General features: G+C 45.9%; 4 protein-coding genes across 7 annotated transcripts; 2 read left to right on the top strand and 2 right to left on the bottom strand.

The window, feature by feature from the left end:
* The first annotated feature begins 3,407 nt into the window (after positions 1–3,407).
* On the top strand, positions 3,408–16,571 carry LOC127238713 (zinc finger protein 382). Of its 4 annotated transcripts, none has more exons than XM_051207387.1 (5): positions 3,417–3,607; positions 6,226–6,299; positions 10,514–10,640; positions 11,452–11,544; positions 14,320–16,571. In XM_051207387.1, the coding sequence occupies exons 1-5, from the start codon at positions 3,565–3,567 to the stop codon at positions 15,714–15,716; spliced, it is 1,734 nt and encodes a 577-aa protein (XP_051063344.1). In that variant the 5' UTR covers positions 3,417–3,564; the 3' UTR covers positions 15,717–16,571. The 4 variants fall into 4 exon arrangements, with proteins under 4 accessions (XP_051063346.1, XP_051063345.1, XP_051063344.1 ...); XM_051207386.1 differs by having other exon boundaries at positions 3,418–3,607; positions 14,317–16,571; XM_051207389.1 differs by lacking the exon at positions 10,514–10,640 and having other exon boundaries at positions 3,408–3,607.
* An 18,103-nt stretch (positions 16,572–34,674) lies between these two features.
* Positions 34,675–46,322, bottom strand: Znf146 (zinc finger protein 146). The gene is made up of 3 exons (XM_051207418.1): positions 46,218–46,322; positions 37,151–37,199; positions 34,675–37,059 (listed from the first exon to the last, which is right to left on the bottom strand). The coding sequence occupies exon 3, from the start codon at positions 36,441–36,443 to the stop codon at positions 35,565–35,567; it is 879 nt and encodes a 292-aa protein (XP_051063375.1). The 5' UTR covers positions 36,444–37,059; positions 37,151–37,199; positions 46,218–46,322; the 3' UTR covers positions 34,675–35,564.
* Positions 46,323–56,154: 9,832 nt separating this feature from the next.
* Positions 56,155–57,688, top strand: LOC127238724 (cytochrome c oxidase subunit 7A1, mitochondrial). Its single transcript, XM_051207422.1, has 4 exons — positions 56,155–56,260; positions 56,976–57,062; positions 57,164–57,248; positions 57,605–57,688. The coding sequence occupies exons 1-4, from the start codon at positions 56,246–56,248 to the stop codon at positions 57,658–57,660; spliced, it is 243 nt and encodes an 80-aa protein (XP_051063379.1). The 5' UTR covers positions 56,155–56,245; the 3' UTR covers positions 57,661–57,688.
* Positions 57,689–58,670: 982 nt separating this feature from the next.
* Positions 58,671–67,193, bottom strand: Capns1 (calpain small subunit 1). Its single transcript, XM_051207419.1, has 11 exons — positions 67,082–67,193; positions 65,912–66,135; positions 64,909–64,942; positions 64,614–64,703; positions 64,442–64,499; positions 64,277–64,341; positions 62,168–62,236; positions 61,989–62,067; positions 61,761–61,877; positions 59,332–59,390; positions 58,671–59,206 (listed from the first exon to the last, which is right to left on the bottom strand). The coding sequence occupies exons 2-11, from the start codon at positions 66,118–66,120 to the stop codon at positions 59,180–59,182; spliced, it is 807 nt and encodes a 268-aa protein (XP_051063376.1). The 5' UTR covers positions 66,121–66,135; positions 67,082–67,193; the 3' UTR covers positions 58,671–59,179.
* Between the last annotated feature and the right edge of the window lie 3,234 nt (positions 67,194–70,427).

The raw sequence follows: 70,427 nt of genomic DNA, 5'->3' as shown, positions 1-70,427 counted from the left end.
CCCATCTATGATCTGCTGGGGACGTGAAGGGGTTGGTCCTGCAGACCCAAAGCTGCAGGGTCTCCACGACACAGGGCAAGAACAGGAAATCCAAGAGGAGTCCCAGTGAGGGCCCGGCAGCGACAACGTAGCAGACACCAGGGGCCTCAGATGAAACCAATGAACTCTTTGCAATGAGCACTTGCAAGATATGTGGACAAAAGGATTTACTGCGCGACTGTGTCACACTACAGCTTCCGTGACAAGAATTTCCCTTTCCTTTCCTTTTCTTCTCTTCTCATTAATTTTATTTTACGGGGTGGGGGGGGGGAGGGTTGCAAGGGCAGAGGACAGACATGAAGGGAAGGGATAAGAAATGAATGAATAGTATAGAGACGTATAATGTAAAAGACAAAGAATAAATAAAAAGAGAGTTTAATAAACAACTTGTAAGCAAAAGAAATGTAACTGAGAAAGTGACAGGGTTATATGTATATCCTTTGTAAGAGCCACCAAGGTGTGTCTGTGCTGTGGAATGATCCCCTTGTACATTGTAAAGAGTTGTCATACTTGGTTGGCAGATCTCTAGCCAGCCAGGACTATACACAGTGAGACACCAGCCTCAAATTTTTGCTTCTCAAAAATGTGCCAGGTGTGGTGATACATGCATGCCTTTAATCCTTCTGCCTTAGAGACAGGGGCAGGTATATCTCTGTGAAATCAAGGCCAGCCTAGTCTATAAGTGAGTTCCAGGACATCAAGAGCTACACAGTGAGACCTCTCTCTCTGTCTCTCTGTGTGTGTGTGTGTGTGTGCGCGCACACACACACACACACACACACATGCACGCATGTACACCTGTATATGCCTGCTGGCAGACATCCTTTGGTGCCCCATCTCTGGAGCGGTCTGTCCATCTTGAGATCTGGGGCTTGCTAACTCAGCTAGGCTGGCTGGTTTAGAGAATCCCAAAGATATTCCTGCCTGCCTCTCCAGCACTGGGATTACAAGCATGAACCATCCCATGTCAGATTTTTTTATGTGGGTATTAGGATTGGACTCAGGTCCTCATGTGTGGTGATATATTTGTGATTTATTAAAGTTTGCATAAGGATTCAGAAAGCAAAGTCAACCTCAAGCTATAGAGACCGGGCAGTGGTGATGCACACCTTTGATCCCAGGACTCAGGATTAAAAGGTAGATGAATCTCTGAGTCCAAAACAACCCTGGGCGGCAGGAGGGTGAATCTGAGCTCACGCCTTTAATTCCAGGATTTGACATCCTGGGAGAATTAGTCTCTAGCCATGTTGAGGAGAGCATAGTCTGACTGAATCTGAGAAGCAGTGAAGTCGGGAGCAGTCTGAGGATCGCCCCTTTGGTCTGAGCTGTGGTAAAGGTGAGAGCTAGTGGCTGGCTGCTTTGCTTTTCTGATCTTCAGCTTGAAGCTTAAACCCCAATATCAGTCTCTGTGTCTTTTATTTACCATGTTATACTCATGCCTGTGCAGCAAGCACTTTAGTGCCTAATAATAGTTATAATGCTAAAAGTATAAGCAATTAGGTCAACTCGTGTTATGGAACATTTTCTCAATGAGACTATTAACTATACCCCCCCCAAAAAAACATAGTAAAATATATATATACATGTAAAGCATTTTTTAAAGATTTAGGAAAGAAATCTACTATGAACACTTTCAGAAAATAAGTTTGGATAATAACAGTCCAGCACCAAAAAAGAAAAAAGAAAGAAAGAAAAGAAAATGAAGTTAGGCTATAAAGTCTTATCAGTTAAAATCTTATTTCATCAATATACTGACACATTTTATAGCAATCCTGTAGTGATATTTTGTTTATGATCTAGCAAACAAAGTTTGCCTGAAGATCAGAATGCACACCAGTCAGCCACAGAGGCAGAGCAGTGGTGGTACACACCTTTAATCCCAGCACTCAGGAGACAGAGGCAGATGCTCTCTGTTAGTTCAATGCCACCCTGAGCTACACAAAATTGATCCAATTTTAAAAAGAAACAGAGCTCACACAAAGGTGACCTCGGCAGGTGAGGTCCCACGCTTTTAATCCCAGCACTAGAGAGGAATATAAGGTGTGGGGGGACAGGCGCTCAGTGCCGTCTGAGGTTTGGTGGAGACAGATGCAGTCTGGAGATGCAATCTGAGGACAGGCTCGCCCTTCTGTCTGAGCCTTGGTAGAAGTGAGAACTCTCTAGTGCCTGGCCACTTTGCTTCTCGAATCTTCAGCTTTAACCCCAATATCTGTCTCTGGTTTTTTACCATTAATACCAAATAGAATCCGTGCTACATACTCCTAAAAAAAAAAAAAAAAAAAAAAAAAAAAAAGCCTATACAGTTGGGATTAAATACCCACTTTCAGGTTGAATATTGTTTGGTCCAAAATACTCAGTGTAGCTTTATCAATGCCTTTTCCCACAGAATGACCTATTAATACATCATATCGAATTAGATTATTAGAAAATCATCCATAAATACAGGACTTCTAAAACGGTCATTGGAACCCTATTCCTGGAACCTCAATACACCATCTTCTCTTGAATTCTACTTTGGGGCAATTCTAAGAGCTCCATAATGAACACAAGGCTGGGGTATTTAGGTCTGAACCTTCATTTGCGGCTCCAAATGTCAACTTCCCCTTTAAACGCTATGTCACTATATTCTGTGCAGTATGGCTACCTGGTGAAATGACAGACGCAGTGACAGAAAATGCAGGGCGCACATTCCAAGAAACCATGGGACTTCTCATGGCATCCCTGCACTCCTTACCCGCGCCCAGATGTACTGTATGCTTTCTGCGTATTACCCATGGGAAAGGCAATGTGGACAGACTGAAACGAGAACGCAAGAGAGACCACGTCTCGTGGCCTTCCCAACAGTCTCCCGAGGATCTCCTGAGCATCATTCTCAGCCTAGAACTGTCGGAATGAAACCACGCCACCCAAAGTGAAAGAATGAGGTGGGGGCCTACATTGGGCCCATTTTGATCAATGCATAAGTGCTGTCACAAGATCAAGTGGTCACAGTATGACATCGTCGCAAACAGCGCAGTCCCGTTCAGTCACCCAAACCTAATCAGAGCTCCCCTCTGTGCACACCCCACGCCGAGGCAGCTCCCACGAGCCATCACACAGACCCTCGCGAGCAGACGACAGCCCAAAGTCCCACACGCCCCTTTCGCGGTCCAGGAACTTGGAAGAACCGCGTCCCCTAGGACTCGGGTCAGCTCAACTCAGCACACAGGGAAAAGAAAAAGGAAAAGATGATCCCAACGCCAGAGGAAGGTGACCCCGAAGCCGAGCTTCCAGGACTGGCCTGGGTGGAACTAATTCAGGCCCCAGCGGGACATTGGTACAAGCGCTGGGCGAGTGACTGGCGCCCAGCATCTAACGGGCTGCCCCAGAGGCTCCTGGGAGTGCGAGCCCCCGGGGTGTGTGCGCAGGCGCAGACGGCTAAACCGCGGCAGGGGGGTGAGGCTGCCGGGTGCTGGGGCGTCTGGAGAGGCTGAGGACCGTAGTGGATGATCCGGATCCCGAGAGCGACAGAGAGAACGAATCCAGATGGGGAGGCCTGGGAGGAAACCGGCAGGCAGAGCCGGGCCTGGTAATTTGGGGGGCAAGGAAGCAGGACCGGACACTCAGCCATAGCAGGGCCTCGGGCGTGGTCCGTGGGCGTGACCCTGAGGATGACTGCTGGTGACCCGGAGGCTGCAGGGGTAGTTTGCGTGCTTAAGCGCTCGGAAGCTGGGAGCAGGACGCTGAGCAGCCTGAGCGTTGCTCTGAGGATGTGGGGTGCATGTTGGGGTTTGTCTCCCTCCCTTCACCCTGCTTATGGATTTTTTTTGGGGGGGAGTGCAGCGGAGGGGAGGCGAGTGCGATCTCCTTGGATGTGTGAAAGATGGATGGTGGAGTCTTGCTTAGGGTTACTGCGGCATGCGTCTATTTTTAGATTAGGTGTGACTCGTATTTGAGACAGGAGAATTGAAAGTGATCTGCGAACGTGATTGGGAGTGACTTTGCCTGGAACTGTATCGCCGTCAGTGGTCGTGAACGACAGCTGAAGCTGTTAGTTTGGTGGTTTGCTGAAGGATGTTTGAAAGGTTATCACTAGGCGCGTGTGTTTTCTTGTTGTTTCTCGTGGTTTTATGTCTGTAGTACCCTTACTATTTAAATGAATGAGGTATGCTGTATGATCTCAAATGTGTACAGTTTTTTTTAAAGACAGATTCATTATGTAACCCAACTGCAAGGATTCAGTAAGGTGTGTGCACCACCAAGCCTAAGAGTTGTGTACTGTTTGATTATCAGATTAGCAGCCAGCCAGTCTAAGTAGATTTCTAAGTAGTAACTTAGAAAGTATGATGGCACTAATGTTGGAAAGGAATAGGTAAGATGTTTAAAATCCCCAGTGGCGAGGCCAATTACCTGGAAGCATGAGGTTAAATAAGAACCGTGTTGAAATGATTGGGCTTGCATGGGAGCCTGCAGGAACAGGAAGGGTAGCACTTTTCACTCGTAACTACCACTTTCCACACATTTGTGTGAGCGGATTTTTTTTCTGTTCCTGAAAATCATACAAAAATATTTATCAAGCTTTTATTTCTAAGGCCAGCCTCATCTTAGTCCTCAAGCCAGAATATTCACGGTAGCGGTCAGTGCTTCAGACTTTGCTTAGCCAAATGAGAGCCAGCAAATTGGCAAGAGTGGTTACTCTCTTTTCCGTGTCCATATCTCTATGAATAAAATGTGTCACGCAATTCTTACTTCTTAACTCTAGTAAGAAATAATGTTTATATACGATGTTTAGATAACTATACTTTTAAAAGATTTCTTTTCCATGTGCATGAGTATACTGTGCCACGTGTCTAACCTGGTGCCCACAGAGGTCATAAGAGGGCACACTTCCTCACCACCAGCGGAGCTAGAGTAACCAATGTCTATGAGCTGCCATGTAGGTGCTGGGTACTGAACCTAAGTCCCCTACAAGAACAGCAAATGCTCTTAGTCACTAAGCCATTCGCCAGCCCCTAACTATACTTCTTAATAGTGTGATACAAGTAAATCAATAAGGGCATGAAATGAAAAGTAGAAAATCCAGGTATTTTCAAGCTATGGGGCTATGCTTCAATACGGGATGTGACATGTGATAAAGATGGCATTTACAATCCCAGCACTTGGGAGCCAGAGGCAGGCCTGGTCCAGAGAGTGAGTTCCAGATCAGCCAAGGGTACACAGACAAACTCTGTCATGGGGAGAAAAAAAAAAAAAAAAAAGATAGACTTTACGGTTAGTCGTGGAAACATTGATTATACAATGTGAGACATAAATAAACACAGTTTACAGGAGGAGGTTCTCATGATTTGAAGTCAAATAAGAGAAATGTTTCCATCTTGAGTAGAAAAGAGGGTCTGAGAGTATAATTCAGTGGTAGAACACAGGGGAAAAAAATAATCAGAAGATGGAGTCAGTCAATTAGAAAATACCCATGGCAAAGGTATAACAACCCAAATATGATTACAAGAAAGGGGAAATGTTAAACATATTAAAGGAAGCTTATCATAATAAGAAATATATAGGGGGCATATGCCTTTGATCACAGCACTGGAAGGGCAGAGGCAGGCCGATCTCTGTGAGTTCAAGACCATCCTGGCCTACAGAGTGAGGTCCAGGACAGGCTCCAAAACTACACAGAGAAACCCTGTCTCAAAAAACCAAAAGAAGAAAAAGAAAGAAATACATACCTTTAGACAATAGTACAGAACTGATCAAGATAAAGGCTTGTGACCCGCATGCATGGGGGCTTGGGAGGGCAATGGCATGCACTGCTGGTGATGGTACAGGCAATGAGAAGAACACGAAGTAATGGTTTGGACAGTGCTGAGCAAAGTACCTGGAGTCTTGCTTACGCTAGCAAGTGCTGTACCACTGAGTCACGGCCCCAGACCTGTTCAGTAAACAGAGCGCTAAACAAAATGTTGCATTTGCAAGCTACAGCAGGTTTCCACGGAATCCATCCTAGCTCAGCAAGAGATGGGGCTTCTGATTTGGGAGGAAAGCAGGACTTGGTTGCTTCTCCACAGCCCTTTGTCCTGGGTTTCGGAAGTGCACACACAGAAGTCGTGTGTGGAAATGTGTGCAGATCTAACTGAGTTATTCCCAGAGATCTGATCGGAGCCTGTTTTCTTCCTGGCTCCTTACGAACCGCCATCTTTGCCTTTACAGGACTCTTTCCTTTTCCGAAAGAAGAGCCAAGACAACAGGGTTCGCCTCTCACAAATCTCAAAGGCATGTCTAAGGTGAGATATCTCCTTTCTTTTCTTTCAGGAGACAGGAACATTTGCTTAGCAATGTTGCTTCAGCTGCCTAGATATTAGAATTTGCTGCCGTGAAACATTTTTCAAGTTAGGGTCAGAGTCTCTAGTTAAGGTCCAGATTGGAGACACAAGTGACATTGAGCTATATATTTAAGGGAAGTGCCTTCCCAAACTTTCTCCTGTAGATGGCTCGCTGATTCCAACGCTAGTATTCCAACCAGACAAACTTAAGCCTTCCCCCAGTTATGGGCACTGTTCTTTATATTTCTCATTGACCTGCTTTGTCCATCTCTTTACAGAAGTACTGCTAAAATAAAAATTATTGTCTTGATTTAGAGAGACATAAATTATTGTACTTGAATAAATCCCATTTTATCTTGGCACTGACTTTCGATCTAAGTTGTGACAGACGGGGTAGGAGGGAAAACTGTTAGGTCACATGATTAGTTTGTGGGAAGATGTCCCATATGGGAGTGTTTCAGGGTGGACATTTGAGCATGAACTGGTACGGAAAACCGAGGCTACGCATCTCACCATGGTGACGCACATGTCATCCCAGCACATGGGAGACGGTTAAGAGGGTCCTGATTCCACGCTGGGGTTCCAAAGTGAGACCTTGTAAAAGACAACGGTGTTCAGAATTTTGTTTTATTTTTTTAAGACTGTATATTAGAATAATATTTTAAGGTGTGTTACTTCTGTTCATGCAACATTTGTGTAATGATGCAAAGATGTGTTTGATTAAATAAAATTGGCCTGCAGTCAGGAGGTTGAGTCAGCAACTAGCTGACAGGAAGTGGTAGGGAGGAGCTGGGTGCAGAAGGGTTTTTAAGGAGGGGCAGGGAGCAGCCCGAGGACTTCAGGAGAGACCAGGTGAGCTGTACTTGTCATTCAGCCTCTGCGAGGAGCAGAATTCAGCCTCAGCCTTTGAATCTTGAGTTCTTTAGAGGGGCAGAGATTTAGATAAGTTCCCTTCATAGCTTTGAAAGAGTTGGTGCCTGGGGAAACAGAATTCCCTCCGGCTTTGGTTCTTGTGTGGTACAAACGATAAAAACCCAGAGACAGGTATTAGGAGGGTTCAAGCTGAAGATCAGAAAAGCAAAGCAAGGCTCAGACCAACTAGGGGCAGCCCTGTCCTTAGCATGACTGCAGCCTGCAATGCCCCCCACCAAACCTCAGACTGCACCGAGACTGCACTGAGCTCCTGCCTTAAATCCCTCTCTGGTGCTGGGATCAAAGGTGCGAGCTCTGTTTCTCTTTTAGACTGATTCACTCTCATGTAGCCCAGGCTGGCCTTGAACCCACAGAGATCCATTTGCCTCTGCCTCCCAAGTGCTGGGATCAAAGGCATGTGCCACCACCACCCAGCTAGATTTCTTTATGTGTGTGTGTGTTTTGCCTGCATGTATGTATGTGCCTGGTGTCCATGGAGGTCAGAAGGAAGTGTCCATCCTTTGGAACTGGAGTTACAAACAGGTATTAGCTGCCATGTGGGTGCTGGGAACTGAACCCAGGTCCTCTGTAAGAGCAATAAGTGCTCTTTACTACTGAGCCATCTCTCTAGCCCCTTCTCTAATTGTCTATTAATTCTTGTCTTCCAGAAATTCCAACCAACTGTGACCTACCAGGGGAAACGTGCTCAGTATTCAATACTGTTATAGGTTTCTTTTTTCTGTCTTCTAAAACTTTACTTGCAGAGGAGGACAGGCATGTGCTAGTCTCCTCTTGGAGTAGCCTGTCCTTGTCCTGTCTTCATAGTTTTCTTTCATAAGATCCCTCATCTCCCAACCTTTCAAGTATCGGTTTTCCCCAAGAATTAATTGGTTCACTTTATTACATCCTTGTTTTCTGTATGCACAATCACATTGCTCAGTAAGACTACGTGTAATTTGATTCTGTGACTATCACGTACATCTGTCCATGCTAGACATCTGTCTAGACAGAGCATCAGAACCATAGATTCAACACGCAGGGGCTGGGATTTAGCTCAGTCAGCAGTGTTGCTTAGGGTGTGTAGAGCTCCTGGCTCCATTCACAGCACCACATTAACAGAGCGTGCTGGCACAGATCTATATTCCTAACATTCTGAAGATGGACAAGGGAGGGTCAGTAGTTCAAGGTCACCTTCAGCTCCATAACAGGTTTGAGGCCCACTCTCAAAAACAAACTGTAATAATCACTACCTCCCCATTCCACGCACACACACCCACACACATGCACACACGTCAGTTCCTTTATGACCTTCTGTGATCCAGCCTGTTATTTCCTTGGTGTCCTGTTTTAGTTTTCCTCTCTTTCTTTTTTTGTTGTATCCGAGGCTGGCCTTGAACTTGCAGCAGTCCTGCATCTGCCTCCTGAGTGCTGGGACTAGAGGCATGCACTACTACAGTCATCTCTTATTACACTCGCCCAGCTCTCACATACTTACTATGCCCATAGCCCAAGAGCTGTGCCTCTCCTCTTCATTCTACAGGCGGTTATAACCAGTTCTCTCGGAACCAGTGGCCCTGCATTAGTCCACTAATCTCCAACAGTGGCTACCTTCTCCAGTCTTGAGGAATACTACCTCCAGTAGCCAGAATGGCGGCACACACCCACAGTCCGGCTTCAGGGAAGCTGAGGTGGGGGAGACCGTGAGCCAGACTTGGGGTTGGTTTGTTTGTTTTTAAAGAACATTACCATGGAACATGTATTGTTTCTTCATGTTTAGTTTGCATTCCTGTGTGTGCATGCGTGTGTGTGTGTGTGTGTGTGTGTGTGTGTTAATGTGGGTGCCTGTGGAAGCCAGAAGAGGCCAGCAAATGCCCTGGAGCTGGGGTTAGAGGTGGTTGTGAGCTTCCAGATGTGGGTGATGGGACCCAAATTCTGTCTAGACCTCTGGAAAAGAGGCAAGTGCTTTTAGCTGCTGAGCCATCTCTCCAGCCCACTTCGTGGCCAGGCCTGTGTGCATTGCAGTAGAATATACAAGATCATATATTGGAAAGAAAAGAATCACTAAGTGTGCATTCAAGAGTAGTAGCGATTAACTGTGTAAATTGATACTAATGTTTATTGATGGTTTATCAATGCCAATGAATATGTTGGAAATGTGATCAAGTTCATTTTTTATTATTAAAATTTTTTGTTAGTTTTTGAGACAGGATCTTTCTGTGTAGCTCTGGCCATCCTGGAACTCGATATATAGACCATGCTGGCTTTGAACAAGCAGAAGTCCACCTGCTTCTGCCTCCCAGGTGCTGAGATTAGAGGTATCCCATAATTTTTAAAAAACTAGTGCCTTTTATTTCTACAATAGAGATTTATTCTAAGTACAAAATTGTGTGTGCTCAATGAAGTTTCAGATTACAAAATGAAAGTTTGCTCTACTTTGATGCATTTCCTTCGTATATTTTCCCTCAGTTTTTGATACCTATTGAGTGAATGCTTCACATATGCCCCTCCCTACAACTTCTCATGAGTGGAACCAAAGTTTTATCACTTTTGGTCTACCAGTTAACCGTTAGCATTTAGGACTAAATGTGTGGGATAAGATTATTTATATTTTTAACCTAAGATAAAAGGCCAATAGTACTGGATGTATTTTTAGAAAGAAAGAAAGGAGAGAGTTTGTGTGTGTGTGTGTGTGTGTTTACATGTGTTTGTGAGCACGTATGAATGTGTGACTGTGTATGTAGCACAAACAGCACAGGTAAGGGACTGGAGAGGAGGTCCAGTGATTAAGAGTACTGGTTGCAGAAACCAGGTTGGTGGCACACACCTTTAATCCCAGCACGCAGAGGCAGGGCCAGCCTGGTCTACATAGTGAGTTCCAAGACAGCCAGAGTTACACAGACAGACCTAGTCTTAATCCTCCTTCCTTCAAAAAAAGATCACTGAGTGCTCTTGCAGAGGTCGTGGTTTGGTTCCCAGAACCCACATAGGGGGGTTCAACCAGCCTGTCACTCCAGTTCCAGGGGACCTGACACCTGCTCCTAGCCTCCTCAGACACTGCAGCCATGTGGTAAACATACTGTACCCAGGCAAATACTTACATAAAATAATCATAAGCAAACAACCCCCCAAACAGACAAATCCTTTTAAAAGATGAAGTTTTAAAACTAGTTCACCTACTGATCATCCCCAGCCTAGTCCCCAACATGTAGTTGTAAATCGTTTCCAGTAACTTCGGGATGAACTGCCACAGTGTGCCCTTGCAGGGATCAGTGTCATTCAAGGATGTGACTGTGGACTTCACCCAGGAGGAGTGGCAGCACCTAGGTCCGGCTCAGAAGGCCCTCTACAGGGATGTGATGTTAGAAAACTATTGCCACTTCATCTCTGTAGGTAAGTGTCACTCACATCCTTTCAAGAACTCCGAAATCAGGTCCTGATGCTTGAGCAGCAGAGATGTCTCCTCCGCCCAGTGTGACTCTTTTGTTAGCAGAATTTACAATTTGTTTCTGAGACAGAGTCTCTTTCTACTTAATCTTGGCTGTTCTGGGGATTGCTACATAGACCAGGCTAGCCTTGGACGCACTAAGATTCTCCTGTGTCTGCCTCCTGAGTGCTGGGATTAATGGTGCGCACCACCGTGCCTGGCCCAATAAACGATGTTTTAGACTTATTTAATATATATGAGTATTTTACCTGCAGATATGTGAGCCATGTGTATGCCTGATACCTGCAGAGGCTGGAAGAGGTTGTCGGATCCCCTGGAACTGGAGTTAAGGATAGTTGTGAGCTGCCATGTGGGTGCTGGGAATTGAACCTGAGTCCTCTGGAAGATCAGCCAATGTTTCTAACTGCTGAGCCAATCTCTTCAGCCCCAGAATATAGGATTTTTGTTGTTATTGTTTTTTTTGTTTGTTTGTTTTGTTTTTTTTTTTTTTGAGACAGGGTTCCTCTGTGTAACTTTGGAGCCTGTCCTGGAACTCACTCTGTAGACCAGGCTGGCCTCAAACTCACAGAAATCCGCCTGCCTCCCAAGTGCTGGGATTAAAGGTGCGCACCATAGAATATGTGATTATTAACTTTGGGAAGACATTAATTTATACCCCAGGTACCACTGCGAAGTTGTGTCTTTCTCAGTAGTTTAGATCAAGTCTCTCTTTCCTTTTTTCCCTTCCTTCCTTCTTTCCTTTTTCTCCATCACCAGGATTTCACATAACAAAGCCTGATATGATCCGCAAATTAGAACAAGGAGAAGAGCTATGGACGGAGAAAATTTTTCCAAGTCAAAGCTATCTAGGTAAGTTATAGGTATAAAAATTCTGTGGGATAGACGAAGGCATAGCTCAGCACTAGAGCACCTTAGACAGTCCAGGGCCTGGGTTTCATTTCCAGGGCTTCGTAAGAAAACAAAGGTCTGCCTGGCGGGGTGGCAGTGTTGTAACATGATGACAGTGCTGATGGCTGCAAAGAAAAGAAAAATGTGTACAGTTCATGCTTAAAATGCTACAGATGGCGAATCGTACTTCACTGCACTTCTAAAATAGATACCCGGATATTCAAAGCTGTCCAATACCCGAGATCCATTCAGCACCTGGAGGACTTTTTGTCCTGGAACTCGCTCTGTAGAGCAGGCTGACCTTGACTCACAGAGATCCTCCTGCCTCTGTCTCCCAAGGGCTGGGGTTAAAGGCGGCCAAGGGAGCCAGGGAGTTACCTCTTCCTAGAGCTGAACCCGGAATGAAGACTAGAATCCCATTTCTTTTTCTTAGAGGCATGGGCCGCCATGCCCAGTTCTGAGAATCCCTTTCCACCAGTCTTGCACTGGTGTCCGCGAGTGTTTGTTCATAAAGAAACTGTCTTCACTCTTGGTTCTCTGTTTGAATATATATGGATGGGTGCTCGATCTGCGTGTACAACTCTCTACCAGAAGAGGGCATCAGATCTCACTATAGATGGGTGTGAGCCACTGTGTTGGTGCTGGGAATTGAACCCAGGTCCTCTGGAAGAGCAGCCAGTGCTCCTAACTGCTGAGCCATCTCTCCAGCCCAGTGGAACTAACTGTCTTAACTGTCAGTTCTTGTCTTTGTAAAAGTCCTGTGACTGATAATAGTCTGACCTAGTCTCACATTGGGATTTCTTTTTTTATACATAAATAACTTCAGGTAGATATTTCAGCCTTTTTCTCTCACTGTAGTGGCATATTTTTTTATAATGGCATATTTTAATTTGATAGGAAAGCAGCATGATTAAGTTAGATATTTCACATATATAGCAGCCATGTTAAAATGCCAGTTGTTTGGGCCTGGAGACACGGCTCAAAGGTTCAGAGAATGCATTGCTCTTGAGAGGACCCAAGTTTGAGTCCCAGCACCCATTATCGGGCAGCTCATAGCTAGCTGTGGTCACCGCTCTGTTTGGCAGTGTGAACCTGGGAGAGAACCGAAAATGAGGCAGACCGAAGCCTCATGCCGTAGCCAACTTTATTCAGAGCACCAGACAGTTTATACTCTGAGGGTTAAGCCAGGTCATGGGAGCAAAGCTCACTGGAGTTCAAATTGTGTACAGTCACAAGGGCAAGGTCACGTGAGTTGAGGCCAGGTACACTGAGGAGGACCACTTGGAAACATCATTCTGAATAATGACAGGTAAAATGATGGGAAATCTGAAGTGAACCAACTCCTATTTACCACACCTGGGAAGGGCAGGAAAGCACATTCTGATTAGCAACCCATGTTACGGAGGAACAGAGGTCACAAGACTCTTGTTTACCTGGGGTTTGCTCACAAGTACTCAGACATCTCACACAGATTAATTCATGGACCATATTCTGATGCCTGTACCTCCAGTTCTAGGGGATCTGATGCCTCCAACTTCCTTGATCATTTGCATTCATGTGTATACACACACACACACACACAGAGAGAGAGAGAGAGAGAGAGAGAGAGAGAGAGAGCGCACATGTGAGAATATTTAAAATAACAGGAGCCAGGCATGGTGGTGCACACCTTTGATCCCAGCCCTTAGGAGGCAGAGGCAGGTGGATCTCTGTGAGTTCAAGGCCAGCCTGGTCTACAAAGAGAGTTCCAGGACAGCCAGGACTGTTATACAGAGAAACCCTGTCCAAAAAAAAAAAAAAAGAAAAGAAAAGAAAAGAAAGAAAAAGAAAAAAGAAATAATAAATAACAGGCATTTGAAATGGACAATAATTTTATTCCAACTTCAAGAAATACTTTTCTGATTCTCCGCCCCCCCAATTTCAGACTTTGTGGCTAGCAGCATGTCCCTGCAGGTCTTTGAGGTTCTTAGGGAGGTACTATAAGTCCACATTCTAATATGAACAAATTTTCAGTTTTTAGAAGTACAGCAGAATTTACTTGCATAATTTTTACACTCTAAATAATATGTGAGCTTCATCTGCCATCAATCATTGTGTACTGCAGTTTACCCCCATCTCTACCAAAGGCTAGGTACAGAAGGAGATCCTGTGTCCAAACAACCCCATTCAATGCCTTTGCTGGGTCTACTACACTCTGCATGAATCTACCCATTTTAAAACCTTCCGTCAGAGCGTTCGTTTTCTGTTTCTTTATCCTTGCATGTATTATACTTTTTCTGGGCAGCTTATAAAACTTCGACTTTATTTTCCAAGGGTGTTTTCCCCCTAATTTAATGGCATACCAGGTCTGGGTTTGTTTCCTCGGTTCCCCACATTAAATGTAAGCGGCAGTTGGAATGCTTGCCCACCATGGTTGAAGCCTTAGCTTGAATACCCAGCACTACACTGTGGAGAGTGGTGACGCATGTCTTTAATCTCAGCACTTGCCAAGTGTGTGAGGAGAAGGACCAGAAATCAAAGCCACCCACCTTGGCTACATAGCAAGTTCAAGACCAACACCTACATGAGACCTTATCTGAAAAACAAACTAGAAGAGGTTCATCCTATTCTTTTTGCAAACCATAATAACAAGATATCAAACGTTTTGTGTGTGTGTGTGTATTTTATATTCATTGCTTTTATGTATAGATATAGAGACTTAAATTATTACTAATTACTTATATTCTTTTCTAGAAGATGAAGATGTTTTGGTGAAGTTCAAAGACTGCCAAGACAAGCGTTCTAAATCCATTGTAGTCATCAACCACAAGAAACTAATTAAGGAGAGAAGCAGTGTTTATGGGAAAACACTTACACTAGGCAAGAAACATATTATTTCCAAAACACTGTGTGAATACAAATCTGATGGGAAAGTCTTGAAAAATATTTCAGAATTCATTAATAGAGATATAAACCCTGTAAGAGAGAAATTCGGTGATAATGGATGGGAGAGATCAATCCTGGATTCCAGGCATGAGAAAACTCATGCCGAAGCCATCCTCCGTAAGCAAATACAAAGGGGTCTAAGTCCCAAACAGCTGGCTCAGCACCAGGTGACCCAGATTCCTGGACAGCCATTTGAATGTACCGCATGTGACAGCGCCTTCCTTATGAGAGGAATGGTGTTTGCAAACAGCAGAGCTCACGCGGGAGACGTGGGCTTCAACTACGAGGATGGCGTGGCTTTTTTAGAAAAGTCGGGCCTTGGCATTCATCCACATAGTCTAATGGAAAAGAGATCCTCCGCATACACCAAATACGGGAAGTCCCTTTGCAGAAAGCCAGTCTTCCTCATGCACCCCAGAGCTCCGATGGAGGAGAAGCCCTTCCAGTGCCCTTACTGTGGGAACTGCTTCCGCAGGAAGTCCTACCTCATTGAGCATCAGCGGATCCACACGGGCGAGAAGCCCTACGTGTGCAGCCAGTGTGGAAAAGCCTTCCGTCAGAAGACAGCCCTGACGCTTCATGAAAAAACCCATACGGAGGGGAAGCCCTACCTTTGTATGGACTGTGGGAAGTCCTTCCGCCAGAAGGCGACCCTCACCCGACACCACAAGACGCACACGGGCGAGAAAGCGTACGAATGCGCGGAGTGCGGAAGTGCCTTTAGGAAAAAGTCATACCTCGTGGACCACCAGAGGACTCACACCGGGGAGAAGCCCTATCAGTGCACCGAGTGTGGGAAGGCGTTCATCCAGAAGACGACCCTCACTGTCCACCAGAGGACTCACACCGGGGAGAAGCCCTACATCTGCACCGACTGCGGGAAGTCCTTCTGTCAGAAAACAACTCTCACCCTCCACCAGAGAATTCACACCGGGGAGAAGCCCTACGTCTGCACCGACTGCGGGAAGTCCTTCCGCCAGAAGGCCATCCTCACCGTCCACTACAGGATACACACGGGAGAAAAGTCCAACGGCTGTGCCCAGTGCGGGAAAGCCTTCAGTAGGAAGTCAAACCTCATTCGCCATCAGAAAACTCACACGGGAGAAAAGCCCTATGAGTGTAGGGAATGCGGCAAATTCTTCAGTTGTAAGTCAAACCTCATTGCCCACCAGAAAACGCACAAGGCAGAAAGTGTGGCAGTTCAGTGAGTCGCGTGGTTTGTTTGTTTGTTTGCTTTTTTAGGTTTTGTTTTGTGTTTGGGGGGGTTGTTTGTTTTGTGTTGGGTTTTGTTGGGTTTTTCTGTTTGTCTTGGGTTTTTTTGTTGTTTGTTTGTTTGTTTGTTTTGAGACAGGGTTTCTCTGTACTGTTTTGGAGCCTGTCCTGGAACTCGCTCTGTAGACCAGGCTGGCCTTGAACTCACAGAGATCCACCTGCCTCTGCCTCCCCAGTGCTGGGATTAAAAGTGTGCACCACCGTGCCCTGCAGATTTTATTTTATTTTGGTACTGTTTTCAGGTCCTATTCCTTACATTTACTACTTGTTAATCTACCACACACACAAATACTATTGGATAAATTAAATGACAAAAAATGGAAAATAAAGGCTTCAATTGTGTATTCCTGGATTCAGTGGACTAAACTGGTCTCTGATGAACTACTATAAACATTCAAATTTGCTTATTTTCTATCTCATGAGATTTATTTCTTGTGAATCAGTAACAGATCAATAGCCAAATGCAACTTGTCTATATGAAATGAAAATCGTTACCTCCTCAGCATTGACCACGGTTCTGACTTAGAACATTGTAAATTAGGTTCCACACATTATAAACCTTCATATACGATTGGATTGTTTACCTTCCGTTCTTTCCTTCACAGCTTGTTTCACACATTGTCTCTGAGTTCAGTCATGAGTGCACGTGGCAGAAGTCCATTTATTTTATTCTGTATAGAATTCCATTACATACGTATATCACTTTTACCCATTCTGCTACCAATGGACTTTTGTGGTGTTTACTGCTTGGGGTCATAATAAAAATGTACATGTATGCACTTTCCTGTGTATATTCTGGAGTGGAATTGCTGTGTCTTAGGATTCAGTCAGCTTTGGTAAGTACTGCCAATAACTCTGAGCTTTGATTACGTGAGGTAATTTTACTCAGAAGAAAAACTACAAATATCCCCCAATTTGGCAGTGGTTCAAATGACAGAATTCTGGTCTGGAGAGATGGTTCCGAGGTTAAACTGCACTTGCTGCTCTTGGAGAGCACCCACTTAGTGGCTCACCACAGCCTGTAACTGGAGTTCCAGAGGCCCCAATGCTCTCCTCTGACTTCTGCCGGCACCGGGCATTCCTGAAGTTGCATATACAGATGAGCGGGCAAAGCAGTTACTGACCCCACAGAACTCACGTTAGAAGGTAACTCTAGCAATGTTATGGTGGAAAATGGGAAAGCAAATAGAAGCATATGCAAAGGCTTTTAGTCACAGCACAAATCTTAACATAAGAAACTTGGAGTTACCCAGGCTGTGGTGGCCCATGCCTTTAACACCAGCACTCGGGAGGCAGAGGCAGGCAGATCTCTGTGAGTTGGAGGCCAGCCTGATCTACAGAGCTACACAGAGAAACAGAGATACCCTGACTCGAAAGAAAAAGAAAAGAAAAAAACCAACAAACTTGGGGTTGCCTTTAACCACAGTGAATACTCTTGGGTCTGTTGTTGGAATCTAGACAAGTTTATAAGATGGGGTTCTACTAGTAGGATTAAGAAAAGGAGGTGTGGTGGGATATTTTGATCGCACACTGACACTCCTCAAACTGAAGTTACACCTTGAATCAGGGGGCGGAGCCAGTGACCAACTGACTGGAGTTGGCCATAGAGAAGCCAGCAACTTGGATAGAGAAGTCACCCAGGAAATTAAGGACAGGGACTGGAGTTTGAGCTCTCTTGGTTCTGGGATGAGGGAAGAGATGTGTCTCTTGTGTCTACAGCCAGAAAACAAGGCCAACCAGTTGCTTCTCAGCATTTCTGAGCTAGCAGGTTTTAACCCAGCCTTTGACTTCTTGATAAATAGAATGATAGAGATTTAATTTAAACCTGCACGTCATGCTCACTGAAGAGCCTGGGCCACAGGGACCAGAAGCCCTGACACCTGAGTGGCTGGCAGGGCGCGGAATGAGGAGCTGCGGGACAGCAAATGATAATTAAAATATCAGTAGATTCCTTAAAATATCAGTAGATTCCTGTGCAGCCACTAAGTCAACAGAAAAATATCAGGAGGAGAGAGTTGGGCTGTCATGGCACACACCTTTAATCCCAGCACTCAGGAGGCAGAGACAGTCAGATCTCTGTGAGTTTGAGGCCAGCCTGGTCTGCAGAGAAAAGTTCCAGGACAACTGGGACTACACAGAGAATCCCTGTCTCAAAAAACAAACAAACAAAAAAAAAAAAAAAAAAAAAAAAAAGAAAAGAATAGAAGAGGAGAAGTTAAGGAGGGTAGTAGTGTCCACTTCTATATTGGATTGTCAATGTTCCACTAGCCAGAGGCATCAAGCTGTTTCTTTTGTTTTTAGAGACTTGTCGGAACTTATCTTCTGCTATACCCAATTAGTTAACGTAGAAGCAACTTTTCTCCCTGAGGAAGAGACAAAGGCCAGCTCTCTCTGCTGGTGGTAAATCTAATCCTTGCTGGTTTTGTAGCACTATGGCAGCCAGTTAGTCTATTTGGCCCTGGAGGGTAAGGATGGTCAGAGGCACCCATTGGCGATCCTGGATGAACTGAGAGGAAAACTGAGGGTAAATAGGTAGGGAAGTAGTTAGTCCTGCCTCTCCAGTGATGATGCTTGTGGTTAAACCCAGGACTTCAAGAAAGGACAGGATCTGAACTATTTGTCATGTCATGCCACTATACACCGTGGGACGAGAATGCCAGTCTTCGCCAGGTCCCACTTCCTATGTTTATGTTTGTGAGCCTAGCCTCTGACGACTGAGCTGTCCCTCCAGCCCAACTACCGCCTCTAATTTTGGAGAAAGGAACACCATGACACAAGACCCAGACCACCCAGCAGGTAGGCAGTGGTAAGCTGGAGTGCCGCCGAGGATAGAGGCATTGTGGATGTTCAGACATAGGGTCTGGGTAGTAATGTTCAGAGTCAAAGTATTACAGTCGGAGGGAATCCAGTGTGCCCATAAAATATGTCCCAAGGAGTCAAAGCAGTCTGCAAAGAGAATAAACGGTGGTAGTGTTAGGAGCAGTTAATTAGAGGCAAGGTGACAGCGTCTAGTAATCCAATGGGTGAGGCTAGGAATGATGGTTGTAATTTTGACCCAGGAGAGACACAAAACCAGCATTCTGATGGGAGATGTCATTCTGTAAATATGTCTCTCCTATTGGTAAGCGAACAAAGCACTGTTGGCCAATAGGAAAGCAAGATAGGCGGGACTAGGAGACTAGGAGGAGAGAGGAAGAAGTAGGGAGGAGATTCAAGATGTAGGGCAGGGAGAGCAGAATGCCGGCCCCTCTCTCTGGTAAGATGTGACCACGTGGAAACACTTAGATTAATAGAAATGGGTTAATATTTAAGACAGAGCTAGCCAATAAGAAACACTAGTAACAGGCCAACAGCTTTATCACTAATACAGAGATTCTCTTTTAGAGTACTTTGAGGCAATAACTTGTTCAGCCTAGGCTGCTTTCAAAATCTCTTGCCTCGGGGTCTCAAGATATGGTGTGGACATAAATGTGCCCCAACAGGGTGCCTGTGTCTGAACATGTGGTTTCCAGCATTTACTGAAGGCAGGGTGGGGGTGGGGTTTGTGGAACCTTGAAGAGGACTTGTTTGAAGCTAACCCAGTGAGCAGAGGACAAGAGCTTGCCAACAGTTCCTTGGAGCTTACTGTACAGCCTCCAAATGTATGAGTGAGCTGTTGGAGACTGTGCTGTGGGAGGAACAGGCTAGGGGACCTCAGTAGGAGTGCAACTAAACAGGAAGGAGACACATCCTTTACCAGTTCTCCATCATTTACAAAAGCTTACCGCTGTCCCAGAAGGAATACATCTTTTAAAGATTTATTATGTATTATTATAGCGGTAAATAAGGATCAGGATAAACAAATAGGCCGAATAGATGTTTATTTAGGGAGAAATAACTTACAACCTAGACAGATGAACACCAGGAAATTCAACCCGATCCTCTCCTGTCCGAGTCACGCCAGAAAAAAAGAGAGAGCGCCTTCCTGGCCCCCTCCGACCTCCTTCCTCAGGTCACCTCCGCCCATCGCTCCACCCCCAATGGGCGTGGTCAGTGCTACATATTATGTATACAGCGTTCTGCCTGCATGCAGGCCAGAAGAGGGCACCAGATCTCATTACAGATGGTTGTGAGCCACCATGTGGTTGCTGGGAGTTGAACGAAGAGCAGCCAGTGCTCATAACCACTGAGCCATCTCTCCAGCCCCCAGGAGAAGTATTTATGGAGTCCAGTTTCCATACTGCAAGACAGGAAAGGAAGGAGCTGGAGCTGATAGGCAGCAAATTGATAATGGAAAGCATATTTTATTTCTTTTGATTTTCACACACGGGGTTTCTCTGAGTAGCCCTGGCTGTCCTCAAACTCAGAGATGCAGCTGCCTCTGCCTCCTGGGTGCTGGAATTAAAGGTGTGTGCCATCACGCCTGACTTATTGACGTGTTTTTTTATGTTTTTGTTTGTTTGTTTTTTAATCTACAGGGAATTTCAGGGAAGCCAGGACTACCTGGAGAGACCAGTCTCAAAAACCAAAAATTGGCATCTAGATGGGCACTCACTCTACTGACAGCTGGCTGTATTGTGGGGCACTGGAGGCCGGGAGTCTTTTGAGGAAGACAATGAGACCCTGCTTGGTTGAAGTCGACTGTTCATAGTCTGTTGTCCTCAGGGAGTGTTTCAACGGTCTCCAAAACATACTGGCACTGCAGAAATGAAGCTCTGCCCCATTAGCCGATCAGTATCACACTAAATCAAGGCAGCACCGTCCTATGAAGGATGACTTCAAATCCATCACAGTCCACATCGCAGGTAATCACGGTCACTCAGAAGGTCCTGCACGTACTGAATCGAGGCCTCATCACACAAACACACGCACATGCACAAGCCTGAACTCCACGTCCTCTATGCCCTGGGAGACCTCAGCTCGCTGACGCCACAATCACAACCCAATTCTGCAGTTTGGACGTGGCGCGGTGGTCTGTGGGAAATGTAGTTCAAGGTCCGCAAACCCTGGATGTCGGGTAAGTGGCTGTAGCCCGCAGCCCCGGGAAAGTGCTGCAGACACCCCTGGGAGAGGACCTCACCGGAATGCGCAGGCGCGCACGAGGCTAGCCAGTGGTCGAAGGAGAGCCTGGTGGGTCCTGGTGGGTGTGGAATGGGCGGGTGATGGGCGATCCCTGCTGGGGATGCTGAAGGGGAAGGTGGGAGTCTGGGTTAGGACAGAAGAACGAGGCGAGAGGGTTAAAGGCAGAGATCAGGAGGAATGCAAGTAGCCAGGAGCCTGGAGGCGCACCGGGGAGGGAGGCGAGGCCGGCGCGCGCCCGAGGGCAGGAGTTGTGGCTTTTATGGATTCTTCTCCCTGGAGACTCCACGTGTGTGTGTCTCTTTGCTCCTGTCATTATAAGCAGGGTTTAGTGTTTTACCGATGGTTAACCAGAATTGAAGAGGGAAAATGCCTGTGTCTGGGTTTTAAAGTGAGTCGATTTGTTTGAGACTGTAGGATTTTGCAGAGTAAACGGGGTTGTGGGAGGATTTTTATTACGTGTCGAGAGTCTAAGATTGTGCTTGCCTTGGGGACCTCTAGGATGTTGACTACAATGAGCCATACAGTTTGATTAAGTCTGATTTTGAAGTATTAAGTTGCCATTATGGGACTTGAGAAAACCTCAGTCTCAGCTACTTAACATTGCTTAAACTTTTCTGAATAGTTGCTGTGAGCGTTAGGATGGATCAGATGGACATGGGTTCTGGCACCGAATACTAAGTGTTAGAGTTCGGATGGAAAGGTATTCTGGCACTGGGAAGCCAAGGAATACCACAGTCACAGTAAGCTCAGCAGCTTACAGCCCTGCTTCAGGGAAAGGCTTCCCCGGTGAAGCTGTTGGGCTTCTGCCCCCCAGATTCGCTAGGGGAAGGTTTCCCCAGTGAGAGTGTTACAGCCCTTCTCCACCTCTGCTTTGGCTCCCGTGAAGTTATTTCTCTACTCCGCTCCATTCCAGCAAAGGAAGGTCTCACCCTAACTGCATCCAAGACATTTATTGGGAGGGAAGAGTCCAGGAGAGTGGCTGCCTCTGCCAGGGTGGCAGGAAGAGAGCTGGACAGCCTGACAGCCACAGGCTGAACAGACAGGGATTTATTTGGGGCTTCTCAGGGGGCAGAGTTTTTCCAGGGAGATTTCCAGATTGGGGATTGGTTGGTTTTCTGCTCAAGGTCAGGGGCAGATTTGGCTCTGGAGCCAACTTGTATTTCTCTGGCTGGTCCTTTTTAGGCCAGGCTCTAATTTTAGGGCTAGGGTGTGTTTCTTTCACGGGCTCTGTTTCCAGGGCCAAAGTGTGTTTCTTTAGCACTGGTTTCAGGGCCAAAATGTGTTTCTTTGGCTCTGCTCAGGGTGTTTCTTTGGCTGGCCCTTTTCCTCTACAGTTGCCGTTTTATTTGCCTATGGAATTTGATGGGCAATTAACAAGTAGATTTGTTTTATTTTGAGACAGGGTTTCTTATTGTAGCCCTGGCTGTCTTGGAACTCACTCCATAGATCAGGCTGGTCTCCACCTCAGACAGCTGCCTGTTTCTGCCTCCCGAGCCCTGGGATTAAAAGCCTGCGCCACCACTGCCTGGCTGGTCTATTTATGTATTTTATTTACTGCTTTTGAGACAGGGACTGACTATATACCCCTGTTTGGCCTTGATCTTACAGAGACCAACCTACCACTGCCTCCAGAATGCTAGGATTAAAGGCGTGTGCTGAGATTTTATGTTTTAATTGTTTTTGTATGAAGAGGAAATAAAAATTTGAGGGAATATCACTATATATTGAGAAATACCATACTGAATGATGACTAATAGGTTGGAACTAGCAGAACACCTCAGCATTCAGGAGGCAGAGGCAGGAGTTCGAAGCCAGCTGGTCCAGAGGCGGGGTGGAGGGGGGGGGGAGATGGAGCGCAACAGGTTATATAGCTCAGTGGTAAAACACTTTCCTAACATGGTGGAAATTCACTCCTCACACCTCCAGCTCAACCCTAGGTCTTCGTATGAACAACAGGGAAATACCCTTCCTCCTCATCTCTTAACCAACGCTTCAAAATTCCTGTTTGGGTGAATTTTTTCTCCTGCTGCTATCTGAATTCAGGGTTCTGCAAGGCATTTTTTTTTTAACTTGTTATGCTTCTGTGTGGATTTCACACCGGGTACCCCGATCCGAGTCATCACCCCATCCCCTGGCTTCTGCCCTCTCTGCCAGATTCTTAAGATACAAAAAAAAAAAAAAAAAAAAAAAAAAAAAAGATGTTGGGAATTTAAATTCAGGTCAATTTCATAGTAGTCATTTAGCCAATCAAACATGGTTAAGTTTTGTGTGTGTGTGTGTGTGTATGTGTGTGTGCCCTTGGAAGCCAGAAGAGAACATCAGATCACTGGATCTGCAATTAAAACGATTGTGAACTGCACATTGTGGGTGTTGGGAACTGAACTTAGGTCTTTGGTAAGCGCACCAACCACCATACCATCTTTCCAGCCAGTGGATCTCTTGCTCTTTATTTATTTATTTATTTATTTATTTACTTATTGGTCTTTGAGGCAGGGTTTCTCTGTGTAGCTCTGGCTGTCCCGGAACTCGCTCTGTAGATCAGACTGGCTTTGAAGTCAGAGATCCTCCTGCCTCTGCCTCTCGAGTGCTGGGACTAAAGTTGTGCCCCTTCACCACCAGTATATTTCTTCTCTTATTTCCTGAACGATGCTGCTTCTGGGCCCCCGGTTCTCATGTGTACAGCTCTTCTCCAGCCGCTGCCCTGTGTTTCTCTTTACATACAGGACTTGTTTGTTTGGATGGACCTTGTTTGTCCCATGAGTCCCCTTGGGTAGGATCCAACACAACCCAAGCAGCCACCACCCTTGCGGTGTTAAGATGAGAATTACTGACTTCTGGCCACATGCATTCTTGTCAAACATTCTCTCACAACTTTAGTTCCTATTGGCACCTTTAAGAAGCCATTTGCTTATAAGCATACATTTTTCTTCCCCCGGGAAAATTATATTCTAAAAACAACTTACCCACTTAAATATATACTGTTCTCAGCTTTCCAGCCTGTTGTGGTATGAATTAAAATAATGGACACAAAACTTTACAGACAAGAAAATATGGTTTATGGGTTTTAGTGAAGAACCTTTGCCATTGGCGTCATTTACTGTCTTTGGGATTTCACTGTGACTGAATCAGAAGTTACCATCCTGTTACTAAGACATTTGGTGGCTGCAGAGTTGACTCAGCTGTAAAGAGCACGTGTTTGCTCTTGCAGAGGACCTGGGTCCTGTCCAGCACCCACGTGGCAGGTCACAGCTGTCTGATATATTCTGTCCTCCGAGGGTAACATAATGCATGTGGTGCATGTACATACATGCACACATAAAATGTGTAAATTGGAGAAGGAGATAGTTGGATCACGAGTTCCAGGTCATCCTCTTCTACGTAGTAAGTTTCAGGCCACCTTGGACTGCGTAAGACAGTGTCTCAAGAAGCAAAGAACTAATACACATCTATAAGATAAAAATAGCCCAATAGGAAAAGGTAATGAATTATAGAGCACATTTGCAGAAAGAAACTTAACTGTTTTTGAACTTGGTCTGTTCTTTACCAACATGTAGAGAACTCTAACTGGAATTGATGCCTGTTAGGTAATCCTAAGAAGGTTTGTGACCGTGTGCTGCTCAGGCATGGGGGTGATGATGGGTATTCCCATGGTTTGGCTTTCTTAGGAAGCAGCCTGAAGCCACCCATAACTGTAGGCTGTTTAGGGAGGGGTGCTTCTTGCCCAGCTCCATCATGTTCCAAAAGCCTGTATCTTTGGATGTGGGAATGAAATAGCTCATTAGCTCCAATATAGTACATTCATGTAGGATGTGCAAAGGAGGCAAGAACCAACACATAGAGATGGCTGTAACTTATTAATGTAAGCCATGCGAGCTAGCTGTAGGGTGAGTACACGCCCACCCTTAGCCCTTCTTGGCTTTGCTATTTTAGGAACACCCTACCACTTTCCTGAAGAGGAGCCTAGATCTCAAAACCATGGAGGTGAGGTGATGGTTCCTGCTGCTTGGGAAACTGCTTGTCTTGCTCTACCTGTCACCACCCAACCCCACCCCACCCCACCCACCTTATTTTTGACGTTCATGTCAGTCAAGTGCACTGTTGCTGAGTACCAGGCCGATTGTTTTTTGAGGATGTTTGGGTATTGTCCTTTTCTGTCTAAATTCTCCCATCAGTCTTTGCCTGCAGGAAATGTCTCTGCTTTAGTCTCCCAGAAACTGTGCTGGTACAAAAATGCATTTGTTTTTTATCTGTGAAATATATTAACACATGAGCCTGTCGTGTGTGCATTTTAAAAAGATACAGTGCTGGGAGTTGTTGGAGTGCTTGCCTAGCATGCATGGAAGCTCTATTTGATTCCCAGCCCCATGGGTGGTGGTGCATACTCACACCCATAGGAGGTAAAGACATGGGTCCTCCTAACTGCTCAGCCATCTTTCTAGCTCCCAAAACATCACCAGATAGCCAAGACAGACATCAAACACTCAAGCCCCTTGCCTGTGCCTCACAAGTGCTAGGATTACACATGTGCACCCTGCGCTTGGCTATATGAAGGACTTTTGAAATCATAGAACAGTAGGGTTTACTTGAAGACCCTCTAAATATGAGTAAAGTTAAGGCTGAAAATTGATTAAAACTACAAACTTAGGCTGTTGTCACTTTGCTCGGGCGACCCAATATTCTAGAGTGTGTAATTTACTGTGTTGGCCTTCTTGCCAGCTAAAAACCTTTTTACATGTCCAAATCTTGATTATGCGTTAAGAGGAAAAGATAAGCTTCTGAAAACAAGAGTCAATCATCCCAGAGTTCTGCAGTCAGTTTACCAGGGTGAGTAGAGCAGTTGTGTATGTAAGTTGGTCTTAAAGTTCTTTCTTTTTCTCTGTGTAACAGTCCTGGCCATCCCGGAACTGACTTCGTAGACCAGGCTGGCCTCAAACTCGGAGTGATTTTGATGCTAGTTACAGCTTTATGCCTCTGCCTCCCAAGTGCTAGGTTTGAAAGTGTGTGCCACTACCGCCCTGATGTTTTAAAGTTTTCGTGAGAGGTATTTCTAGTTTTCCCATTACATGAAAAAATAGTTCTAGCTCTTCAGTGGCCTCAGAGCTAGATTATAGGATTGCTTTTCCGGATCCCAAGAAACTAATACATTAAAAGATGAGCCAGTGGTGCTTCACGTAGAGGGGGCTGGGTAAAATAACTGGCATTATTTCACCACAGTGGTTGAGAGACTCGAGTGTAAAAATTTGGGTGACCTGTTACCTGCAAGTTATCTTTCCTGTGATTTCTCTGAACATTTCTGCCTTGATCTTCATCTTGTATGACTTTGATCCCCTTGATAGATTCATTTCATCATTTAAGAATCTTTCCACGGTATGGAGAGTTGGCTCAAGAGCACTGACTGCTCTTCCAAAGGTCCTGAGTCCAATTCCCAGCAATCACATGGTGGCTCACAACCATCTGTAATGAGATCTGGTGCCCTCTTCTGGTGTGCAAGCAGAACACTAAACACTGTATACATAATAAATAGATCTTTTTTTTTTTTTTTTTTAATCTTTCCAGCCATGAATTTTCATACCATTCATTGCTTGGTTTGCATTAGTTTCTGTATCTAACTGTTTATGGTTCAATAGTATTAACTGTTTTTGTTTATTTCATTCTTTTTCCCACTGAAGCACAGTTTTGTGTTCATGCTTAATACTTGTTGGTTAGTTTTTTGTTCTTTTGTTTTGTTTTTTGCTTTGTAATCTGGAAGTGGTTTGCTATAGGTTTTTCACTTGTTAAACTGTTTTATAATTCTTTCTCTTTGCAAGTTTGTGGAAATTCACTAGTTATTATACTTTTCTAGAAGAAAACTGGAGATTGAATTTTTAATGAAATTCAAGGCACACCAAGATAAGTACTCCAGATCACCTCTGTATATTAACTACAAAGAACTGACTAATGAGAAGACTAATATGTCAAAAAGACATTTACTCTAGTGAGCAATCCTGTGAGTTCCAGAGATCTACCTCCTGAATATGACACTTGGGGAAAGGTTTCAGAATTCATGAACAGTAACCTAAGCCCTGCAAGAAAAAGACTGAATGAGTATGATGGGTATTTGAAGTCATGCCCAAATTCCATACAAGACATGGGACACCCTGAAATCAAAGTCTATGCTCATAGGAGCAAGGTTTGCAGTCACGGGGATGTACGAGCGTACCATGAGAGACTAGGCACTCTGGCGCAGTCATCTGGATATGATAACGGTAAAAAGTCCTTTCTTAGAAAGGAAAGCTCAAGTGTACACCCTAGAGGCTACAGAAGGGGAAATCCGTCTGTATGTAACAAAAAGAGCAGCAAATAGTGAAAAAAGCCATATATGCACAGACTGGGAAGTCAGTATTGGTTCTGCATCTGGCAGTTCACACGGAGAAAAAGCCTTATCACTTGCCATCAGTGTGGAAATGCATTTAGAAGGAGGTCATATCTCATCGACCATCAGAGAACTCACACAGGAGAGCCCTTGTTTGTAATGAGTGTGGGAAGTCCTTCCGCCTGAAGACAGCCCTCACTCATCACCAGAGAACACACACTGGGGAGAAGTCATATGAATGTCCAGTGTAAGAATGCCTTCAGATTGAAGTCCCACCTTATTCGCCATCCATGAACTCACACGGGAGAAAATCCGTATGAGTGTAACAACTGTGAGAAGTCTTTCCGCCAAAAGACAACACTCTCCCTCCATCAGAGAAACCCTATATTTGTAAAGCATGTGGGAAATCTTTCCACCAGAAAGCAAACCTCACCGTCCACCAGAGGACTCACACAGGGGAGAAGCCCTATGTTTGTAAGGAATGCAGGAAGTCATTCTCCCAGAAACACTTGCTCTTCGTGAGAAAACTCATAATGAGAAGCCCTACATGTGTAATGGATGTGGAAAGTCCTTCCGCCAGAAAACAACTCTCGTAGCCCATCAGAGGACGCATACAGGGGAGAAATCTTATGAATGAAATCATATCTTATTAATCATCATAGAACTCACACAGGGAAAAACCGTATGAATGTAACAAGTGTGGGAAGTCATTCAGTCAGAAAACAGATCTCAATCTACACCAGAGGATTCATACTGGGGAGAGACCCTATGTCTGTACCGAGTGTGGGAAATCCTTTCCCCAAAAAGCAACCCTCACTGTCAATCAGAAAATACATACTGGGCAGAAATCCTACGAGTGTCCTAGGTGTGGGAAAGCTTTTAGCAGGAAGTCCTACCTCATTCACCATCAAAGAACTCATACAAGAGAGAAACCCTATAAATGCAGTGAATGTGCTAAGTGCTTCTGCCAGAAAACGAATCTCATCGTTCATCAAAGAACTCACACAGGGGAGAAACCCTATGTGTGTAATGACTGTGGCAAGTCTTTTGGTTATAAGAGAAACCTTATTGTCCATCAAAGGGCTCATAGAGAAAATATGGAAATAGAATAAACAAGGAAAATGATGTCTTCAAAAAAGTTTCAGTTTCAAAAAGAAAAACATGCTTATACATATGTTACTATAGTTCCAGTGCCACAGTTCTGTTTATGAAGTAGTTACGGTCCTTGTTAAACTGCGTCAGCCATGCGGATAATTTGTAGCTCTTGGACTTTTCTGCTGACTTTGAATATTAAAATATACTTCCAGTTGTGCATTGTACTACAGTTAGTGATGCCAGCACTTTAGTGGCAAAGATAAGGTCATAGTTTAAAGAGCAGCTTGACCTACACACCAGCTTTCATTCCAGCCAGAGCTACATGGGAGAGACCATCTCAAAACAACAAAAATATATGATTTATCTAGGAACACATACAAAACGGCTATTATCAGCATAATTTCCATAAAAGAATGAACTGTCTCATTGTATTCTATATTACTAAAAAATAGTTATTGCTCTCCCTGTGATGAGTACATTTACATATATAATTATTTTTTCTTTTGGTGTTTTTTAGACAGGATGTCTTTGTGTAGTTCTGGCTGTCTTGAAACTCTGTACACTAGGCTGGCTTTGAACTCAGATCCACCTGGCTCTACCTCCCAAGTACTGGGATTAAAGGCGTGCACCACCGACGGTGTCACATTGTCCACAGTGACAGCCTGGCTCATCTGAGGCTGGGAAACAGGCAGATTGCTTAGTGGCGGGGTCTATCCTACCTCAGGCAAATGAGCCATCGGGTTCATACCAAAGCCCCATGTGAACTTTCAGATTTCTTCAACCGCTATTAACATGTAGCTGTGGTGCCTATCAAAGTCACTGGGCTCTTCTGGACCTCAACTTCCAAGCTATTCCAGCTTATGGTTTCTTTTCTCCAACTCCACAGCTACCTGCTCTCTCAAAAACCAGCGAGGCCCCGCAGCCTTTAAATTCTATCTCCACTCCCTTTGCTAGCCCTATGGCAGCTTTGCACACCTCCAAATGCCTCTGGCGATCCTCTCCAACACCTCATATGACAGTTTGGTGTTTACAAAAAAAAAAAAAAAAACCCTATCTTTACACCCATGGAGTAGTTGATTTCAGTGGTTTCACCATGCACTCACAGATAAAGCTTGCTAGTAAGAAACTTTCCAGGCTGGGCATGGTGGCACAAGCCTGTGATGCCAACAACTGGGAAGCTGAGGCAGGACTGCATGAGCTCAGGGCCAGCTCAGACTACATAGTATCAGGCTTTTGAGGCCCCATCTCAAAGAGGCCATTTTTGTGCCTGCAAATCCAATAAATGTTGGAGTCTTTAGTCATTCCACAACACTTACACAAAACCAAAAACTTCTTGTTCAAGGGAAATGCTATGGTTTTAGGGGTGCTTATACCCCACACTTATACCTAACTGGTATCAATGATTCATGCTAGAGTAGGGGTTGTATCTGTCAGTGCCTGCGAAAGCCCAAAGAAGGCACTGGATTCCCCTGGACCTATAATCCAGGTCATCAGCTGCCCAGTGTGGGTGCTGAGAACTGAACCCATCTTCTGCGAGAGCAGCAAGCACTCTTAACCACATCACTAGTACATCTGCAAACTAGGATGGAACTGTTTAACAACTTAAAAGATTGTTACTATAAACCCAGTGAAAGCTCACTGGGAGGTCCCAAACCTTAACGGGGAAAGTTACTGTTGTTTTGTTAAATGGACATTGTATATGTGCCAAACTGCCTTCTAAATAACTATATTTATGCCCATAGATTACTGTTGCTATCAGCTTTGTTCAGGCAAGCTTCTTTTTTACAATAGTTAGTGGATACCAGAGACTTAATAACTGCTCAAAAGCCAGGCAGTGGTAACTTACGACTGAAATCCCAGCACCTGGGAGGCAGAAGCAGGCAGAGCTCTGTCAGTTCAAGCACAGCCTGATCTACAAAGCCAATTTCAGGACAGCCAAGGCTACACAGAAAAACAAACAAAGGCTACACAGAAAAATCAGCAAATAAAAACATGCTAAAAAAGGAGAAAAACAAAACTTAAGACCAAATGTTAGAATGCCTATAGCCATAAATGGACTTGCAAGGATGTATGAGCTAAATTCTACCCAATTCTACATTTGGTTCATACGATTAAAAAGATTCGTCGCTGTTACACAGTGAATATGAATTCCAGGGCCTGGAGGGGGCTCTGTGCTTTGGAAAGCAAGGCTTCCTCCCTGCTGCAGGAAATCCAAGGCCTCCCCAGGCACTGCATTCACATGGTGCAAAAATACAGACATAATTAAAAATTATGCAAATAACTGAAAAGTGTAAAACTGCTGAGGAAGCCTATGAATGCCACATACACACAAACGAAGGTATGCACACTCCATCTCCCTTTATACTTTAAACACTTGTCTTATATGCCACATGGGTGAGGTACCTGTGGAAGCCACAGGCAGGCAAGGGATCCTTGAAACTGGAAACCGAGCCCTTCTGGAATAGCAGTAAGTACTCTTATCTACTGAGCCAGCTTGCCAGCATCCTTTTAAAATGTAGACGTACTCTGTAGCTAGTGATGGCCTAGATTTCATCACATAACCCAGGTTGGTGTCAAACTCTTGGTAATCCTCCTGCCTCTGACTCTGCGTAATGGAATTACAGGTGAGTGTCACACTTAGTTCCACTTTCCACTTAACTCATCACAGAACATCAAGATCCTCCTCTTCCACACAGAACCCAGAGCTGGCCAGAGAACGCAGACCCGGAGCTCTAAATTTATTCCCACAGACCCACAGGCCTATACGGTGGAAGGTGAGATCTAATTCCAAAAAGTTGTCCTCCGACCTCTACATGTGCTGTGACATGCCATGTGGCCATGTGACACATAGAAGATAAGTGTGCTTTTAAACATCTTTTTAAATCTGGGGGAAAGATTGCTAATGCTCTTGCATCCACATAGGGTGGCTTAAAGCCACCCAAAACTCCAGCTCCTTATCGTCTCAATTCCGAAGGCATCTGCACATGTGCATATTTCTACATACATATATGTATCTTTTTTTCAAAAAATATAGAATTGACCAGGAGAAACAGCCATGCAAACTCACCTAGTGGCAAATGTTTACATAATCCCACATCCCATCACACAGCTGGTGCAGGAGACATGTACACACATCCTCAGAGCCCCCCAAACCTTCTGCTCCCTCACTCACCGATCATGTCCAAGCCAAACACTCCAGTCCAAGCTTCAGACTGTGTTACCTCTAGGCTTCTAGCAAAGTATTTCTCTTTTTAATATTTTTTATTTTTGAGAAATGTGTGTGGGCATGTGATGCCCCTGGACTTGGAGCTGTAGACACTTGTGAGCAGCTGGACCTGAGTCCTCTTCAACAGCTCCTAACTAGAGCCAGCCCCTTCCTATCTTCGTTTCATTATGTGAACAGCAGCAAACATTTACTGTGCATTACGCAGCTGAGTACTGCTTAAGATTTACATACAAATTTAATCAAGGCCCGCCTTAAACACGGAGAGGCTGAGGCAGCCGGGAGGCTCTGGCCCGAGCGGGGCTCAATGTGCCTAGACGTGGCCATGTTGGTCCGAGCCACGGTGCGGGGCGTGAGGAAGAGGAAACTGGCCCCGATGTGGGCTGCGGTCCGGCTGACTCCCTCAGCTGTGAACAAGACAAACAGCTTTTCAAAGACAAACCGGAGCACGTGGGTCTGAACGTCGGTGTGCGAACCAGGGGCTGTCACGGCCTCTCCTACACCCTGGAGTATACAAACAAAAGGAGACTCTGGTGACTCACTCCAAGCCCCAGGAGAGCCGGGATCCACCTGGGAGCTTACTGAAGAAATCATGTGATCGTCACGTGCTCAGAGTTTACGCGTGACCATCTCAAGGAGAAAAATAAAGTGATGCATTTTGGAAATCAAAAAAAAAAATTAATCAAGCCTTTGAAGTGAGGTACTGGAGACAGACTATAGCACAAATGAATTGTCAGACGTGACACTCACCTTTTCCTTTCTTGAGACAGTCTATGTAGCACTGATTGTCCTGGAACTTCTTTGTAGACCGGGCTGGCCTTGAAGACATTCACCTTAATGTGGACAGGTACAATCACACATTTTGTTCTCTTGGTTTCTGGAAACTGCAAACCTCTGACCACGTTAACATTGGAGACAGCTGTTTCTTCCTCTGGATGAATCCGAAAGCTGGCTACTGCCAACATGGTAATACTATAAATCACCTTTCCTCTAAATACTTCTCAGCCCCTAGGTTTAACGTAACCTCAGAACGGAACCCTGAAATTCTTACCAGAAAGACTGCTTCTGGATGCTTACGTTTGTTAATAAAATTATTTAGAAACGAGATGGGTGGCTCAGTAGGTAAAGGTTTCTGCCACCAAGCTTCCTGGCTCAAGTTTGATCCCTGGGACACACATGATCCCTGCAGGCTGTCCTCTGGCCACAAGGTCAGATCCACCCCCAAGATCTCATGTGTGCTAGCCAGGAATTGCTCAGACATACAGGACACAAAAATATATGATTTTTGAAAAGCTTTCTATCTATTGCTCTAGTCATAAGCCAAAATTTGCACTCTCTCTCTCTCTCTCACACACACACACACACACACACACAGAGAGAGAGAGAGAGAGAGAGAGAGAGAGAGAGAGAGAGAGAGAGAGAGAGGAATGACAAAGCAATCCTACACAGAAATGGTTAGACCGGTGATTTCCGAAGCGTCTCCAGAAGAGCATCAGAATACCTCGGGAACTTGTTAGCAATGCAGATACCCAGAACACATCTAAAACTTAATGAATTGTAAGCTGTAGGACAGGGACAAGGCCAGCAGTGATTTTAATGTACACTGAAGTTGAGTATATGTAAAGGAAAACATGAGGCAAGAGGGAGTTAAGCTACATATATACATACTACATACATACATACATGATCACTACAGACATACGCTACTACAGTTATGGGTCACTTTGCATGCCAGAAATCACGCAGGCCTGGAATACAGCTCAATATACTCCCTTAACAAGTACCAGGTCCTAGCTTTCATACCCAGCACCACAACAATTACGGTCAGGAATTAATGTAAAGTTAAGAGAGCAATTTTTCATTGTGCCAGTTCATTATATTGAAAGAAAACCTTAAAATTGTAAGTTATACACAGCTAAGCAGGGCAAGTTTTTGGAAGAAGGATTCATTTATGTATTTAGGCATACAATTCGTAGTTATGACACCAGAGTAAGAAAAGACACATGGCAATGTAGCCACATAAATGAATCCCTTTTAAAAAAGCTCTGAGATTAACATATGTAGATGAACATTAACCTTGATATGGGAGGAGCAGCAAGATGGCTTAGTATATAGAGGGGCTTACCATCAAACCTAAAGACCCGAGTTTCACACACACACACACTCAGAATCCTCACAGTGGAAGTAGTGAACAGAGTTCTATAGGATTCCCTAACCGGGTATGCACACCACCCACCTACCCCACAAAATGTAAGAGCCCCAAGTGCTGGGAGCTAGCTGTAAATAAAGTACTTGCCTTGCAAGCATAGGACCTAAATCCGACTCCTTGAAACCATGCTGGGGGGTGGGGGGAGAAAAAGCTGAGTGTAGTGGTGTACATTTGGTCCAGCTTTGTTGAGGAGGCCGAGACAGGCTGATCCCTGGGGCCTGCTGTCAGTCAGCTTAGGTGTAGGCCATAAGATGTGGACAGAGCACAAGCACATGAGGTTCTGCTCTGGTTCCATAAGCATGCACATCTGTATACAATACACATGTACCTACCGCACACAACTTAGTATTCTGTACCAAATTACATCATGATGACAGAGATGGAATTTTAAAAATCGTCAAGAAGGCCCAAAAGGTCTGAGCCTCTCACCCTAATACCCCTTGGGAAAAGAAACAAGTGTCTGTCAAAACAGGAATAAAACACTGAACGTCAAATGATACCCATGCACCTAAACTTCAAGTTCAAATGATCTTGCAAAAATATTAGAAATGTACCAAGACCATACTCAACATAGCAAAATAAAACGGAAAGATTTAAGCATGTTGTCATTTTCAATTTTAATAAAATAGATAATTTCATTACATAGAGTGTCAAGTCCATCCACTCATTGTTAAAAGTTTTAGAAATATCTTCTATAAAAGCTTGGTATTTGATAGGGAATCAATCAACTATAACATTTCTACAGGTACAGAGTTCCCACCTTTACCTCCATCCTTATCTTGAAAAATACAGAAAAGTACAAAAAATAAGACATGATATCCATATAACACAACTGAAAGTAAGCCAGTATCTTCATATATTTATTTGCAGTCTTTAAGAGAATGAACTTATATAAAAAGCTGAGGCCCTTCCCTCCCCCTCCCTCCCCCTCGCTCCCTCCCCTTCCCTCTCCCTCAGGAGTTGGTTTGCACCCTTCTGTGCATCTCATTTACACACATATATGCATTTATACCATGATTAGCTGAGTTTCAAGAAGGAGATTTTAGCTTGACAGGGTCACTGTACTATAAGCATCATTCTGCAACTTGAGTCCCCCCACATCACTTCCAGAATCCTTCCAGCGACACACACCTCATTTGTTGCATCTGCCAGATGTCTAGGTAATAGTCCACCTAAAAACTTCTCATTTCATTCCTAACAAGGTATCAATTCTAATATTTGGCTACTCTAAATGACACATGTCCTGGTACATAAGTGCCCGAGCATAATTACTCATGAGAATTACTAAGTAATTTCAAATGTTACAAGGAATGTTTTCCCACTCCCAAGGTCATAATCTTGTTTAATGTATACCGTTTTTATATTTCTGCTTTCAGTTTCCATATATTTAACCTTTAGTGTTGTTTATAGTTTGTGGTGTGTAGCTTTGCTCCTCAGAGAACAATCTGCCTCCAAACATAGTCTTCATGTTCATCTGAAACAATTCTTTTCATATTCTACATCTTGGTAAATGCATAGTTATTCTATAATTGCTATCCTCTTGAAATTACATTACATATTACTGCATGATCATATAACTTACTTTGTTTCTTCTATTACAGCTTACTTATTAGACTGGCGGAGACTTCCAGATCTATGCTGATAGCAGTGCCAGCCCTTTCTCCACTCTCAACTATAGAGAACTGTAAAGTCTCAGCATTGGTTTCGTTCTGTTATGTTAGAACGCAGGCTTTGATCATACAGACTTCCCCTTCGGTATGAATTCTCCGGTGGTTATGACATTTTCTCTGAAATGTTTGGCTGATCTGTGGTGCGCAGCCTCTTAATGGAGACATTCAGAGTGTTTAATGAGTATGGATTTTCTGGTGCCTAATGTGGTGTGACTTCTGGCTGAAAGCCTTCCCACACTCACTACACTGGTAAGGCTTTTTACCTGTATGTATTCTCAAATGCAGGGCCAGGGTTGAGAACTGAGAAAAGGCCTTCCCGCATTCATTGCAGCCATAGGGTTTCTCACCGGTATGGCTCCTCACATGCACTGTTAGAGATGAGCTCTGAGAGAAGGCTTTCCCACATACGTTGCATTCATAGGGTTTATCACCTGAATGAATTCTCACATGCACAATAAGTGATGTTCGCTGAGAAAAGGCTTTCCCACATTCGTTGCATTCATAGGGTTTTTCTCCAGTGTGAATGTTTTGATGCTTTATGAGGTACTTTTTCTGGCCAAAAGCTGTCCCACATTCATTACATTTAAAAGGTTTCTCACCAATATGAATTTTCTCATGCTCAGTGAGATTTGATTTGCCACTAAAGGTTTTTCCACACTCCTTACATATGAAGGGTTTCTCTCCTGTGTGAGTTCTCTGATGTCGGATGAGGTTTGACTTCTGAATGAAAGCTTTCCCACAATCTTTGCACTCGAAAGGTTTCTCTCCGGTGTGAATTTTCTGATGGGTAAGCAAGTTTTCCTTCTGGCTAAAGGACTTTCCACAATCATTACACTCAAAAAGCTTCTCTCCAGTATGAGTGTTCTGATGCTTAATGACATACTGCTTCTGGCTAAAGGCTTTTCCACACTCATTACATTCAAAAGGTTTCTCTCTATTGTGAAAATGCTCGTGCTCTGTAAGATTTGATTTGTGGCTAAAGAGTTTCCCACATACCTTACAGGCAAAGGGGCTTCCCCCACTTAAAATTCTCTGCTGACTGAGGTGTGACATCTGAATGGAAGCTTTATCACATTCACAAGGTTTATCTCCAATTACGAAATCTTTGAGAACTGAGGGGTTACTTTTGGTTGGGGATATTTCCACATTTCTTATAGTTCCAAGGCTTCTGTGTCTGACCTCTCATACAAATGCAAAGTACAGAACAATGCTTAAGAGACCTTTATCAGTATAAACCTTTCTTCCCAGTGCAAGTTTTCTAATGGTCAATGTTGCTTTTGCAAATTTCACTTGCTTTCCTCCAGCATGAATTTTCTGATGTTGAGAGATCTGTCATCTAGCTAAAGGCTTTTCAATATTCCTTAGAAACACCAGGCTTCCTCTCAGCATGACTTCTATGTTCAATGAGATGTGGCATTTGAGTAAATTCATAGGCTTTTACTCTAGTCCGCATGCTCCACTAACAAATGGGGCAGTGTTTAAGCTGCAGGCATTTCCACACTGCCTCTTGTAAGATATTCTTACCAGGAGGAGAAAGCTATGGTAGAGGATTTCCAAACTCTACAAAAATCACATGATTCTTCCCCATAAAACTTCCTGTTAAAATCTAAATTGTGTTTCAAACTTGAAGCTTTGAAAAATGTTTGCCTTTTAAAAAGCGAAGTCTGTTCTGAAAAACAGAAAGAAGAGAAATGAAGACTGTGAGCAAAGACGATTCCAATTTTCTTGCATGCACATTTTCTTTGGTGGCTTTAACTGACCTCGCAGATCTTGATGAAGCTCTATGTACTTGTCATTTCTCAGTTGCTTCTACAACAGATCACAAAGAATCATTTAGAAGAACATGGGTATTATATATTAAGCACTCAACAAGTACTTTCTATAGGTGAGTTAGCATTACCTAAACATTCCCCATTATCTAATGCTAGTGTGCACAGTATTAGAAGGTGCTATGCAACCTTCCAAGAGAGGGAAGTAACCAATAATCCCATGCAGCTGACACAATGAATTCTAACAACCAACATGGCAAGATACCTTGGTAGTAACTAACAGCTGTCTAACTGAACTTCAGGCATGCTCAACAGGAGGAAAATAATGTCTAATGCAAACCTGGCCAACTACCTAGGGTCCTAAGAAGAAAACCTACTACTGCCACTTTACTAATCAGCCCAGTCCCTAACTATACTCTAAACACTTACCCTTATAGCCACAGTTAAGTGTGGCTCTCATCCATCATCAAATAAACTTCTTTTTACAAAAGACAGAGACCATCACAGAAAACCACAACTGGCCAAATGTGCAGAGAACAATTGGTCATGGAATGCCTGGCCCCAATATAAACAACTCTTGCACCTAAGGCTCAGGAACATCATGGAAGATGGTAAGAATCAGAGGATCAGAAAAACTGCTGTAAGATTGTGTCTCCTAGAGATGGCTCAGAGGTTAAGAGTACTGGCTGTTCTTCCAGAGGAACTGGGTTCAACTCCCAGCACCCATTGGCAGCTCACAACTGTCTGCAACTCTAGTTCCAGGAATCCAACACTCACACACAGATATGCATGCAGGCAAAACACCAATTCACATTAGGAAAAAAAAAAAAAAAAAGATTGTGTCTCCTAGAAATGACAGGGAAGCTTTACCTTTCATACCCAACCAAGGCTGCCTAAATAGGACTTGAACAAGTAAAACACCAACATGCTAACACAAAAGGGAAAAATCTCATCTGACCCCACCCTAAACAAAGAACTATAGGCAACTAAGGAATACTGAGAAGAGGAATAATAATCTTCCTCAGGGATAAGCCCTCTCATTGGTTACCTAAATCCAACTGGCCATCCCTGAAGTCATATACATACAAGTCACAGTATAAATGGGCTGAGTGCGCGCACATGCGTGCACACACGGATGCATACACACACACACACACACACACAAGAAAAAGAGACCATGAATCTGGGAGGGAACAGGGGGAAGAAATGGGAGGGGCTGGAGAAAGGAAAGAAGTATCTAATTATATTTTCATTAAAAAATGTACTCATAAAAAAACTATCTTTGTTTCTGTGTGTTGTTATTTTATTCTGAGATGGGGTCTTTCTTGGCCATGAAGTTGTGACTGATATAAAACTTGCTATGTAGACCATGGTGGCCTTGAACTTGCATGGATACTTTTGCCTCTGTCTCACACTATATGGACATGTGTCATCAAAACCAGCAAATTTTGTAGGGGTAGGGGAGGCAGGCTCTCTTGTAGCCAAAGATGACTTCTAACTTGGCTATGTAGTAGGGGCTGGCCTTGACCTCTGGACCCTTCAGTCCCTGCCTTCCCAATTCAGGTCTGCAACACTGTATCTAATTTCAAAGGGCCCACTTGGTACTTGAACAATTAATAAGCTACATACATATAACTTATGACTATAATCTTTTATAAAAAAAAACAAAGTTACAGTTTTGGTTTTATTGACATAGAATCTCATATCTCAAGATGGACTTGAACTCCTGATTCTCTAGATACTATGACATTTTTCATAATCATTTTATAATATAATCATGTAACTCATGACATAATCATAATAGAATTATGTTTTCAGAAAGTAATATGCTATCACTGAATTAAATGGAACTCAGAATGGCATGAAATGACCAAGAAATATGAAGGCTGATAAGATGGCTGGCTCAGGAGGGACCAACTTCATCAAGTGGTCCTGACCTCCATACACGTATTGCACACAACTGCACAAACACACAATCAAAACAAAGCACATACATATAGGGTTCGTGTGGCTCAGCAGTTAAGAGCAACTGCTGCTCTGGTGAGTGCTGGAGGGGTGTCACTGTGTCATCACTGGGCATGGATTCTGAGGTTTCAAAAGCCCACACCAGGCCCAGTCTTGATCCCTCTCTGCCTACATCTTGTGGATAAGATATAATAAGCTCTTAGGGCTCAGCACTGTCTATCAAATTAACTCCCAACACCCTCATGCAGGAAAAACACCAACGGGCATAGTTTTGAAAAAGAAACTAAACACACACACACACACACACACACATGCATATACATATATTTATTACATGTAAGCTCTCAGCTCTCCAGCACCATGCCTGCCTGCTTGTAGACATATTCGCCACCACGACTCAATCTAGGAAACTATTAAGAAAGCTCCCAACTAAATGAATTCTTAAATAACTTGCCTTGGTCTTGGAGTCTCTTCATGGTAACAGGAAAGTAACTAAGATGCAAATCATGATCCACACTGAACAAGAAAACCATGCACTGCAAGGCAGTGGGAGCACAAACATTAATCCCAGCACTTGGGAGGCAACGGTAGGCAGAGTTGAGTTCAAGGCCAGCCTAATCTACAGACCAAGTTCCAGAAGAGCTAGGGCTACACAGAGAACCCCTGACTTGGAGAAACAAACACAGGTGGCTGCCAATGTGGCTCAAAGGCAGTGTATGGTCTAGCAACTCTGAAATCAATCTCCAGCACTAGAAAATTCTTTAAAAATGACAATGTAGGAGCTATTTATAATGTAATAAAAACAATGATGTCCCCATCTCAATATTATTTAATATAAACAATAACATACTAAGCTAAGAATAAAGTTAATAAAGAAACTATGAGGTTTCATATATTCCAACAACTATTACTACATTTACTATAGTAACTCAGAAGAAAAACCTTTCCTTTTTTTTTTTTAAATAGGTTTTGAAATAGAGTTTCTCTGTAGTTTTGGAGTCTGTCCTGGAACTCAACCAGGCTGTCCTCAAACTCCTAGAGATCTGCCTGCCTGCCTCCCAAGAGCTATGATTAAAGGCACGCATCACCACTGCCCAGCAAAACAACTCTTTAAGAGTTAAACATTATAAGATATTTCTCAAATATTTAAAGCTCATATGATCTGGAGCCTGAAGTAGGATGAGTATAAATTCAAAATCAGTCTGGGGTATATACATTAAGACTGTGTCTCAAATAATAACAACAATAGTAATAAAATAAAACCTATGTGAAAAAAAAATCTTAAGGACGGTCTAAATGGTGTGGCCCACAGGAGGTGGATCTCTAAGAGTTCAAGGCCAGCCTGGTCTACACAAAGAAACCCTGTCTGAAAAACAAAACAAGAACAAAAAGAAAAGAGTATCTAGAACCTACATAAATGTGCAAAAAGAGAACCGGTTTTACAGATTTTACTCTGACCTTCACATGTTCACCGTGGCACCTGGGCGCCCACCTACACACCATGCACACGCAACAATTTTTAACCCTTAAGACTCCAAAGGACATCAGAATAAAGCATATGTCCACAGATCTGAGTGTCCAACATTATAAAGACGCTGCTTTCCTCTAAATTATTTCATAAACTTAACACAATCTCAATAGTAATTTTGGGGAGGAGGAACATCTCCTTCTCCGAGAACTAGACAAGCAAATCCTAAAGTTTATATGAAAAATAAATTAAGCCTATAATTCTAGCTTCTCAGGGGTCTGAGACAGGAACGGCCTAAGTGTACCACTGGCTTATTTTGTGGGTTCTGGGGATCTGAATTAAGGTCCTCAGGCTTGCATGTCAGGCACTCACTAACATGAAGCAGCTACCCAGCCCCTCAATAGTTTCTATAAAATAACAATAACCAACCTTAAACCTTAAGGCCTGAAAGTATATAACCTTGGGTAGGGATGCATTCCTCTCCCAAACATTTTCTGGGGATCTTAAATCAGACTATTAACTTACTTTTTTAACAGAAGTTATCCTAAATTACTGCATCCCTGTGAGTTTTACACCCTGTCAGGTGTACCTCAATAAATACCCTGAGGTTCCTTAGCAATCCTTTGAAGCAATCCTTTGAAGACAATGGCTCTAACCCTCACCAAAATGGTCTATATGACTACCATAGAAAAAATGAAGAGCAACTCTTTGACAAGCCCACACACATCTAGGATGTCTTCATTCCTGGGTACCTTTTTTTAAAAATCTGAATGAAACTATCTGAGGATAAGGACGTGTGGCTCAGTTGGAAGACTGCCTGCCAAGCATACAGGAAGCCCTGGGTTCAATACCTAGCAACACATCAACTGGTTATGGTGGTATGCCCCTGTAATGCAGAGTTTGGGAGGTAGAGACAGCAAGAGACCAGCCTCAGCTACTACATAGCTAGTTCAAAGCCAGCCTATGCTAAACGATACCCTGTCTCGAAAAATTTCAAGAAACTCCCAACTCCGGGGCAAGCAAGATGGCTCAAGTAAAGGCACGTGCTACCAAGCCTGAAGTACTGAGCTTAATCTTCCTTACCCACGCACTAGAAGAACCAAGTCCTTCAAGCTGCCCTCTGACTTCCATGCAGGGTGTCCCACTTGAGAGTTCCAATAAAGGGAAAGCAAAAATGTTGCAATCAAAATATTTTCTCAAAATAACAGAATATAGGCCAAATGGTAGTGGCGCCCATCTTTGATTCCAGCACTTGAGAGGCAGGAGGCAGGTGGATCTAACTCTGATTGAGGCCAGCCTGGTCTACAGAGTGAGTTCCAGGACAGCCAGGCTACACAGAGAAACCATCTCAAAAACAAACAACCCCTCCAAAGCAAAACAAAACACCCTGACTCTGTTTCATATTGGCTTACTCTGAAATCATTCCCTAGGTTGACGCCAAAGACTCAGTTTTACCTGAGTCACAGTGTTAAAACATGAAGGAACTCCTCAGGTAGCTGATGAGCTCTGCCTCTATGCCTGCATCTACTGACAAAGTGAACATGTTATACCATCTTTTAGGAACACAGGGCAGGAAATCAGAGTGAGAGGCATACACTGCTGGGCATGGTGGCACAAACCTGGAATCTAAGCACCCAAAGGACACAAGTTCAAGGCCAGTCTGGTCTGCAAAGTTATACAGGGTGACCCAATCTCAAAAAGTGAAAATACGGTAAATCAGCTGCATCAATGTTCACTGACTAAGCATAAACAGAATCAACGCAGTAGATTAAAACATCCCGTGGTAGTTGGAATGAAAATAGCCTTCATGGGTTCATATATTTGAATAACTGGTCCCCAGGTGGTAGAATTAGGAAGGATTAGGAGATGCCGTCTTGATAAGGAGGAGTATCACTAGGGGAGGGTCTGAGGGTTCAAGAGACTCCGATTGTGGATTAAAATGTGAGTTTTCAGCCTTCCCTTTGCTCTGCCATCATGAACCATAAGCCAGACTAAACACATTCTTTACAAATTGCCTTGGTCATGGTGTTTTACATGCTAAAACTACACAACTTTAAAATGTAAAGTGATGCTTAGAAGAAGACAAGGACTGGGATGGGAAAGACAGCTCAGCAGTTAAGATCACTGGCTACTCTTCCAAAGGGCCAGCCACATGGTGGCTCACACTGTTCCAGGAGGACCCCACACCCTCGTCTGGCCTTCATAGGCACCAGGCACACAAGTTGGTGAACCAGCATACATGCTGTCCATCTTCCAGAAGACATGGGTTTGATTCCCAGCACCCACAAAGTGACTCATAACTATCTCGAGTCCAGTCCCAAGGGACATGATGCTCTCTGCACCAGGTGTGCCGCAGCTGCACAAACATATGTAACAGACAAAGCACCCATACGCATAAACTGTTAAAAAATAAAGGAAAGAAATCCAGCAAGCACTCTAAGCATCTTAAAAAAGTAAAAAAGAAGAGAAAAAGCATCAGTCTGGAGATAACAGTTTAGGGTAGAGCACTTGCCTATCATGTAGGAGACCCTGAGTAACAATGAGTTACATATTAAAATAGAAGTTGGAAAAATAGAATAAAAACATCACTTCAGGCAGATTTTAGAAATGACTGAGCCAGCTATAGGTCATTCACTGCTATAGGTCAACCACTCACTAAATGATTATTAGACACTGTATTGAAGTAAAACCACACATTACTTTTTGGTTACAAAGGGTTTGAAAAATACAATCAAAAATGGTAAACCAGCCACATGAAATGTCTGCCTGATACGATTCAAGTTAAAGCATAAAAGACTCGCCTTTATATATTATAACCCAAATAAGCCAAAATTGGAATGTTAATACAAAAACATCAAGGGTTAGAATATATCTCTGTGGCGGCACCATGCACTAGGCTAGCCTCAGAACATGGAGCTCCTCCTGCTTCAGCCTCGCCTCTCCAGTACTAATAAAATCTTAAACGACAACAAAGGCTACATGAAACCCTATATCACAGACAGCAAAACTGCTTCTCTACATCATGTTTCTTTTTCAGAAATTTCTGCCATAAACAATATGACCCGCTGAGGTGGCTTAGCTATGAAGAACACCCACACAGCAGCTCACAACTAACAACACACACCCCACACTCCAGTTCCAGGGGACCCAATCCAAAACCCTCTCCTGGGCTCAAAGAGGGCACCAGGCACTCACATGGTGCAGATATAAACACACAGGCAAACACATCCTTACAAACAACAAACAAATGAATAACAATGGGAGCTGCAGTATTATTTCAGTAAAATTACCTTTTGTATCTTTATAGACAGTTAATACTACAACTTTACATTTACCCAAGCACGAACTAAACACCAGGTCTGCTTCCAGAAGGTCAAGTTAACTTCATGACCTGTACAACTGTTAGGGTCAGGGTTAGCAAACTTGCAGGTCACTGAAGATGTACCTTCCCCCTTCCCCTATAATGATCAGCTTTGGACCAGAGCTTCCTGTTTCCCTGGTAACATACTGATTTTTTTTTTAAGAAAGGAAAAAATAGTTAAACCCAGCTCTCGGGAGACAGAGGAAGGTGGTCCTCTGTAAAGTCGAAATCAACCTGATCTACATAGTTAAGACCCTCTTTTTAAACAAGAGTTTAAAACACCAAAGGCAGGAATGATGAAAAATCTGTAATCCAAGCAGGACTGGGCTACTTAAGATTCTGTCTGTCTCTGTCTCTCACATATATGCACAACTGCCCTTTAAGATTTAAAAATAGGTCGGGACAGGCCTTTAGTCCCAGCACTCAGGAGGCAGAGGCAGGCTGATCTCTGAGTTCAAGACCAGCCCAGTCTATAAGAGCAGGCTCCAAAGCTATACAGAGAAACCCTGTCTCGAAAAACAAAACAAAACAAAACAAAAAAGATTAAAAAAGTAGAGCTGCAGTGATGGCAAACACCTTTATTCCCAGCACCCAGGAGGCAAAGGCAGGCAGGCAGGAACTCTGTGAGTCGGAGGCCAGACTGTTCTACAGAGTGAACACGGAGATTACACAGAGAAACAAACCCTGTCTCAAAAAATTTTTTTTAAAAAAAGTATCTTTATCTAATCCAAGTCCCAGGAGATCCGATGCCTTCTTCTGACCGATACACCGGCAGTGCAATGCAAAAGCATGCAGGCAAGATACACATAAAAATAAAATCTCAAAAAAAAAAAAAAAAACCTAAAAAGACAGGAGCTGGGCAATGATGGTGCATGCCTGTAATCCCAGCACTAAGGAGCACAGTCAGGAGGATTTGAGTTCGAAGCCAGCCTGGTTTACAGGAACAAACCCTGTCTCAAAAAAAGCAAACATTAACAATAAAAGAAATCCCCCAAAGTTAAGCAGCTAGAGTGTGAGAGTTCACTGTTTATAATTTTCTTGGTGGTGCTGTGGGCTGACTCAGGACCTTGTGCCCTATGCAAGGTAAGGGCTCTACCACAGATAAACTTAAAGACTTGCAAATATTAATTAGGTACCCCATTGCTTTACTTTTACCATTTAAAGAAGGCCGATGCCGATAATGTCTTCAATGACCGCAATAGCAAGCAGAAGTATTTTTTCCATATGCCACAGAATTCACAGATCTAGACTCATGGACTTCTACGATCCAGAACAGCAACTACATTTTCTTCAAAAGTCGAGGAACTTGGGCCAGTGAGATGGCTCAGCGGGTAAAAGCGTTTGCTTCCAAGGCTGACAACCTGAATTCAACCCCAAAACCCACACCATGGGAAGACAGAACGATTCCAAAACTGTCCTCACACCTCCACACGAGTACAGGCAAGCATGTCCGCACAAGTACATGTAAATAAAATAACCTGAAACGAGGAACTGTGCCTAACCTAAACCATGACTCTCCAATCCTGGGTTTTCTGTGAAATGACGCTCCTCAAAATGAAATGCGAATTTCCCGGGCAACTCTATTAAAGTACCTCAAAAATCAGAAACGGAGAGTCTGCGGCAGGCACCCCCAAAAGAAAAAAATTTCAAACGAGTCTTTTTTTTTTTTTTATAATTGAGCATGTCTGAGTAATCGATATCCTTCGTCCATTCATAAACTGCATTAGTAATCGATATCCTTCGTCCATTTATAAACTGCATTTTAATATAAAAATTGACTTTTAAAATCTAAACGTTTTTATTAACATATTACAAAATTCAACTGCCTGCTATAAAACGCACTCTTAACAAACACTGCTTTAAAATTCTTCCCTCCTTAGCTTGGTCCTTCTCTCCAGTCAAATAAAACGGATGCTCTTCGGGAAGATGGCCCCGTTATAACCATCAGCACTTTCGACAGGGGAACTGCGGCGCAGCCGTGACGCTTCGACACCGGTCCCCGCACGGCCTCAGAGCACGGCCACCCGCAATCGCACGCCCAGTTTCTCATTCACTCAACGGTTCCAAACGACGGGTCCGACTCTGCGGTCAGATTCGGTCTCACACGCCCAAGCGCTGCTCGGATCCCCCACCCCCGTCCCTCTCCAAGGCCCGCGGCTCCGAGCCCACCCCTGAGCCCCGCGGCGCGCCACCAAAGCTCGGAAACCCTCCCCTCCAACCTCCCCAGCCCCACCGACCCAGGACGCCCAGATCCCACCTCCTACTTTGGCGCCACGTGGACCCCGAGGCCGCGCTGACCCGCGGACAAAGACCAAAATGTCCACTCGCTGCCCTGCGTCTGCGCACTCCGAGAGCGAGCCAGCGAGCACTCCCAGAAGTCTCCGCGACGCTCCGGGGTTTGTTCACCGAAGCCCGGCCCTCCTGTCATCTGTTCTAGGCAACCCCGCTTTTCCCGCCGTGGACTACACCTCCCAGGGGGCATTGCGGGCTGCTTACCGGTCTCCCTTGCGCAAACTCGGCCGCCTCTTCTTGTATTTTGGGGTTTCTTTGTGGGTAGATTGTCATCACTTGGACCCAAATAAGCTCACACCTGGTGGGATGTTTGAAGAAGTGGGGACTTCGTCTTTGACACCTTACGGGCGTCGTCTCAGAAACAGACTGAGCCAGACTCCAAAGTAAGAGGACTCCATCTTGTCCGTGGCTGGTGTGGCTCTGGACTACGCTTCCCAGAGTCCATAGCGAGCTGACTTTGCATCTCAACTTGGTGAACTCTAGTGCTGGCCTTACACAAAACACGAAGGTGAAAAGTCTGAGAATCCTGGGCGGGGACCGGGCGTTTCCCGAGCCTCGGGGCTGTGCATGTGGGAGCAGTCACGGGCTGCAAGATCTTAAATATAGTTTTGATTGTGTCAGTGTGACCGTTTGTGCGTGTTTACAAGTGTGCGGTTGTAATCACCTCTCTCCAAGGTGTATGTATATGTGATTGCTGCTGTGAAAACATATGTGATGCTGTGTGTTATGGTACCAGGATCTTGTGGTTGTGGAAGTGTGTGTTATGTGCCCGATAGTCTTTATTCCTGGGGGGGGGGTGTTGAATACAGTTATAACAGAGACCGGAGTTTGTGTCTCTGAATTAAATATGGTGTGCAGTGTTCTGCGTCCATGGCTCTGTATCAGCACTGCGTGGGTATCCTTGCTGTGTTCCCTGGGGAAAAGGGAGCGGGAAGGACTTTGTGACAGTGTGATGCTGTGTATGCAGATGTCTTTGCTAATGACTCTCTCCAAAGTGAATGTTCAGTTGTGGCTGGATGGTGTAGTTCTGAGCTTTCTGTGAGCCACCGTGTGTGATTGTGACTGTGTAGGGAGGGCTTTAAGGATGTTAATAATGGACAACAGGAGGGACTGTATCACAGTAGTGAGCAAACTGTGTATGGAGGCATCTAACTGTGGATGAATGAAGCTGAGCCCGTAATACTTGTAATACCAGCATTTCGACTCCTGAAGCAGAAGGATCTCAAAATCAAGGCCAGTCTGAGATACACAGCAAAGCAAACTCTTTTGGGGGGGGGGCGGGGTAAAAGGGTGCTGGAAAGATGCCTGAATGGGTAAAGTTCTTGGGGCACAAGCATGAGAATGTGAGTTTGGATCCCAAAAACCCACATCAATGTCAGTTGCTGTAACATGTTTGTAATTCTGTAATCCCCACTCATACAGGGTTCTAGAACAAGAGACTCTCCAAAAGCTCTCAGATAAACTAGCCTGGAATATGTCGCAGAGTTAGACCACAAGGTAGAAGGTTCGGACTAACACCCAAGACTCTACTCTGCCCTACACATAACTGGTATGGCACACACACACACACACACACACACACACACACACACACACACACACGCCTATATGTGTGCATATGCAAAAAGATAAAAAAATAAATTCTAAAAAGTGAAGAGTGCCAGAAAATGGTGGTGCACACCTTTATTCCCAGCACTCTGGAGGCAGAGGCAGGCTGATCTCTTGAGTTCAAGGCCAACCTGGTTTACAGAGCTAGTTCCAGGACACCCATGGCTGTTAAACAGACAAACCCTGTCTCAAAAAAAGAAAAAACAAACAAACCAAAAAAAGAGTTGATGTGCTGTTTGTGGTGTTGTAAGACCCTAATTCTGGGGTCCTGATGGGCCGATGGGACAGCCCCGCGACACAAACACCAAAACCAGGAGATGCAACAAGCAATCACAGTTCCACAGCTCAAAACTAATGGTCTGAAATTTCTAGGGATTTTCTTTATTGGCTCTTTAGATTCTAGGAATTGACTCTAGTGCTTCACATATGTGAGGAACTCTGCCACTGAGCTACAGGCTCAACCCATCTCTCTTCTACTTTCCCCGGCAAATGTCTCACTGAATATCTGTTCTCCATTTTCCCCCAGAGAATGGTTTTGGGCTTTGGGAAATTGCAAATGAGTTGCTCCACTGGGCAGCTCCATCTCCCTGTCCTCTGGACAGGCTTTACATCATGTGTGTGTGTCTCTGTGTGTGTATGTCTGTGTGTGTGTGTGTGTGTATGTGTGTGTGTGTTTGTGTGTGTGTCTGTGTTTGTGTGTGTGTGTGTGTTTGTGTGTCTGCGTGTGCATGTGTGTCTGTGTGTTGTCTCCATTCATTTGGGTTCACACCCATAATCCCAGCACTTGGAGGTAGAGGGAGGAAGGTCAGGAATTCTAGGTCATGGTCCCCTGCGTTAAAGCAAGGAGAAAAGACCAAATCCAGGATTGTCTAATTAGAACAAGCTCTGCACTCTGCCTCCCGAGCACTGGACTTAAAGATGTATCGCCACCTCCTAGCTAGGAACTTATTCATAATTACAAATAGAAACTTTACCTGGCAAGGACTTATCACAGAAATGTATTCTTTAACTAGAAACCTTAACCTGCAAGGTATATTTTTCTTGTTTTGGTCTTACAACACACACAATTTTTTCCCAAAGGTTCTACATTGTAACGAGTAGTGTTTTTCCACCTGCGGCAGCCCGGTCTTATCCTGCCAGCCACGCCAGCCCCAAATAATACACAGAGACTCTGTATTTGATACAATGCTGTTGGCCCGGTTGTTTCTTATCGGCTAGCTCTGCCTTAATTATTAACCCATTTCTGCTGATCTATGTATTTCTCTTACCGGGGAGCCTGCGGCATATTGCTTTCTCCAGACTCTCCATCTTGACCCCTCCTTAGGCAACCTGGTGGTCCCCCGATCCTGGGAAGGTCACCATATTGATGTCAAACTTAGTGCGGACACCCGATCGGCATAGCGCACTATAGCCCAGAACTCCTGGACTCAAGTGATCCTCCTGTCTCAGCCTCCCGAGTAGCTGGGACTAGAGGCGGGTGCCACCGTGCCCGGCTACTCGGGTGGCATTCTCAACAGGGTTTCTCTGTGTAGCCTTGGCTGTCCCGGGACTTGTTCTGTAGACCAGGCTAGCTCTGCCTTAATTATTAACCCATTTCTGCTGATCTATATATTTCTCTTACCGGGGAGCCGGCGGCATACTGCTTTCTCCAGACTCTCCATCTTGACCCCTCCCTAGGCAACCTGGTGGGCCCCACGTTGGGCGCCATCTGTAACGAGTAGTGTTTTTCCGCCTGCCGCCGCCCGGTCTTGTCCTGCCACGGCGCCAGCCCCAAATAATACACCTTACACCTTACACTACATTTTGTTACTGGACAAGCCACAGCCCAATTTAAACAGGACCAAGTCTCAGAGTTAAAAATGTTGACCTCCATCTGGTCAGGTCCATGATCATGACTCCGTGAAACCCCTCGGTGTTGCCATCCTGTGCACCCTTACCTCCCAGCCTTGTTCCCCTCCAACGCCTTCTCGTGGACTTGTACTTGGTTTTGCTACCAGTTTTTATCTAACTCCATTGAGGAATAAGACAGTTTCACTTATGTTTCTTGGCTAGGAATTGCTTGACTTTGAAACTCTTGGGAGGAGACTTGGCGAGAGGCAGAGTCGGGGGTACAGTGCATGACGGTGGAGGGAAGGAGGGGCCACACGCACCATTTAAAAAAGCAAGGGCCTACAATCAGAGTTAGCAGCTGAAGGCCCTTGCTGCCAAGCTGACACCTGAGTGCCTTCACGGGAACCCACACATTAGGGGGACAGAGCCTGCTTCTGAAAGTTACCTTCTGACCTCCATGGGGCTATAGCACGTGTTAACCCTGCTGAACAAGTAAAGGCCATGCCAGGCGGTGGTGGTGAGCGCCTTTAATCCCAGCAGTCTGTGAGTTCAAGGCCAGCCTGGTCTACAGAGCTAGTTCCAGGACAGGCTCCAAAGCAATATGGAGAAACTCTGTCTCGAAAAACCAAAAAAAAAAAAAAAAAAAAAAAAAAGAAGAAGAAGAAGAAGAAATAGAGAAAGAGAGAGAATAAATGCCATTACCAAATTCTTTGGTCAAGCTGTGCTAGCTTTATATTCTGTCAGACAGGATTATCTCCCTAAAGCTTCATTTAGGAAAATACCATTGTCATAGGAAAGAGGTAAGCCTTATATAGCCCCACCCCAAATTGCAAGGCTAGAGGGTTTTGGGTCATGTAGGAACTTGACAGAACATCTTATCAGGGTGGAGGTAGAAAATGTCAAATTCAAGACCCAGTCAAAACCCAGGTTCTACAGGAAACAGAAATGAACTTATTTTGACCTTGTAACAAGTTGGCTTTCAATCTTAAGGTGGAGTCAGGCTGGTCCATCACTTGTCTGGGTAGGCACACTCAATAAATATTAATAACAATAAATACTGTTACTACTCTGATTCTTTGTTGACCAAGGGGCAGGGTTCGGCTCATCTTTCTTTCTAATTCTTTGTTACATTTGTTTATTTATGATAGGGATCAATGGCAGCCTCTTCTGCTTACATGTGGAGGTCAGAGGACTTGCAGGAGTTGCATCTCTCCTTCTGCCAAGTGGGTCCCAGGAATCAAACTCAGGTTGTCAGGCTTGGCAACAAATGCCTTAACCCCGCTGAGCCATCCTACCAGCCCCAGAGTTTGGTTTTATTTTATCTTATATTTTGGATTGTTTGTTTAAGACAGGGTAGTCCTGGAACTCACTCTATAGACCAGGCTGGCCTTGAGCTCACAGAGATCCGTTTGCCTCTACCCACCCCCAGTGCTATGATTAAAGACATGCACCACCATGCCTACCTAGAGTTTGAAATGCAATGTCTGTTGCTGTTGTTGATTTAATGTGCATTGGTGTTTTGTCTGCACGTATGTCCTTGTAAGGGTGTCAGATCCTTTAGAACTAGAGTTACAAACAACTGTGAGCCACCGTGTGAGTGCTAGGAATTGAACCTGGGTCCTCTAGACAAGCAACCAGTGCTCTTAACCACTGAACATCTTTCCAGAGCGCAGAGTTAGAAATTTAGGTCATGCTTCATTTCTTGGGAAAGAGCCATGGATGCTTACTCACCCAGGTGAGTAAGACCAGTTCTGGCTGGGGAGGTCGTGAGACTAACAGTACCATGTGTCAGCTGATAGCCGTAACCTGGGTGATTGTCCAGGAAGCCCTCAAACCCTGTTGTAGAATAAAGGTCTGAGTTAGGCAGCAGAGCATTGGCCATGCACATAAAATAGAAATTTAAAAACATCCTGTATTAGATAGCATTTCTTCCCACTGCCTTCGGCTTCTGTGGCCGATAGATCAGGTAGTCATAATTTGGGGAACTATTTCATGGGTATGTATTTTCTTATTTTTATTTTATCTTATGCATGAGTGTTTTGCTGACATGTGTCCATATGTCTAGTTCCCCAAGAAGCCAGAAGACGGCATCTGATCCCTTGGAACTGCATTTACAGGGCCGCCATATGGATGCCGGGAATTGTAGTGAGCCACCTCCAACCCCTCTTCCTTTTTTTTTTCCCTTTCAGACAAGGTTTCTCTGTGTAGCCTTAGGTGTCCTGAAACTCACTCTGTAGACCAGGCTGGACTTGAACTCACAGAGATCTGCCTGCCTCTGCCTCTCAAATGCTGTGACTAAATGTGTGCCGCCATAGCCCAGCTCTATTTCTCCGTGTGTGTGTGTGTGTGTGTGTGTGTGTGTGTGTGTGTGTGTGTGTACATGCACCCTGTCTCTCTCTCTCCCTTTTTCCCCCCTCTCTCCCTCCCTCTCTCCAGAACGAACACCTTTATTCCCTGAGCTGCAGGCTATGACTTGTCTGCCTTCCTCTCTGTGATTTTCCTCAGACAACCCCAGCTCTGTGCCCTCTAGCATGTGGCTTCACTCTAGCCTGACCTTGAGGCTATGTAGGCAGGAAGCTTGCCCTGCTACAACTGCTCCTTCCATACATCTGATGGGTTTTTTTTTTTCCTCTCATCACATTTCTTTTGACTTTTCTTTCATCGTTTTTTGTTTAAAATCCCTTCTTCTGCAGACCAGGCTGGCCTGGAACTCTCAGAGATCCATCAGATCGGCCTCCTGAGTGCTGGGAGTAAAGGCGTGTGCCACTGCTGCCTGACAGCCAGGGCTACACAGACAAACCCTGTCTTGAAAAATGGAAAAAGGTGTAAGCTCCCTTCCTCCTCAGCAGTCGGCTTGGCCTCGGGTGCAGTGTGTAGTAGGACTCTTACCATCCGATTGCTGTGGATAAGTATTAGTGCGGTCTTGCTCGGGACCCTGGTTATTAGATGTGTTGTAGACAATATCAGTGATCTTTGTTTTGTGAGTACAACATCCAAAGCCCCAGGAAAAGTTCTCCGCATCCAATCTCAGGGTGTGTATTTTTTTATTGCCTCCTCACACTCTGGCAAGATACTCAACAGGAGCCGATCTTGGTGTTGGCAGCAAGCCAAACCAGCTCTCACCCCTTCTTCTCATGGTAGAGCTTTCTCTTGTCCTGGGTCTATTCCAAAAGATGCCCCTGCCTCCCAAGTGCTGGGATTAAAGATGTGCACCACCATCAGGAAGCCTTCTGTGGTGTTTTTATTTCTCATAGTAAAAAACAAAACAAAAAAACAGTTTGTTTTTATCTGTTTTTTCAGCCTTGGAATCCAAGTGTGAGAGAGTTCCACAGAAAGGACTTTTTGAAGCGGAGTCATTTAAATGGGAGGTAGTGAAAAGCTTTCAGCATCGTGACCTTGAGGACTCCCCTGTCCCAGATGACTGGGAATGCAGAGACCAATTTGAGAGACAGCGGGCCAGTCAGGAGTGCCATTTGGAGCAAGTGGAAATCAATCACCTGTGAAAGCACACTATTACATCAGAGAAATGGATTTAGTGAGTGAGGGAGAGCATATAGCCGTGGCTCACACTGTATACACCACCGGAAAGCTCACACTGGGGAGAAGCCTTTGGATGTAAGGAGTGTGGGAAAGCCTTTGACGGCGCCTTGTCGGTTATAAGCCTGGATTGGTTGGCCACCAATCGCAGTAGTCAGCAGGCTGAGATACGAGGATCACAAGTTCTAGACAGGTCAGAACTATGTGGCAAGGCCCTCTCTGAGGGACAAAAGAGTTGTGGGTGAGGTGGGGCTGAAAAGTAAATCCTCAATTATCAGAAAATTATTCAAGGAAAGATTCAGGTTAGAGAGCAGTTGGACATTTCAGCCACAAGATGGCGGAAGAGTGCTACCAAACGGGTTTTGCGCGGACTTCCGCCACACGCAGCAACTTTCTATTCATTAGTTTGCTAACTTGCTCTTTTGGTTTTTGAGACAGGGTCTCGCAGTATAGCTCTGGCTGTCCTGAAACTCACTCTATAGACCAATCTGGCCGTGAACTCAGAGAGATCCACCTGCCTCTGCCTCCAGAGCGCTGTGATTAAAGGTGTGCGCCTCCACCGCCCACCTTGTTTTTTGATGGTCAGTTTCATGTTTATGATTGTTTTTCCTGCATGCCTATTGCGATGAGTTGAGGGAGGCCGTGGGAGAAAGAAAAAGCCTCACATTGTAGTATATTTTGCGGGGTCAAAAGATGGAGACACAGTCCTATGTAGTCCAGGGTTGCCTCCAATATGAATTCCTCCCGTCTCAGCCTGAGTCCTAGGATTGCTGCTATTTTTCTCCCTGCAGCCCTAGAGACTGAACTCAAGGCTTTGCACAAGCTAGGCAAGAGATGGACCCCTAAGCCAAAATCCAAGCCTCTCATTGATGGAATCTAGATAGACACTCCCTTGCAATCCAATAGTATTTTATTCTGCTCTCTGTATGCATTGATGGATGTATACGTGTGTGTGTGTGTGTGTGTGTGTGTGTGTGTGTATAGGTACATATTTCTATGTGTGGATGTGTGTGTGATATGCATACGGTGTTGTCTGTGTTTGCACACAGGTGAATCTGAACTAAATGCAAAAATATTTGACTCAAGGGCTCCACAGTTTTTTCTTTGTGAGCTGGGGTGTGGCTCAGGGGCAGAGCGCTTGTCCAGGATGAGCTAGGTGCTAGGTTTGATCCTGCATAAAACAGATAGAGAGTTCCCACTGGAAACTGACTTTTGTTTGATTTTCTCAAAATTGCTTTGCTAGTTTCTTCTCTTCCTCCTCTTCCTCTGCTTTTCAATGTTTCAGGTAGCCTGGAACTTTCAGTGGCCAAGGCTAGCCTGGAACACCTGCTCCTCCTAGCTCCACGCACCAAGTTTATTTCTTTTTACTGTATTTTATGGAATTTATGATGGGAGAGCCCACAACAGGCTTGCAGAGTTGAGCAGGGTGTATGCATACCCATAGAGCTGGCTCACTAGCCTGTCTTTTTTTTCTTTTGGTTTTTCAAGACAGGGTTTTCTCGGTATTGCTTTGGAGCCTGTCCTGGAACTCATTCTGTAGACCAGGCTGGACTCGAACTCACAGAGATCCACCTGCCTCTGCCTCCCAAGTGCTGGGATTAAAGGCATGCACCACCAACACCCGGCCTGTCTTTTCTTTCTTTCTTTCTTTTTTTTTTTTTTTTTTAACTGTGCTAGCTGAACTATGCACTTCATTGCCTCAATAAACCTCTGACTCTAGAGACAAAAAGGCCAGAAACCAAAAGCAAATTTACATATTCTCTAGCAGTTAGACCTGGCGACCTATGGTCTTGTATCTACAATTAAGCTTAACCCCTCATGTCTCCTGGTGCCTCACCCACAGGGCCGGTCCTAAAAAATGACAAAATAGTGGGCTGCCCTCCTGACCTCTTTTCAGGCTGGGTCGCACACAAAAGACCTAGGAAGCTTAAGTTCAGCTACAAAGGAATCACAGTTTTTATTTCAAACCCCCCCTTCCTCTCCTCTGCCCCTCAGTTTGCTCTTGGATTTCTGTCCAGTCTCTGTTCTTCCTTGTTTTTGTTTTCTTTTGTTTCCAGACAGGGTTTCTCTCTGTAGCCCTGGCTGTCCTGGAACTCGCTTTGTAGACCAGGTTGGCCTCGAACTCAAAGAGATCTACCTGCCTTGGCCTCCCCACCCACACCACCCCAAGTGCTGGTATTAAAGGAGTTTGCCTCCACCCAGTTATCCTTTTTTTTTTTTTAAGTAATTCATTTAACTTTATTTTGTGTGTATTGGTGTGAAGGTGTCAGATTCCCTGGAACTGGAGTTACAGACAGCTGTGAGCTGCCACGTGAACCCGGCAGAGTACACAGTGCTCTTAACCACTGAGCCATCTCTCCAACCCCACCCCCCAACATCCCGCGTCTATTCTTAGAACTTTTTTTTTTAAGACAGGGTTTCTCCATGTAACCCTGGCAGGGCTGGAACTTACAATGTGGACCACTCTGCCTTGAAATCGCAGAGACCCACCTCCCTCTGCCTCCGCGCTGGAGTTAAAGGTCTGAGTTACCACTTCTGGCTTTATTATTATTATCATTATTATTCCTTAACTCAATTCTGGCCGTGTAAATAGTTTTATCCCAGGGCCTCCCTATTTCCCCAAGGACACTGGGGAAGATCTCGACTTGGCTCTCAGGAAACAAACATGGAAACTAAGGCTCCGAGGTGCGCGACGCAGTCATTCATTCTGTAGACAGAGGAGGAGTTAGTTTACCTCTGCCTTCACTGGCTCCCAGATGCCAGCAGGGAAGCCCCAGATAGAAGCTGGGGAACGATGCCACCATCTCTTCATAAACGTATTCTGATGGAATCAACCCGAACACTGAAACAGATGACTGGCAGGACGAAACACTTTCCCTCCGAGCCAATTGGACAAATCTGATTTAGCCACGCCCCCAGCTATCAGGCCCAGCGCAGCAGGCGTGGCTTGGGATTCCCTCAGGGATAAAGTGTCTAATGTCCTTGGGCAGAGAGGGGAGGTGACTCGAGCTTCAGAGGACGCAAAATGAGGGCCATGCGGGTGAGGCCCCCACGGGCTGTGGCGGGGTGGAGGGGAGCCCCACAACCCAGATGCCTACCCTAAACATGCCAGGATGCGGAGTCTTGGAACATGTGCACCCTTCCGAGTCTGGGAATCCCTCCCTGACAGCCTGGGTTTGAACCTCCCTTTACCAGAGTTCTCCCTTAACCTCCCTGGGAGCCCTAATACCAAATCAGGGTGTCTTGGGCAGCCTGGAAACTCTCATAGGACTTCCAAGTCAGTCTTGACATCCCTGAACCCGATTTTCTCAAATTAATCCAGCCCCTTCCCTCGATCCCCCAAGAATCTGTTTCATATCCCTAACACAGAAGTCTCCTAGGACCATCTCGGCAGCCTGCTGACCTCCACGCTACACTCTCGACACCAATCCCCCCAACCCCCTTCTATATTTTGTTGTTTTATTTTTATTTTTGACACAGGGTCTCATGTAGCCCAGGCTGGTCTCTAACTTGATAGGCAGCTGATTATCTTTGAACTCCCAATCCTCCTGCCTCCGCTGGCCCTGAACTGGTCTTCTTGCTTGAATTCAGGGGTTACAGGCCTTCACCGATCCCTTCCCTATTCTCACTGGTGACTGGCATCTTGCCTTAAAGATAGATGCTCACCAGAGACACAGTCCCTGCATCCCTTCCCGCTGGACCCACATGAAGGCCGCTCTCCAAGTGCCACCAACCCACCCATCTCCACCCTCCAGGTCTCCCAGGCTCTGATTCGTTCGTTTAGCTCATCTGCCAGACGCCACTTAGAAAATCGTGTGGCCGAGAAGCAGAAACTCTTCCAGGTAGGGGGACGACAGCACTGGACCCAAGGCGGGTGGGGGTAGCATGGCCCAGACAGGAGCCAGCAGCCCTATTGTCATCCATCCTCACTCATCACACGCAGGCTGACAATGACATCCCGGTGCACCTGAAGGGCGGGGGAATGGACAACGCCCTGTACCGTCTGACCATGACTCTGACGCTGGGTGGTGAGAGCAGGGCCCGCGGGGTTGCTTGGGCTGTGGACTAGCCAGGGTCAGGAGGAGGAGTCCTGAGCTGACAAGGTCTGAGGAGTGGGGCGGGACAATGGGTTACCTATTGCCCTGAAGAATTGGGGCTAGTGATGGGTCTGCCCACCCCACCCCAAAATAAGTTCCTGGCCTGGTTCATATCAAAACAGGTGGGGGTGGGGATTCCCCGTGAGGAATCCAGTTTGGGAGGGAGCTGACACCTGACCTGGAGCTGTACCCATGAGGGTGTGGAGCCACCTGAGCAGAGGCTTTCAGAGGCTATGTGAGAGGCTGAGCAGGAACTGGGGTCTCACTTGCTATTTATCCCTTCCTAGGCACGGCTTACTGCTTATACTGCCTGGGCTGGGCCTCCTTCCCCCACAAGAAGTGACACCTCCAAGAATCTTGGAGGACTTGGACAAACATCAATAAACCCGCTAAGCTCTTGAGAGAGAACCCTACTTGGCTCTGACCCCTGTGTCTCTGTCCCAACCCACCTTGCCATCATCCAGGGATGTCTACCCAGCAACTTACCCCAGCTCTTGGCCCCTCATGCTGGACCAGTGCTGTACCTAGGACAATCTGCTTTAGATGCCTACTGGGGGGACCAAGCACCTGGAGTGGTGATGCTGAGTGAAACAGGGATGTTATAATCCGGAACAGCATCCCCTCCCCTTCAAACGGTATGAAAGGTGCTGGGCTAGTTCCAGGCAGATGGGGCTATATAACAGAGAGACCCTGTCTCAAAAAGGAGGCGGAGAGATGCTGCACATGGTCTATGAGCCAATGGAGGATAATTGGTACCAAGCTTGATGGTGATATAGCTGAGCATAGAATCCACCTGTGTGTGTGTGTGTGTGTGTGTGTGTGTGTGTGTGTGTGTGTGTGTTAGAGCACTTGCCTAGCATGTACAGAGCCCCGGTTCCATCCTCTGCACCAATCAGGCCATCAATCAGAAGAGCCAAAGGGTGGCAGCTCAGAGAGCTACAAACATGGCTCCAAGAGACAGAGTACATCAGGTCCCCAGGATCTTGTAATAGCTTGGAAGCTGCAAGGGGTTCTGGGGATTCTGAGTCCCCTCTTGAGCCTGCATGGGATCCAGGCAAAGCCTCAACAAAGCCAGGCTAAGTCTCAACTTAGAACAGTATGAGGACAGAAAGATGCAGAGCAGGAAACACGAAGGTTCAGCCCCAAAGATAGCCACTCCTGGGCTACCATTGCAGAGGATCTAGGTTAAGTTCCCAGCATCCTGCTGGTGACTCACAGCCCCTTTACACTGCTAGTTCCAGAGGATGGCAAATGCATGGTGCACAAATACACATTATACACACACGTTAAATAAACAAACACCCAAGTTCCCCGGACTCTGAGCCACATCTCAGCACTCAGGAGGCAGAGCCGATAGGAAGCAGCAGGTGGAGAGAGTTTATTTCCCCCTGGGCCTGACAGCTGGGGAAACAGAGTATAGGGTGTGTGAGCCTGCCATGGCCTGGAGTTTATTTGGCTGCCTGGGAGGTAACTGAATGAGTGTGTAACAGGGTGTGGGGTGTGTAGAGCAGGCGTGATCCTCCCAGAACTGAGATCGGGCCCTTGGGACATGGAAGCAACGGGCGTACTAGACTTGGCACACAGACAGGATGGGGGTAACGGAGGGCATGGGATGGGCGTGCTGGGGTGGGGTGACCCTTCAGCAGAGAGAGCAAGCTAGCTTGTCTTAGAGCCAGGGTAACTCGGGATGGCAAGCTGGGGCATGTTGAGCTCTGGCTGCTGACTGGGAAGCTGGGTACCAGACAGGGAGAAGAAAGGCCTGTGGGTAGCAGGACATGACTATAAAAATGTGGCTGCACATAGGAACAGGATTCAAGGAGGCTCCGTAGTGAACTGGGAGGAGGCAGGTCTGCGATCCCCGTTCAGGAATACATAGTCAGCTGTAGCCACTGGAAGAGGAAGGAAGGCACAGATGAGCAGACAGCCCTGGAGAATCAGACACCCCACCCAGGGGCCTGCTGGGCAGATAGGATGGAAGGGGCTGAGTACCCACACCCAAGAGAAGTAGCCTTACCTCCTGGATGTTCACTTGGATCTGTCCAGTGCCGTTTTTGTCAAGAGATTTGAAAGCACCTAGAGGTGAAAGGAAGGGAGGAATCAGATGCTTGCTTTTAGGATGCTAATATTATACTAATACCTAGCTAATTACTCTCTTTTTGTTATTGTATTGTTTTGTTTTTAGACAAGGTCTCACTAAGTAGCCCATGACTGGCCTCATGGAGATCTGCCTGCTTCTGCCTCCGGAGTGCTGGGACTAAGCTGACTGACATAGGATAATGATGTTATTGGTGATGACAATGATAGTTAGCCCTTCATTCATCTTTTTTTTTTTTTTTTTTTTCTGTGCCAAACAAGCACTCTACAAAGAACTTCAAAGGCACCTGTGGTGGTATACTCTTAATCCCAGAAAAGGAAGGTCTTGAGTTCAATATTACTCTTAGCTACATAAGGGAGTTCAAGGCAAGCCAGGCTACATGAGATTCTATCTTAATAATAATAATAATAATAATAATAATAAAATAAATAAATAATAGCTGGGCAATGATGGCGCACACCTTTAGTCCCACACCAGGAGGCAGAGGCAGAGGCAGGCGGATCTCTGTGAGTTTGAGTCTAGCCTGGTCTACATACAGAGCTAGTTCCAGGACAGGTTCTAAAGCCACAGAGAAGCCCTGTCTCAAAAACAAAAAAGAAACAAAAAAAAAAAAACAACAATAAAACACACACACACAAAGGAGGTAACTTGGCAATCCATTTACTGGCACTAGAATCTGGTGTGGTCCCCACTCCCTGCCCTGGAACTTGACTCCATGCTTCCCATCCACAACCAAACCAAGCCAAGAGTTACCCACACTAACCAGGGCCGAGTCACTATCTTCAGGTGGCCACACAGTATCCTTGATGCCACGTGCTCCTGCTACCATAGGCCAGGGGACCAGGGGACATTTCCCCTGGAATTTCTCTTCCTGCCTCTACCTCCTGAGCACTGGGATTACAGGTGTGGGCTGCATACTCAGGTTAATGGATGCATGGTGTCGAGCCCAGGGCTTCGTGTAATCTAGGCAAGTACTCTACCAACAAAGCTCTATCCTAAGCCTTTTAACGAAGTAACTAATTAATTAATTTTGGTTTGAAATAGATCTTGCCTCAAATTTGCAACACAGTCAAGGTTGGCCTTGAACTCCTGACCATCCTTTTACCTCAGCTTCCAGGATCATGGTGAAACACTACACCCAACTCCACAGAACTACAAAGGAGCTTTGTAAGCCAAAGCTAACCCAGTCCCTCTCTTGCCTAGAGCCTGCCCCGACTCTTCACTGGCCACCACAGTCTGAGTACCCTGACCTTGGCATTCATAGTGCTACAGAGCATGCCCATGCCCATCATTCCTGTTTCTTCTCATCGCTCATTTAGTTCTCAGACAAGCACAAAGACAAATTCTGACTTTCCAACTTTCTGGCTGAGTGGCTAAGAGCAAACACTTTGCCTGAACCTTAGGATCCTCCACCATAAGAAGGGCAAGAGAGTCTTAGGGCTCTCCCATCGAATCTTTATAAAAAGCTCTCACTGCAGGCCCGAAGAGCAGAAGTTCAAGGCCACCCTCAGCTCCAAATTAAGTCTGAAATCAACCTGAGCTACATGAAAACCTGTCTCAAAAACCAAGCAAGATGGGGACAGAGAGATGGCTCAGAGATTAAGAGCACTGGCTGCTCTTTCAGAGGACCTGGGTTTAATTCCCAGCATCCACATGGTGACTCACAACCATTTGGAACTCCAATTATGGGGATCTGACATCAGGCACAGACGTATACACTATACAGGCAAAACATTCACATATGTAAAATAAATTTAAAAAACAAAACAAACCACCAAAAAAACAGGCCAGAAAAAAAGCAAGCCAGCCTGAGCATGGTAGCATATGCTTTTAATCCCAGCACTCTGGAGACAAGACAGGCGGATCCCTATAGGTCTGAGACCAGCCTGGTCTACAGAGTGAGTTCCAGGACAGCCAGAGAGACCCTGTCTTGAAAAACCAGGAGAGAGAGAGAACCAACTCAGTTGTCCTCTGACCTCTACATATAAATACAAATGAATCAACCTTAAAATAACAAAAGTACCATCTTCCCTTTCCTCTTTAGGACTTCACAGACTGTCCCCTTGGCTCACATCTTCCTTGTTCCCACTAGGTCACTCTTCCTCCAGGCAGCCCTCCCTGATTCTCTGGGCTGAGTCAGATGCTCCCTTGATCTACACAGCCTCCTGAGCACCCCCTCGCAGCCCAGATGGCTCTCACTGGCCTATCCCATCCCACCCACACCGGCCCCAGATGTCGCTGCCTGGTGACCCCAGCATTGCTCATGTTAGAGTCGGGCTTAGAGGAGGAGACCTTGGCCAATAAGGGTTAGTAGATCCCCAGGCTCACAGATCTAGAGAGTCACTCACGGAACATGGCATCCAGCCTGACCAGGCAGCTGATGAAGTTGTCGAAGTCCATGTTGCCACTCTCATCCGAGTAGCGCCGGATGATCATGTTGTAGAGATGCTCGTTCAGGTGGAACCCTGAAAACGGCTCAGTCTCAGGGTGGGATGGCACAGTCCTTCTCCATCTCCAACACAGTGGGGTGGCTTCATCCACCTCACCTCCAGCCCACCATAGCCCTGCCAGCTCACCTGCTGCCTCAAAGGCCCCTGGGAGTTCATTGCGGTTGATGGTCCCTGACCGGTCAACATCAAAGCGTTTGTATATAGCCTGCAGGAAAGAGAAGACACAGTCCAGCCAAGCAGCATGGAACGTGGTGTCCCATGGCTTGGGGGTCTGGGCGCGGGGACTTCCAGAGGCTACCACACACCTGCCACTTTTTAATGTTGTTCCAGAGGTACTTGAATTCCTCGAAGCCCAGCTTGCCTGTGGTGTCACTCTAGCAAGAAGTTGTTAAGGACAATGAGACAAAATACAATGGTGTGTGTGTATGGTTAATGCCATAGTGAAACTTATTAATATTTTGTAGGCTAACTTCTTCAAAATTAAAATAAGTTTGGAGGGCTGGCTGGATAGGTGGCTCAGCAATTAGGAGGACTGACTGTTCTTGCAGAGGACTTGGGTTTGGATCCCAGACCCCAAATCACGAAGCTTACAATCACCAGCTCCAGGGGACCCAGTGTCCTTAGGCCCCTGAGGACACCTGCATGTACACGCAAACACACACACACACTCTCTCCCTCTCTATCTCTCTCTCTCAGAGACACACACACATAAAACTAAGCCATCAGGCATGGTAGCACATGCCTATAATTCTAGCTCTTGAGAAGCAACAGGAAGATGAAGAGTTCAATACCAACTCTGGCTACATACTGACTTCAAGGCTAGGCAATTTGAGACCCATCTCAAGAATCCAAACCTACAGTACAATAAAATAAAATAAGCTGGGTGTGGTGGTAAAAGCTATAGTCATAGTACTCAGCCGAGACAGGAAGCTTGACCCAGTTCAAGGTCAGTCTAGGCTATTCAGCAAGACCCTGTCCATATATAAATAAATCAGCAAGCTTGGGATATAGCTTAAAGTAGAGTCCCTGCCTACCACAGATGACTTAATCCCAAGTATCCTTCTCCCCCCCCCCCATACACACACAATGTGACAATTAACCCAGATGCTATATTCTATGTGCTGGGACATGACAGCAATCCTAGGAATCTGGGCTAACAGATTACAACTATAGTCGTGTCACCCAGGGTATGGTTTAATTATTTAACAAAAGGCTTTGGCTAGGTACAGTGGCATACACCTTTAAATCCCGACACTCAGAAGGCAAAGGCAAGAAAATCTTTCTGAGTCAGAGGCCAGCCTGATCTACATGGTAAATTCCAGGCCAGCTAGGGTTAGACAGTGAGACCCTACCTAAAAAAAAATAAATAGATAAAGTAAAATTTGTTTTTTTTTTTTTTTCCTTTTCTTTTCTTTTTTTTTTTTTTTTTTTTTTTTTTTTTTTTCCCGGTTTGTTTATTTGGTTGGTTGGTTTTTGGAGACAGGGTTTCTCTGTTACAGTCCAGGGTGTCCTGAAACTTACTTTGTAGACCAGGCTGTCCTTGAACTCACAGAGATCCTCCTGTCTCTGCCTCCCAATTGCTGGGATTAAAGGTGTTCACCACAACCGCCCAACTAAAATTTGTTTTGACATAGGGTCTTCTGCTGTGATCCCAGCACCAGGGAAGCAGACGCAGAGGCATTGAGAGCTTCATGATTAGCGTGGCATCTATAGCAAGACCCTATCTCAAAACCAAGGTTGGGTATGGAGGTGCAGGCCTTCAATCCCGGCACACAGGAGGCAGAAGCAGGCAGATCTCAGTGCATATCTCTGGTCTACATAATAAGTTCCAGGCCAGCCAGAGCCTTTGGGGGGGGGGGCGGGCTAAGAAGATGACCCAGTGGGTAAAGTGTGCTAGGTGTGCATGCACTCGTGATTGGCTAATAACTGGCACATGTGCAAATGTCCACATGTGTTCCTGCATACATTTTCCCATATCACACACATGTAGGCATGCTCTTGGGTATGTATATAAATATGTGTGCATATGTACCATGCCTGTGGTTGTACCCTTTGACATATATTATTAGAAGTTTAAATATTTGGAGCTGGAGAGTAAGGCACATATACATTCAGGCAAAACACTCATACACAGAAAAATAAATACATCTTTAAAGTTGTTAGCCAGAGCTGGGTGGTGGTGGCACATGCCTTTAAACCCAGAGGCAAGTGGATCTCTGTGAGTTTGAGGCCAGCCTGGTCTTCAAAAGCCAAAAAGAGAGAGAGGGAGAGGAGAGAGGGAGGAAAGGACGAAAGAACAGAAGGAGGGAGGGAGGGAGGGAGAGAGAAAAGGGAAAAAGAACGGAAGGAAGGAAGGAAGGAAGGAAGGAAAACCATCTCTTTACCCAACCTCTAGACTGGCCCCAAAAGGATACATCCATCACAGCCACCATGCTTCGACAAGTGTCAATGCCAAAACCATCAGTTTTAAGATCCGGGTCTGAGGGGAGTACAGGGCGAAGGTCAGAGGTCAGAGATCACAGTCATCCCAGACCATATAACTTCTAACCCTTCTCCACACCCTGATCCTGGTCACTCACGTCTGGTCACGACCTTGTTGAGGATATTCATGAGTTCAGAGGCGCTGACCTCCATGTCCTGGTGGCAGAAGGTAAGTACAGTTCAAGGGAGATGGGAAGAGTCAGCATAGTAGAGGATGGGGACTTCTGGGTTGTCACACTCGAGTAGCGCCAGCGGCCCCACGATACTTACATCTCCAGCCAGCTGGGCAAAAAGTCTCCTGAACTGCCGGACCTCCTCACTCTCATTGGCCTCAGTATTAGCGAAGTGGCTACGTGGGGGCTGCGGAGAGAGATCTCAGAACAGATGTGGAGAAGCCTGTGCTCTCCTCACACCCAAACATCCCAGGGAAAAGCAAGAGGGCTGGGCAGTTTGAGGGTCAGGGAACCCGAAGTGACTGTGACAGAGGCATTCTCTATAGGAATGGAGATGATGATGATGATGCCTCGGGAGAAAGGGTGGGTCCCTAGTGCCTAGGATGGCTTACCGGGGGTTCCGGGTTGTACTGCGCAGCAGCCTCGCTGAGGGGAGACAAGGAGGAGTTAGCGCATGGGGGCGGAGCCTCCAACGGGCAACAAAACGGTTAGTCCAATCCCTCAAACTCCAGCCCCCCTCTTCCTTAAGTGGTCCCTCCTCCCTGTATATCCTGGTCCTCACCTATCCCAATTCTTAGCAGCTTGGAGCTGCTGGTCCTTTTCCTCCATCAGGCCAACCCCTCCCACGGGCCCACCCCACGGAAGAATCCTCACCTAGCTGAGGAACACCCACCAATCGCAGAAGTCAGAATCACCTTGGCCCCAATCAATGTCCCTGAAATCCCGCCACTCGGCAGTGCCCGCCCCTTGAAGAACTCACTTCATAAAGGGTCTGCGCCGCTTTCTTAGGCCCTGTCTCCCTCAGGTCTCTGCAGAACCTTGCAGCATTTCTCCTCTTCCGGATCTTCTAACTTCCTAACCTCCTACCCCAGCTCCATCAGTCCCCACTCCTCCGAGGGGTCACTTCAGGGTGACCAGCCTAATCAGGTGCCAACCACAAGCTCTGTCAGCACCAAGGATTTTTTACCTACTAAGCCGATCCCACACTATCCTCGATGGACTGTGTCTTCTTAGTAAGTTCTGGTCTTTCCTGGGCCAACAGCTTTCCTCAAACAGCAGTCCACCCACCCACCCACGCCATGTCAAGTCCTGAGCCATGAAATGCCCTCAGACTCACTGCCTCCGCCCCCACCCCCAGTGACGGGTCCAGTACCAATGAGTCTTCCCCAAACCCAGAAGAGTCCCCCTCAGAGACTGCGTCCAACCCGTTGACCCACAGAAGCAGGTTTACACCCATGTCAAGTCCCCGCCTAATGATTGACACCAGCCTCATTTGGGTTCCCCTAGGCTGTTTTCCGGTCTAGGCCAGTTCAGTCCTAACTAGGATTCCCAGGTCGGATTCCACGTGAGTCCCGTTATTATTTTGGACCACCCCGCCCCTCCAGGTGGCCTCACCTGATGGCGCTAATGACTCCGCCCAGGATGCGCATGGCGGTTCCGCCGCCTCCGCCACCTCCTCCCAGTCCCATGCCGCCGCCGCCGCCGCCGCCGCCCGTAGCTCCGCTGATCAGGCCTCCGAGCACATTCCCCAGGCCGCCGCCCAGACCCCCACCTCCCCCGCCGCCACCGCCGCCGCCCTTCAAGAACGAATTAACCAGGAACATGACTGCAACTGAGTCCTGTAGAGAAAAGGAGGTAGGTCAGGAGCCCGGCCCTTCCCGGGGGAAAAAAAAAAAAAAAAAGCAAACTAAGAAAGCATTTCCGGCAACTAGACTGGGGACGAAACTGAGGCCTCGGGATGGGGGTGGCTAGGGGTCTGGACAGGTGACAGCCAATGGTCCTAGGGTGGAGGGATAGGAACCGGTCAGGTGTGAAACCCCCTAGGGGCTAGAAAGTACCCTGGCCCAGGCTCGCCTGCGTGCGTGGGCATCATGAGGAGTAGGGATACAGCTGGGCGTGGCGGCGCACAATAGTAATTCCAAACTTTAGAGGCTGAGGCTGGAAGATCAGCTCAAGACCGGCCTCCGCTACTGAGCCAGCCTGGGTTATGTAGACCCGTCTCGGGGCAGCTGGAGAGCAGGGTTATAGGTCTGGTGGGGGTTCTCCACTTGGGGACCCCAATTGTGTAAAGTGTACCGGACGTGTCCCAGATCGAGGCCCCCCAGAACTGAGCTTAGGGAAGCGGCGAGTAGAGGGCGCATCCTGGGCCCCCAGGCCGGAGTTCAGAAGTCCCTAATGTGGATTGGGACATTTAGGTACTCCCCACAGAGGGATTACAATGTCACTACTGGATCTGTGGGCTCCGACCTAAAATTATGGCTGTGTGCCCCCGAGGATCCGGGATAGCGGAGTTCCTCCCACTGCAAATGGGGATCAGCATCTCAGGTCGCGGTTCTAGGTGTCCCTCAATCTTTGAACTTATATTTTTAATCGTGAGACCCAGGATGACAAGGCGTGCTCAGGAGGGGATGACCAGAGAGTGACAGGCCCAGTTGTTCGGATCTGAGAACACAGGTCGGGGGACCCCAAGGGCCGCGACTTCAGCGTGTCGCCAGGTCTGAAGACTGCCGAACCCGGGTCTGCGGGGTGCAGGGGTGCTGGGCCGGCGCGCCCGGTCTCACTTACGGTTCCGGCGGTCCGCGATCCTTCCCTCCTGCTCTGGGGCCTCCCGCTCCGCTGTGTCCGGCTCGGGAGGGCGGGGCGGGTGACTCAGGCAGCTTCTCCGGGTGCACCACCCAGTCGCCTTCCGCGCGGTCCCAGAACTGCTATTTAAACTGCGCCTGCGCGGGGAGGCCCCGCCCCACGTAGCGGGTTCCGGGTGCATGCCGCTGCCTAGCTGGTCCGCCACCTTACACTCACCGCCCGATGTTCAACGCCGACCAGATTTAATAGCAATGAGTACTAACAAACCATCCTAACACTCGGGGACTGGAACGACCAGGGAACTAGAATGTTGGTTCAGGTCATCCACCCGTATATAGTCTGCCCCGAAAGGGACTTCGGTTTTTATTGCCATTCATTTATTCATTCAGTCATTCTGCACTTTTATACATTCCAAACTGACCTTGAACTCTCTCTAACGCCCTGTTTGACCTCGAACTCGAAGCAATCCTCCTGCCTCTGCTTCCCAGGTGCTAGGATTATAGGTATTCACAACCATAAACACGCTGTTGGGAATCTTCAGTTGACCATTGGTTTGTGCCTCCAACCCAGGTCCTTTTTGGCTTCTACATAGCGGCTGTCTGGCCCTTGGCCACTCCTGGGGACTATATAAACCTCAATTTGAATCTCTTTTCCTCATTCCTAAAACAGTGACCTGACTGTGAGCAATGATTTCATCTGTAAGATGGGAAAATAGCCAGCGACGATGACGCATACCTCTAACACCAGCACTTGGGAGGTCAGGGCAGGAGGCCATTCTCAAGTTTGTGGTTAGCTTGGGCTATAGGAGACCCTATCTCAAACGGAGAGGAAGATAGCCTGGTGGTGGTGGTGCATACGTTTATCCCAGCACTTGGGAGGCAAAGGCAGGCACATCCTCTGAATTCAAGGCCAGACTGGTCTACAAAGTGAGTTCTAGGACAGCCAAGGCTAAACAGAGAAACCCTGTCTTGAAAATTAAAAAAAAAAAAAAACGGAGGAGGGAGGAAGTTAGACACAGGTTCCCCCCTGGGTTGGCCCCTATCAGAATTAAGTGATTAAATAATAGTAAGTGGCAGCTTTTATGTTAGTCCTATGTCACCATACGTTCGCTCAGCTTGGATCTCTTAGCTCATTCGCTGTTGCCCATCCTTAAATAATTTAGACAGATACCTGCCAGTTCCTAAGTACTTTGCACATTATCAGCTTACGTGTCCTCACGGCAGGCCAGTGGAAGAGATGCTGTTTGCAGCACCCATCCCACATGTAAGTAAACTGAGGTTACGCTCCGACAACCAGTCTGCCTTCCCTGTCCCTTTCAAGGTCACCCTTACTCCGATAATTTAATTAACACGATAATCACTCAACTAACAAGATCCCAGCAGCCAAAAAATTATAGTTGCACCTGACGTCACCTAAGGGCTTGTTGGGACCAAGCCAGGCAAAGCGAGGCGACGGCTTCTCAAGCCTGTGTGTGTGGGAGGCAAGATATATCATGAACAAAACCGAAGGTGACCCAGGTCTAAACCTGGGCTTAGCCAGTAAGTCATTTGCTGGTGAGTAATGTGGATTCCCTTCCTGCCACACCCCTCCCTGCCAGCCTGTTCTCTGTCCTGACCTCAGGCTCAACTCCCTGGCAGACCTTTGCACAGGCCCTGTCCTGTACCTACAAACACTCCTGTGCTCGGGTTTGCCTGCTTACCTGTGTCCTGCGCTTTGGCTGGGAGCTCAGGCATCTCTCACTTAGGAAGCTCACACCTATCCAAGGCCTGGTGAGGTCTCAGGCTTCATTATCTCAGAGCCTCCTGTAGTAGACATGCTGTTGCAGGTCTGGAACGCTAGGGTTCAGAAGCCTAAGGAAGGTGAGATACACCATAGGACCCTGTCTCAAAACAACAGTTTAAAAAGCGCTTTCAGGGAGCCCAGCGTGGAGGTGCACACCTTTAATGCCAAGCAGAGGCAGGCAGATGTCTGTGAGTTGGAACCCAGCCTGGTCTACAGAGCGAGTTCCAGGACAGCCAGAGCTACACGGAGAAACCCTGTCTTGAAAAACCAAATGAATAAATAAATCCATAAATAGAACCACTTTTTTTTGTTATTTTTTTTCATAGCACTCACTATCCAAAGTGTTTGATCATGGTGTCCTCTAACTCTCCCTAACTTCTAACCCTGCCTCAATTCTCAGCATCCGTGAGCGTTAAGTCCCTCCTGTCAATTCTCAGCATCGGTGAGCGTTAGGTCCCTCCTGTCAATTCTCAGCATCCGTGAGCGTTAGGTCCCTCCTGTCTACCTTACTGTGCCATTCAGTACCACCCTGAGGTATTTTTTAATGCTTTTTCCCCATGTGTACATTTTGTGAGGTGGTCTCCGATGGCCCAGGCTGGCCTAAAGCTCACTGTATAATAGAGAATGCCTTGAACTGATCTTCCTGCCTCCCAAGCCCTGGGGTGGCCAGTGTGTGCCTGGTCCTGCATATCTTATGTTCCAGCTCCAGATCTGGGGCAAGGCAAGGCCGGGACTCAGGGCTCCTTCACCCCGCTCCCTGATTACAGTCCTCCTAGGGATGGGAGCAGAGCTCCAAGGCCCCAAGTGTCCTCGCCCGCTCGCTCCTGCTTTGTTTATTTGCTTTTCTTTCGTTTCTTTGGTTTTAATTTTTTATTTCATGTTTATACATGTATGTCTGTCTGTGCCTATCACGTGTGTTCTGGGATTCAAACCTAGGTCCTCTGCAAGAGCAGTAACTGCTCTTAACCACTGAGTGCTCTCCAGCCTCTTGCTGTTTGTTTGTTCCGTTGTTTTCGACACAAGGATGCCGGGTGCCCTGATTGCAATCACACTTCACCACCCCCAGCTAACTCTCTTGTCTCTGCCATGCCCCCATTGCTCCAGCTGTCAGCAAAGCTAACCTGCACCCTCTGCAGACTCTCAGCGCTGTGCAATCCCCCAACAGCCATAATCAGTCCCCTCCTCATGCCGTCTCAACAGCTCCCCCCACCCAGTCACCCACAAAGGAAGCCTATGCACAAGGCTCAGGTCCCTCATTCCAGAAGCCTCAAAATTCTCTCCCCAGGGAGGGCAGCTCGGTGGCAGTGTGTATGTCCAACAGGCATGGAGAACCTGGGTTTTCCCCTCCCCCACTCAAAGCCACAAAGTCCTTACTGGCCCATCCCATCACCTCCTGACCCTTTGAGACAGTACAAAGAGTCTGAGCATGGTGGCCCTTGCCTTTAATCCCTGCACTCAGGAGGCAGAGGCAGGACGATCTCTGTGAGTTCAAGGCCAGTCTGGTCTATGTAACAAGTTCTAGGACCTTGATGTTTCCAAACTGAAG

Source organism: Phodopus roborovskii, unplaced genomic scaffold (assembly GCF_943737965.1).
Source record: "Phodopus roborovskii unplaced genomic scaffold, PHOROB, whole genome shotgun sequence".
NCBI classification, from domain to species: Eukaryota; Metazoa; Chordata; class Mammalia; order Rodentia; family Cricetidae; genus Phodopus; species Phodopus roborovskii.
Note: the sequence above shows the minus strand (reverse complement) of the source record. Positions and strands in the feature narration are given on the sequence as shown.

Coding starts and splice junctions, on each gene's coding strand:
- LOC127238713 (XM_051207386.1), top strand. CDS start 3,565: ATGGGGAGGCCTGGGAGGAAACCGGCAGGCAGAGCCGGGCCTG. Junction 3,608..6,225: donor GGCAGGCAGAGCCGGGCCTG/GTAATTTGGGGG, acceptor TTGCCTTTACAG/GACTCTTTCCTTTTCCGAAA. Junction 6,300..10,513: donor ATCTCAAAGGCATGTCTAAG/GTGAGATATCTC, acceptor GTGCCCTTGCAG/GGATCAGTGTCATTCAAGGA.
- Znf146 (XM_051207418.1), bottom strand. CDS start 36,443: ATGTCACACCTCAGTCAGCAGAGAATTTTAAGTGGGGGAAGCCCCTTT.
- LOC127238724 (XM_051207422.1), top strand. Junction 57,063..57,163: donor AGAAGCAGAAACTCTTCCAG/GTAGGGGGACGA, acceptor CATCACACGCAG/GCTGACAATGACATCCCGGT. Junction 57,249..57,604: donor CATGACTCTGACGCTGGGTG/GTGAGAGCAGGG, acceptor ATCCCTTCCTAG/GCACGGCTTACTGCTTATAC.
- Capns1 (XM_051207419.1), bottom strand. CDS start 66,120: ATGTTCCTGGTTAATTCGTTCTTGAAGGGCGGCGGCGGTGGCGGCGGG. Junction 64,500..64,613: donor TTGCCCAGCTGGCTGGAGAT/GTAAGTATCGTG, acceptor TTCTGCCACCAG/GACATGGAGGTCAGCGCCTC. Junction 64,342..64,441: donor CAACAAGGTCGTGACCAGAC/GTGAGTGACCAG, acceptor TACTCCCCTCAG/ACCCGGATCTTAAAACTGAT.